The following is a 72,089-nucleotide window of genomic DNA, read 5'->3' as shown; positions in this document are numbered from 1 at the left end:
TGACTCTAAATGTAGGTATTGTGATATAAACCGAGTCTGTTCTACAGTTTCTCATTAGATTAAATGAATAACTGACTCTAAATGTAGGTATTGTGATATAAACCGAGTCTGTTTTACAGTTTCTCATTAGATTGAATGAATAACTGACTCTAAATGTAGGTATTGTGATATAAATCGAGTCTGTTTTACAGTTTCTCATTAGATTGAATGAATAACTGACTCTAAATGTAGATATTGTGATATAAACTGAGCCTGTTCTACAGTTTCTCATTAGGCTGAATGAATAACTGACTCTAAATGTAGGTATTGTGATATAAACCGAGTCTGTTTTACAGTTTCTCATTAGATTGAATGAATAACTGACTCTAAATGTAGATATTGTGATAAAAACTGAGCCTGTTCTACAGTTTCTCATTAGGCTGAATGAATAACTGACTCTAAATGTAGGTATTGTGATATAAACCGAGTCTGTTCTACAGTTTCTCATTATACTGAATGGGATTTTTCCCAATGTGTTGTAAAGCTTGTTCAACCATCCATCAGCTGTTAAACAGCCATGAAAGAATACATAACATGCCTCGTTTAACTGTATCATATTAAGGCTGTTTCTGCTCACCAGAATTAGTTTTTGCTCATTAACAGTATTTAATTGCCATTTTCACAGTGAGTGAACTGTGAAATGAAAAGTGAGTGAAAAGTAAAGGAAGCTGTTTCAGGATTCATCACTTATTGTCTTCTGCCAATAAGAACCACCTTCGAAGAACCACGTTTAAGTGTGTACACACTTAAAAAGATGGTTCTCCAAGGGTTCTTTGTGTACACAACAGTTCTATATAGTACCATGAACACTCAAAAGAACAGTCTGCATGCTTAAATAGTTATACAATGTGTTGTATATGGTTCTATACAGAACCTTTAAAAAAAAGTCTTCTAAATAGTGCCAAAAAGGGTTCTGCCATTGTTACAATGTCACGTTTGTAACAACTGAACTCATTTTGGTGCTATCCAGAGTAATTTTCTCTGAAAATATATACAGAACCATGTACAACACATTCACCATCAATCTGAAGAAACTGTTTCACTATGCTAAGAACCATTCAAGCATGAAATAGTTCTACACAGGACTTAAGAGTGCTTAAGTAACCACCTTTAAGTGTGTAGAGGAGCCTGTTAGCTATCTGTGAAGTTAAGCAGTCTAGCACCAGCTATTATTTGACCACTTTTCTACAGTGTTTATTAGACCGTCATATTCAGAGAACTGTTCTAGAATCAGTTTTCACCTGTTATATTAGTAATGAACACCACTGTGGGGTGTTCAAAAAAAATTAGCTATTTATCAGTTAAAGTAAGGTTGTTGTATCTGTCCTTCACATGTAGGTGTTTCTCCTGCTGTAACAATGAGCTTACAGTGCAGCACATATAGAAGCTTCATCTTTTGCTTTAGGCACTGTGTGTGGAGTGATTGCAGAAACGTAGCGGTAAAAGTTCAGAAAACGACGCGGTAAAAGTTCACTGGAAGCACTGGAACGGCCTCGGCTCAGGGGACGGAGCAGATATGTGGGTGAGAGATTAAAGCGCATTACTGTCGTTCCCTGCTGGTGATCTTTCTCAAACACTGGTGTGTCCTCACCCAAGACACGGTTGAGAAAGAGTCACATGAGGAAAGAGAAGGTGAAAGTAAGCAGACAGGAGAAGCTGTGAATCATCCGTTTACATAACCATTCCTCAACTGTGGCAAGGTATGACTGGCATGTAAACAATGCGTTACAATGATCTGCACAGGTGATTTAAAGGAAGGTTTGTTTCTGAGCATGGATTCCCACAATGGACCCAGGCAACCTCATTCAAATAACATGAGAACATTGGCATTTGACTTTAGCGTGTCCAGAAAAGGACACACAATTCAGAGAAAGTAGGGATGGGCAGGATTTAGGGTTGGGTGGTATTAAGAGTAATAAGATATTCTGCAATATTTAAATATGAGCACATTTATAAGCACTTGGGTAATCAGAGAATGGGGAAACTCCAGGTCTACATGAGTCAGGCAGGAATGCAACCGGCCAACGAACTCACAGAATAAGACGTGACAAACGCAACATAAAGCTCAAAGCTTTTGTTTTTCCACTTTACTAGAAAATATGAATACACATCATCTAAAACAGGGGTCACAACCCAAATGTTTACAAGAGCCATTTTGTCCTTTCAACCAAAATAAAATACTGTTGCTCTCAAGATGGTTTTATGTCCATTTTACCATCTTGGCTGTAAATATGTCTTAGTATGTGCTGATGTACTAGTATAGGCTAAAAATATAAACAAAAACACAGACTTACTTTCCTCTGCTTTAAGCTTTAGTTCAGCTATAGCTGCTTTTCTCACATCTCCGACAGGAAACTTTTCCACAAAATAGAGCAGTTTCTTGTAAAACATCTCTCAATGTTCAATTTTTATGATGCTGAATTCAGCTTCTCATTCACCAGCTTCTTGTTCTAGTTTTCCCATTCCACCTTAAATGGTGCCTGAGGCGCCACAATGTAAATGCTGCACCATTTAAGGTAGAATGGGAGAATTCAAACAAGAAGCTGGGTATCCTGTAAACTGATATCCTGACTTCACAACCTTTTAGTGTTTGACAGTTTCTCGTTGCAGATTAAACATATCAGGAAACCAGCTGAGTGATTATAAATGCAAATAAGTCCATTTGTCTCCAAATTATCGATGTTCGTCTTAAATCTTTCTCTTTGCTGTTTCGTTAGCTACTAGCTAGGTAAGATTTTGTCTGTGTTGCTATGGTGACCAGCAGTTCATGCGCTAACCTTCGGTGAATTAGCAGTTATAGGCTACATTAACTACAGCATTTAAGACCATTTTTTGTTAAAACAGTTAGAACGATCAGCAGAGCTTTATTTTACTGCAATGAAGGATTATTTATTTTTAGCTAATAATCTAATTCTGCTATGGAGCCGCAACAGGCAGTAGAAGAGGTGCATGCGGCTCCGAAGCCACATGGTGCCAACCCCTGATCTAGAAGATAAAGAATATTTAAATCTTCCATTTTGTTGAACATGTAGTCAGTTTCAGCGTCGCTCCCGAAGTGTTGTGTTGCGTCTCGTGGGTGCTGTGTTAAACGTTGCTTGCTGACAGTGCTCTGTTTTCACACATGCGCAGACTGAGAGAAACGAAAAATCAGAGTGATTGTTTGCAAGTACTGAGAAAGCCCATTACTGAGCTCAAATTCAGCCTCTTCATCAGATTTTTAGAAATCCAATAATGGCATTAATCCAATCTAAGAAATCAGAATGTGTCAGAAATCAGAGGTAACTGCCTGAAATCTGATAAAGATCGGATTATTGGTGTGCACATAAACACATTCCATGATGACATTTCAAAATTATCACGTGTCAAATTTCAATTCCGTGGCTAAATAAACACATTCCACTCATTTATGGGGACCACCGATTGGTGGTATGGGAGCTCACAGATTGGTGGCGCTGATAAAAAGAGGAGAAAAATCAGAGCAAGAAAATTTTGAAAAACAAAGCAGCTCAGCGACGGCTAAGAGATCCACTCACCACAGAACGCATTCTGGCTTTTTGTGTTTTTAGCTTTCACGCTAACACCAGTCACTTGACTCTGAACTCTCAGATATCCTGTAAACAGGTAATTGTAGCATCAGTTAGCTGAAATTTGGCCTGTGCTTGGCCTGCTAAGTAAGCTATAGTTAGCTTAGCCCAAACGCTACAGTCCCAAACACCACAAAACAGGTTCAATTTCGGCATTCTCTCACTCCAACACCAGCCACTTAGAATGTGCTCTCTCAAACATACGTTTGATCATCAACACTTGTTTCAGCAGCTGGTGCTGGAGTGACAGAAAGCCAAAATTGGACCTGTTCTGTCATGTTTGGGACTGTAGCATTTGGGTTAAGCTAACTATAGCTTACTTAACAGGCCAAGACCGACCAAATTTTAGCTAACTGATGCATACAATTACCCCTGTTTACAGAATATCTGAGAGTGCAGAGTCGAGTGACTGGTGTTAGACTGAAAGCTAAAAACACAAGTTTGATTCAGAATCACACTTTTGGGTCTGTAGCCTCCTCGCTAAGCTAAAATTAAGTTAGCCGGTCAGGCTACAGATCCAAACACCTGAAAACAGGTTTAATTTCTCCTTTCTGTCAATTCAGGACCAGCTAAATCAACTTTACTCCCTCAGATAGATATAATTTAAGCATTAGCTAGCCAGAATCAAACCACCTGTGTTTTCATTTTTATTCATAACAGTTTAAAATATTACCTCATTCAAATATTCAAATGATATACGTTTAACTGCTTAAATTCTCAGGCTGGCTGCCTCCTAAAGTCTATTACTCTAAAGAACAGCATGAATTCCATGCTGGTCTGGTGCTAGTTTAGCTCATCACCCAGCCCAGTCATGCTGGTTGACAAGAATACTAGCTTCAGAAACACAACATATCGCTGCTGTCGGAACAAACCTTGTATCTCCATTTTTGTCGTTTTTCAGTTTTTGATATAGAGTAAAAATGTCTGTTGCCCTTTGTGTGTAAATTTCATGATGATAGGACCAAAAGAAATTACCTAAAATTACTTGGAAAAATGTCTGGTTCCATTGTCTTACATTAAAAGTAAAGTATGTTTTTCCTTCTCCTGTAAAGTTATCATTTTGGAGATACGATGTGTTCCAACAGCAGCGATATGCTGTTTTTTCTAGCCAGGTATTCAGTAACTACATGCAAAATGATGCAAACTAAATTATTCTTCAGTTATAGAAGCGAGGAACGGAAGCCTGGACCCGGCACAGCTCCAGGACATTTAAGGGAAATAAAACTGAATAACAAACATGGTTAAGCGCCATAATAAACCAGTAGTGGTGGAAAACATACCCAACAATCACAGACACTGGCACAGGGATGCTGTGTTTGGGTTTGTTGGTGTTTGTTGGAGAATGTGGGGGATTTAGTGGAGGATGAGGTAGCCAGGCTGGAATGCCAGGGCTGTCTGCTAATGCAGGCCTCATTCCATTCGTTTATTCATTCAGCTCAGGGAAAACGCACTTCATCACCGAGCTGCATTTCATACCACATATCAGACAAACATCACACTCTACTGCAGAGCCTAGCTGATGCAGTGCGATTAGTTTGCACAAATTTGTACTGATGCTTAAACCCTTGCATTGACTGATTGATCTGTCATATACTGTTAGGACTTAATAACATTTAGCACAAATTTTAACACTGTAAAAAACTGTATTTATCATTTTATTGTGAAATCAACTCATCTGAAGATATTTTCTGCAATAACAGCAAATTACAAATTTAAAATACATACTTAAGATACTTTGGTGAATGAATATGTTCACTGATACAATTTAAATTGGTTCCTTTTACTTTAATTAAAAAACAACATCACTTCTCAGATTCTTTAAAAAGGACAATGGTTCTCTATAAACACTCAAAGAACGATTTTAGTGCTTAAAGGGTTCTTTGACAGATGGAGAATGTGTTGTATGTGGTTCTATATAGAATCTTTTTGAAAATGACTGAGTTGCACCAAAAGGATCCTTCTATTGTTACAATAACATATAACGCATATATAAATTTACTGTAAATTACTGGCTACTGATTGCATTACTTTTGCAGTTATAAAAATTATATACATTTACTTGTATAAATATATACAAACACAGGGGAAAAATACAAGACTAGCTACATCACAGTGATCCTATGTCACAGTATACAGCTGCATTTTGCTGCATCCATTGCTAAAGTTTAATGAGGTACCTACTTTACACCTATAGATGGCAGTAGCTACAGAATGTCAGTACCCCTTCCTCTATTGCTTCTATATCTTCAATAGCTGTGTCCCAATTCAGGGGCTGCATCATTCGGAGGCTACATTTGAAGGCCGACTGCATCACAGCGGCGCAACTAGGCTGTCACGTTTTGAAGGCTCTTTCATATGCGACCGAGAAATGTGTCCATGGCAATGAAGGATCTAACGGGTGAACACTTTGCCAGCCAAAATATACAGATTTTCACTGTGTGCCAGCGAGGATTTGAGAACATGGTGAGGTAAGCAAAGTAGCGAATGGCGGCTGAGGAGACACTTTTAAATCGGGTTTAAACTGAGTAGAATAGCTAACGATACAAATGCTAAAAAAGCCAATGTGGTCTGAAGCAAAACTTATGCTAACGTCTCGTTTTGTTTTAGGGAGCAAGGAGCAGACAGAGAGATTTATAAGACTGAGGGGGACTATAAAAAAAACCTATAATCAAAGTTTCTGGCGCCATCTTTCAAGAACTTGACAGGACGTTTCATGACGCAACAGTAAGGGCTGGAACAGCGGTGCTGTGACGCAAACAGAAAATCCGCTGTAGGGCAGACCTTTCCGGTTCAGCCTTCGCGGTTCTACGCAGCCATTAGAGGACATGCCTTCGAATGATGCAGTCCCTGCATTGGGACACAGCTTATATGCACAAAATATTAAAGGGACAGTTCTGTCAAAAATCAAATTTACACACTGTTCCACTTACCTCTGACATAGCTGAATCAGCCAAGACTTATTTGTTGTCTACATTTTGCTTCTGTACCTCAGTTCTGAAGCTACAACGCTAACATTGCTAACAAACAACAGAAGTTAATAATCACCCAAATCGTATCTGTAAATACATCCCCAAAATTTCTCTCTACCCACTCAAACCACATCCAGGTCTTTATTAAGGCGCACAGACTTGTGGTTTAGCACGTATATGTTTTACAGGCATATAGATGGCATAGTTTTTGTTTGCAAAATCTGTTGTTTTCAGCCTGCGCCACCTTAACAAAAACATAGATTTGCTCTGACAGAAGTTTTGAGGATGTCTTTACAGAAAAGATTTGGGTGACTACTGACTTCTACTGTGTGTTAGCAACATTAGCCTCACAACTCAGAATTTGAACACCAAATATGTCGTGGCTGATTAACCACATCTGAAGTAAGTTGAAAATTATACAAACTTTTGGCGAACCATTCCTTTATTTCATGATACTGTAATGTTTTGTGAAATATCAGAAAAATTAAATTCTTTAATGGTTCAGTTAAACAACAGAGGTCATATCGCCCTCTATTCTTCCTGTAGTGTATTACAGTCTGTCAGAATGACTGTGTGGATCATACAAGCTTTATAAAGAAATGCTCTGTTGAGTAACTGCAGTCTGTGTTCCATAATATACACTTTCAACAGTAGCTGACTTTGTCGGCTAATCCTTGCAGCCTTACTAAAACAAACGCTCCTCAAATCTCTCACTCTCTCTTTCACACTCACTTGTTCAGCATCATCACTGCCCTCAAAATGATAGAAGCATCTCTCCATCCCACTGCCCCACCCTCTCCGTCTCTCTCCTCTCTCCTGGCTGTTTGCCAGGCCTAACAGATTTGGAGGAGGCGCTGCTAGCTATTTTCTCCACCTGGGTAAATGAGACCGAAATATGAGTCCACTCTGGAGGCGGAAGGTCCGGACCTGTGACTGGAGCTCCGGTTCCTGAGGCTCTTTTGTGGCCACCAGGGATCTCGAAACATGAGTGACGGAACAGGCCTAACTGAACTAAAGCTCTGGTGGGATCCACTACTGTACACTTGATCAGACACAACCTGAAGGGCAGGTTACAACCTGGTAGCTTTAGAGGATAATGAATAGAAGACAGAGAACAAATGATTAGAAGGGAGCCCCAATAATTATCCAGCTAGAATTTGCTGTTTACACACTATATTGTCCATACGATCCACACAGTCATTCTGACAGACTGTAATACACTACAGGATATGTAGGGGGCGATACAGTTTAAATGATGGCAGAATTATAACAAAGCAGAGTGAGAGAAAAACAGAAGGCATAATGGTTGGAGTTGTCAAATGAACAGTAGTTAACATTATAGCTGAAATAATAGCTGTTACATGTAGTCCTGGGTCACGGGTCACAACCCAAATGTTAAGAAAAGCAATTTTGACCTCTCAAAAAAATCAAACCACCTTGAGAGCCACAACATTTTATGTCCATTTCACCATCTTGACTGTAAATATGTCTCAATATGTTCCTATATACTAGTATATTAAAATATAATAATAGACTTACTTTGCTCTGATTTAAGTTTTAGCACAACTATAGCAGCTTTTCTCGCATCTCCAGCAGGAAACAAAAGTAGAATAATTTCTTGTAAAATGTCTCTCAACGTTTGATTTTTTACAAGGCTGAAGTCAGCTTCTCATTCGCCAGCTTCTTGTTTCATTCTACACTATCCAACAATACTAGCACAGCCCTCTGCAGCATGTAGAATTAAAGAAAGACTATAAACACACTGCAATAAAGCTCTCCAAAGATCTCCAGCGCTAAGCAAACACAAGAAGTATTAACAGTCAGAAAGCTGCATTTAAAGCAATAGTTTGACCAAAAACCAAATGATCAGTTGACCCCTGTTCACTCAAATGGAGTTGATCAGATCAAACATGAGCTACAAGGCTAATGTAGCTAACATGTAATGGAAGCTTTTATCCCACCAATTAGCATGGTGCTAATCGTCGATGGTAATGATTTTTCAAAATTTTCATCATCATTCGCCAGCTTCTTGTTCAAATGTTTCTGTTCCACCTTAAATGGTGCAGCATGAGAATGAGAAACTGACTTCAGCTTCGTGACTTTTTAGTGTTTGACAGTTTCTCGTTGCAGGTTAAATTTATAAGGAAACCATTCATCTCCAAATTATCGACGTTCATCTAAAATCTTTCTCTTTGCCTTTTTATTAGAAAGACTATTTTCTGCATTTCAGGGTTAAAGGTTAATTTGGCAGATATAGGCTACATTGACTCCAGTGTTTAAGACCATGTATTTGAAACTGTGTTAGAAAAGGTCAGCAGAACTTTATTTTACTGCAAAGGAGGATTATTTTATTTTTACCTAAAAATACAACTGTGGAGCTGCAACAGGGCAGTAAAAGAGCCGCATGTGGCCAGGAGCCACGTTGCCTACCTCTGTCCTAGACACACTGTAAAACAAAATTGGCGTTTTAACTTAAAATAAGTTACTGGGATAACTTTCCATTTTGAGTTAACTGAACTATAGTGAGCTGACAGAGCGTACTACACAGATTCTTCTTCTGTTAACTTACTAGTGAACTCAAAATTGAAGGCAGCCCCGTAACTAACCACATTATTATTTTTTTTATTTATTTTTACACAGTTTAGGAGACTCCTTTGTAGGAGAGGCATTTAATAGCAGATTCTAATCCTGTAAAATATCCAAAAATTAGCTAGAGTAAAAGCTGCAGGCTACACTAAAATGTCATTTTTAGCTCAAATGGATTGTGGTTCTCTTTCACCCACTGAAGCGCAATGCTTAAAACAGGCTGCCAAATTCTGGGACAACTTTATGAAGGACATTTTCGCCACTCCTAAAATGGCTCATGTCTTCAGGTGGAGGTCTAACCCATTTTCAGCTTTGGCAAAACTGATGACTTCCTCCAAACGGTCGCTCGCTGCTCTTATTCCCCTCACATCCAACATGCCTTTCTTCAGTTTTTGTACAAGGGTAATATACAGAGAGGGCAGTAAACAGGCACATTCTGATGGATTTGTATTATATGTGTGTGTGTGTGCGCGTGTGCGTGTGTGTGTGTATATATATATATATATATATATATATATGAAATAAAATGTTTATATAATTTGCTTTAGAAGGGAGGCCCAATAAAAACAATCCTACACAAGAATATTTTTATATATCAACAAAGTAATCAACTTTCTCTTTCTATTTCAGTCAACATTTAGTTTCTTACTCTCTTCTTTGGTTTTTAATTTCATTCAGTTATGATGGTTCAGCTCCTGTTCTGGTTTAGTACTGATCATAAGAGAAGATCCTAAACTTCAGTCCCTCTGCTGATAGATACTTTCACTGGAACTGAGGTCATTATTTTATGACAGGGGCAATACTTCTACTGTATGATGGGTTTAGGTCACTCTTAATAGACTGAATCAGAAGCCTCAGCAGGGAACATCTCAGACTTGGCTTCTGAGTTTCATTCTACACTATCCAACAATACTAGCACAGCCCTCTGCAGCATGTAGAATTAAAGAAAGACTATAAACACACTGCAATAAAGCTCTCCAAAGATCTCCAGCGCTAAGCAAACACAAAAAGTATTAACAGTCAGAAAGCTGCATTTAAAGCAATAGTTTGACCAAAAATCAAATGCTCAGTTGACCCCTGTTCACTCAAATGGAGTTGATCAGATCAAACATGAGCTACAAGGCTAATGTAGCTAACATGTAATGGAAGCTTTTATCCCACCACTTAGCATGGTGCTAACCGTCGATGGTAATGATTTTTCAAAATTTTGTCTGGTGTGAAATGGATGATTGTAGAGACTCAGATTTCTTTACAGTGGTGGTGATAGGAACCAGGGGTCACCATGATCACAACACACAGCCATTTTATTTACTATCCAAAACCACCAGTGAATGTACCTGTGTCTTCTGAGCCGTATATGCAATGTTGATCGAAAAATAGTGGAAAATCTGATATAACAAGTTTTCTTTGGGGACTATTTTGCCCCACAGCACCCTGCATGTATGACTCCATTAGCCTATTTTAGGCCAAAACCTTCTCAAAACTCCCATAAAACAATGTCTCAGAAGTCAGACAGCGTATTCATAACTACTTCATGTAATAACTTCCTGTGAGGGAGCTTTTAGAGGTGGACGTCTGGTTCCTATCACCACCACTGTGAACAATTCTGACTCGGTAAGTTTCCCTAGAACGAATCATTTCACACTAAACCACTCTGAATGACTCTGTTTATGTCTTAACCATCTAATTATGCATAGGTTGTGCCAAATTGGTAGAATTGACACTGTATGACATATTGTAATCTATGAAACATGAACAAAATTACAGAAAATACATTCAGGCTTTTGGAATGAACTACCTCCTAAACAATTTAAGTAAGCAATACATAGAGCTCAGCTTGGGTGGGCCATCAATAAGCAGTCCCCCTCTTTTACTATGTGTCTTTCTCAGATTTTGTTCTTTTTTTTCCAGTGGTAGTGAAGGAGGTCACCCACACCTCTCAGCAGCACAGCATTAGGAGAGGTGACCTTGCTCTCTCTCACTCGTCCTGGATTCTGGGAGGATGCTACGCTACTGGGACTCAGAAAGAGCCAAAAAAGAAGTGTGCCATAACACACACACACCCAAAACACACAGTCGTTCTCAAAGCCAGGAGGACAACAATCTCCTCATTATGAAGAATGAAATGATTCAGAACAGAGAACAGAGCTGCACGATGGATTAAAAGCTCAATGCTTTCCGAACACTACACTCTTAAAAAAGATGGTTCTTTAGCAAAGTGAATGGTTTTTCATACTTCTTCAGATTTATAAAGAATGTGCTGTATATACAGTTCTATATAGAACCTTTTTGAAAATGGTTCCAAATAGGGGTTCTGCTATTGTGACAATGTCAAGCTTGTAACAACAGCAAAACCTTTTTGGTGCTAAATATGACCATGTACAACACATTCTCCATTAATCTGAAGAACTATTTCATCATGCAAAGAACCATTTAAGCATGAAATAGTTCTATATAGAACTCTAAACAGAACCACTGCCTTCACTAAAGAACCCTTAAAGAACCATCTTTTTAGATTGAATTAGATTGAATCTGAAGTTTGATGTGCTATGCAGTAAGACAGCTGAGCAAACCACATGAAAGCTATATTAGTGAGCTATTCAAGCTCAACAGGAGGTGGTCAACTGAATTCAGTGGGGGCAGGAATGGCTGACACAGGAGACAGCTGACAAAGTGTTAACTTCTGGGTCAGTAGGGAGAGCACTGGCATCAAAATGTTTACATAAAAATGACCGCATTTTAATTATTTAATTTGTTTATTTGCTGAATTTAATTTAATATACTGGGAAAAACAAAAAAATGATTGTAAAAAAATAATGGCACATTTTGTATTTACTACTTTTATTTTCCCCCCAATGTGTTAAACTCAGTAAATAAATAGAAATGCCAAGGTTAAATGTGTTCTCTGTACATTTGACCAAGGGGTGTTCACAAACCTATGCATATGATTGTAATATGATCCCCAAAATACCTGGTATATTGTTTTTACTGTCTATATTCCACAGGAATAAATACATAGATGGCACTGGGGTCATCTGGCCCAGGTGCAGGGCTACTGTCACAAACATACAGCCGTATATGGTGAAAACAACTACTCCTCACCAGCAATGGGTGTTACAGGTTAGCTGTAGTTTTTAGCTCATCTGAGGCTCCGTTATGTTACTCACTCAACACCTACAGATTTCTCTCGGGTGTTTTTGATCAATAAAACATGCTCTGAAATGTATTCCTCTGAGTGACGCTAAATCTTTGTTCAACACTAGTGGAGTCACCTAAAAAGGTAGGAACAGCTCTACATTCATACGTCTGCATATATCCAGCAGTTAACCAGAGATCCATTTATGAACTCAACACTGAAATTTCAAAATTAATAAGTTGGAATGCACATCTCCAGTTCAGACCTATTCTAGTATATTTTTTTTGGCCACAGTATCGAGCACTGTGATACCACACTCGGTACTGAAGTGGAAATGCCGGTTTGGTGAAAACCCTGCAGTTCTCAGGCTTCACTGTGAAAGATCTAAAAGTCTACAGGAGATCCAAAAACGCCTCCAACTTCACCAAATAAGCTGAACTGACTAAAGGAATTGAAATGTTGTCTTTAAGCCAGTGCTCTGAGGAACACACACACACACACACACACACACACACACACAAACACACACACACACACACACCTCTCCACCTCTGTAACGCATGCCTGAGTGTGTGTGTGGGAGGAACTGTCTTTATCAGGGCTTTCAGTAATGCTGAGAATGAGGATGTGGAGTTCAGACGAGCGATCAAAGCCAGACCCCTCTCTCCCTCTCTGTCTCTCTCTCTCCCTCACTCCCTCTCTCCTGAGAACGCACAAAGATACACAGATTTTAAAACAGCACCAGAAAACCACACAATCATATGTATAATAAATGTAACTATACACAAACACACACACACACACACACACACACACACACACACACTCATTACACAGTTGCTGATATACTGTACATATGTAAAATTTTAGCATCTATGTAGCTTGGCAAAAGTTATGGCACATCTTATATTCTATATATTTAAAGGTTGTTAAACTCCAATAAACAGAAATTGCACACAATAAAAATAAAATATAAAAAATATGTAAAATGTGCAGAGAAAAAGTCAAATTTAAGTGACTGTGGAGGATGAGTTGACTTATTTTCACTTAGAAAATCAACAAATCATGGAATCTGATCGGGGTGTTTGAACGTTTGTGGATGACTATGTATGTATGTATGTATGTTTGACGCACAAAAATGTGTATTTTCTCTGGTTTCCATACAAGATTAGAACATTTTGAAAATACACACATCTGTTGATTACTGCAAAATGCAAAAACATATATAAAGGCAAGTACTAGATCCACATGGCATCAACCAGCAATGAAAAATGACTGTGAATATAGACAAACTGTGTGTGTGATAAACACACATTTTATATTATGTATATATTATTCGCTGTCCAAAGAAAAACAAGTATCTTCAAAATGGTAAGTTTACAGAAAAGAGCAAAAACGTTCTTTACTTTTAATGTAAGTTAATGTAAAAGATTTTATTTCAAGCAATAGTGGAGTAATTCCATCAGTCCATTGTTCATGAAAGTTTCACACAATATAAAGGACAGCTGCTGTGTTCAAAACTATGTAGAAAATAAAAAAATGGAAAAAATGAAGATAAATGTTTTTCTTTGAACAGCGACCGAAAAAAAAATCCTTTATATTATATATATTTATATACACACACACACACAGAGACACACACACACACAATGGTGATGATGACGAATGGAACCAGAGTTTTTACCAAGTAATTTTAGGCCATTCTTCATGAAATTTACAAACAATGTAAAGAGAAACAGGCATTTCCAAATTTTGTCACAAACTGAAAAACGACAGGAGCAATATATCACCACTGTCCAAATAAAAACATGTATCTCCTTTTTTGTTGATTTTAAGTTTTCATGATGAATGGACCAATAGAAATGCTCCAAAATCACTTGCATTGACATTAAAAGTAAAGAAGATTTTTCCCTCTTCTGTGAAGTAACCATTTGAAGTTTGGAGATACTTGTTTTTCTTCATACAGTGACAATACACACACGCACACACACACACACTATACGTACATACATACATATTATACGTACATACATATACATTATATATATATATATTATATATATATATACACACACACACACACACACACAATAAATAAGTTATTGTTGCAAAACAGTTCCCTACAGATATGTACAGTACACCTTTATTACCACATCTCTTTGTTTCTTTTCTCCCTTTGTTACCTCCATATGATCCACCCTTCCCTTTCTCTCCCTCTTTCCACATCTCTGTCTCTCTCTGTCCAGTCAGAAAAGGTTTCATTATTCAGAACCTTGACCCAGACACGAGAGAGAGACAGAGAGAGAGAGACAGAGAGAGAGACAGAGACAGACAGAGAGAGAGAGAGAGAGAGAGAGAGAGAGAGAGAGAAAGAGAGAGGCGTCACTGCGTACAGTCTCTCGGACAAGCCCTGAATTTAAACGCGCAAGTCACAGCTCTGAGAACTGAGCCACAGCGCCCTCTACAGAGTCTGCAGGAGAACTGCAGTCTGCCAGGGAACAACACACACACACACCATGAAACATGGGGGTCTGAGATCAGTCCTGGATGGCTCAAACCAGTGCTGAGCGATATGCCATCTACACCAGTACTGGTGTTACACAGAAGTGCAGATTATTAGTATTAGTGATGTTGCTAGATTTCAAAATTGAATGGGACTCCTAACAACCACCTGGAAGGCCTGGTAGACACCAAAACTGCCCCATCAGATAAACAGCACTTAAAGCCTCCATCTTTTGAGAAAATCAACCTGCTTCAGATCTGAAAACATTCACAGGTGTTTCTTCCACTGTGAGAAGACAACTCAGTGTTTCGGGTCTAAAAGGATGTGTAGCTGTTCAAGAAGCCTAACTGAAAAAGGAAGACACACCAAACAAAGAAGCTGAACAATGGACTGACCAACCCACAGTCCAGACCCCAACATCACTGAATGTGTTTGATTACTTCAGAAAATGATCAACCAACTTCTAGGACTGAACTATTGTTTGCCAGTGAATCAATACAAAAGTACACTGGCAGAATTAAATTTTTTCAACAGTTTGCTGAAGAGGTGTTTATTTCTTTTCATGTCAAAAATCAACAAATGGTATCATTTGGACAGGGGTGCCCAAACTTTAGCGTACAACTGTAATCCACGAGTATTATGGGTATACATTTCTGATTCTCTATGATTCTTTAGGAAACAGTGGATAATTAAAATTCAAATTTCACCATCATTTACTTTGATTACATTCAGCACTGTGTTCTGAATGTAGGAGGAGAAAGGGACTGTTTACAGAGTGGAATACAGACAATAAAAACAATATACCAGGTATTTTTAGGGGAATTTTATAGTCATTAGCAAATGTTTGAACACCCCCTGGCTAAATTGTATGTTGTTGATCATCTACAGTCATTTAAATATGGTGTTTTTCTGCTAAAGTTACTGCACAATTTCAATGTATTCATGGAGTTTAACAGACTGGAAAAAATTTAAGTATAAAATATTAAATGCACCATAACTTTCACAATGAAAACTTACATTTTATTTTTTTTCGACAATGTGTTCAATTCAGTGAATAAACATTAACTGTTTTAAAAAGTGCAGAAGTGTGTTCTCTGTACAGGATGTGTAACTTATTTCAAGGCCAAATTTAAGCACACTACTATATGTATAAAAATAGATGTTTTTTTTTAATTTGGCAAAAATATTATGATTCTTCGGGAAATGACTCAGTGAATCAATAAACCTCAAATTTCACCATCATTTAATTTGAATACATTCAGAATTATGCTGAAAAATACACTTAGCATGGAATTGTACCTGGAAAATAAGAACATATCAGGTATTTTAGAGGGTTTTTACAGTTGTATGCAAAAGTTTGAACACCTCTGACTAAATTGTAGAGGATTAACATCATACAGTCACTTAAATATGGCTTTTTTCTGCTAATTTTACTGCACCATTTAATTATTTATGGAGTTTAACTGAAAGAAATAAAAGTATAAAATATAAAATGTGCCATAACTTTTGCAACATCTTATGTTTCATTTTTTCCCAATATGTTAAATTCAGCAAATAAGTAGTAACTGAGAATTAAAATGTGAAGAAGCGTGTTACTTATTTCATGGCCAAATTTTGGCACGTTACTGATTATTTCTAACTGACTGATATTCCAAAATCACTGCAATGAAACGATGCAGTTTTAAACCACTACTGAGGACGGCTCATCTCAGCAGCCTGGTCTCTGATTCAGAGCGTGATTGCAGAAGCCGCCGTGCTCCTCTGTGGACGCTCAGTCATCTGACGCGCTGGCCCATCATCATAAGACACTGTGAAACACTGTGGCCTAGTTGGATGTGCTCTCATTAGGCACGAGCACTGTGCGTTACACCACCACTCCAGCTGCCGGATCAGTTAAGCAACGTCAGATGACCTGCTGCTGTCCACCTCTGGCTCTGCCAGGTATTTCTAAACCTTAGATTGAACAACTCTGCTTTCCTCCACTTCCCTTTCACCACAATACCCAGTTAGAGTCGACCCATCGCGCCTTGTGACACGGATTTCTTTTAAATTCCGATTTTTGGAGAAGTCTTGTGAGCTGCTGCCAAAGCGAAGCCCAGTGAAAGCGAGCACAGAACAAACCTAATTACCGTGCCAATCATCTGCCTTCAGTCACCAGCACTGACGTCCAAAACAGACCAGCGGCACTCACTGCAGAAAAGCATGAACATTCAGCCTTAAACACAGCTGCTACTGTTTCTAGCTACTGTTTACAGATACAGTGTGTTACACAGTGCTTGAACCCACATAATCAAGTCTATTAATAATTACTGAACAAGTCCATTGGTGGGATACAACTTCCATTCCAGTTAGTGGAATTAGACGAAGACAGTGCTGTGGTTGGAGTCCCTCAGGGTCCAGTTTTAGGGCCTTTACTTTATTCTTTGTACATGCTACCTCTAGGTGATGCCATTAGGAAACAACATACATTTTTATAGTTATGCTGATGACACCCAGTTATACATCTTCATTCCTTCTGATGATCAAGACTCTACAGACAGGCTAACCAGCTGCATGTCAGATATTTCTCAGTGTACATGGCAAAATTTTCTACAATTAAATCACAAAAAATGTAAATACTGATCGTTGGTACAAAAACTCAGAGAAATTTGCTTTGAAACTTGGTCCTTTAGCTTCATATACCAAACCTGGCTGTGATCTTAGACTCTGAGCTCCATTTTACCCTGCATGTAAACACAGTCACTAATGTAGCTTTTAATCATTGGAGAAATATCACTAAAGTTTGGCCTTTTCCCTCTCAGAGCGACAAAGAGAAACTTGTTTATGCATTTGTTACAAGCAGAGTTGATCACTGTAATGATCTTCCTAAGAAAACAATACATCCACTACAACTCATCCAAAATACGCCAGCATCCTAACAAAAACAAAACGGAGAGATCACATCACTCCCATTTTAAAAGAGCTGCACTGGCTACCTAGATGTTCAGGATAGATTTTCAGGATAGAAGTTTTGCAACTAGTTTTTAAGGTTCTAAATGAGCTTAAAGCAAAGTGTCTGTTTACGTTCCAGCATGTAATCTTAGATCTGCAGATACTGACCTTCTACAAACACCTTCTGAAAAATAAAGAAAACATGTACTCGTTCAGGTATTGTCTCTAAACTGTGGAGCTCATTTCACCTTTTATTAAACAGCCAAGCTCAGAGCTCATTTTTAAGAAACACTTGAAAAAGCAGCTCTTTAACTCAGTGCTTCATTAAAACTCTATCTTATATTTGATGTCATTTTCTTATATTCTAAATGAATACTTACAATTTCTTGTATTACTGTTAAGCTTTATCTACTGTCTGTAAGGCACTTTGAGCTGCCACTGACATGAAAAGTGCTATATAAATAAATTATTAGTGTTGAGCTGAGATGATCTGTTTTCCCCCTACTTTCATACCGCATATGATTTTTTTTGGATTTTGCTGATGTTGAAGGCTCTAATGAACTGAAATATTAAATTAAAGTGAACACAGACATCAGGAAATGGGAGATGAAGACTGATCCTAGATCAGCACTGCTAGTTTACAGATGAATTTGAGAAGAAAAAAAAAAACAGATTAGCATTGACAAGTATAGTCCAATGAAAAAGTCTGAGGACCCCTGGTCAAATGACTTAGATTTTGGTGATAAAAGGGAATAAACTTAAATATGGCAATTTACTGCAATATATACTGCACAATTTCTACATATTGGAAAAAATACAATTTAAAGTATTACAACTTCTACACAGGTAGTTTAACCCCCCCACACCCCCCAAACATGCTAAATTCAACAAATTAACATAATAATAATAAGTGTGCATTAAAATGTGCAGCAGTGTGTTCTCTGTAGAGGATGTGTTCACTTATCTACACTCAGAACACCAACAAAACATCAAATGTGTTTACATAATTAGTTGCAAAGCAAATTCTGACCAGGGGCACAAGCTTTTGCATACAACTGTAAGTGCAGACAGTTTCTTTACTAAGCAGTCTGTGTTCGTGTAGGAATAGGCAAATTCCTCGGTTTTATTCCTGTGAGGCCATCAAGGCAAGTATGAGCCCCTTGGACTTCATTTGTGAAACATTTGTACAAATTTGATCTTAAAACATCATAGCTAAAAAATCATGCCAACATGATTATTAATACATGAATTTGATATGAAAATGTGAGGAGATAAACACAAGTTTCCAAACTGATGTACAGCAGTGCCAGGGTGCTGTAAGCATTACAGTGTGCAAATTTAACAGTGGAGTTTTTATAAATCAGTTGTAAGCTAATGCTGAGAATGTATCATTAAGATCAGGGACAAATGTAGAATTAAATTCAAGTATATTTTATAAATAAGACCTCTGGTTTCGTGGGCAAACAGTTTTAGTTACAATTACTTCCTCACCCCCTGCAGATGCAGATGTCTGACAGAGAAATATACACCGATCAGGCATAACATTATGACCACCTCCTTGTTTCTATGCTCTTTGTCCATTTTATCAGCTGCACCTACTATATAGGTGCACTTTGTAGTTCTACAATTACAGACTGTAGTCCATCTGTTTCTCTGCATACTTTGTTAGCCCCCTTTTACCCTGTTCTTCAGTGGTCAGGACCCCCATGGACCCTCACAGAGCAGGTACTATTTGGGTGGTGGATCATTCTCAGCACTGCAGTAACACTGATGTGGTGGTGGTGTGTTTATGCGTGTTGTGCTGGTGAAAATATCAGCAGGTTAAAATCACAAAGGCTCAGAGTGAGAGTGTCACTGGGAGCTTGTAATACAAGCAAAGGACTGTGTTCATAAGCCTGAATAACCTTAAAGTGACCACTGATCTTTAAGCAACTCCCCATGAAAAGGCGGCGGTCAGTATGAGAGTAAAGAGCCATGGCTCGTGACTCACTCAGTACAAAAGTTGAATGTTTCATCAGGGAGTGGACTGAAGTTTTAGCAGTAAACACATTTGTAGGTAAGTGTATCTGTTTCCATGGAGTTTTTGAGAAGAATGAAGTCACTGTATAAAAATGCAGCTTGTGGGTCAACTCATAAATCACGTCTCTCACCTAATCACAGTTAAACAACATGGTCAGTGCTGCCATCTAGAGGCTTCATGTGGCCAGTACAGCAAGGCAGTTCACAAAGAGATCCTCAGACACAGATTAAGTCAATGATGGACTAAATTATTTATGGATGAAAATCTATTGGAACTGCAATTTAGTCATAGACTAACACAATTAAATAAGATGGTTCTTTAAAAGTTTCTTGAGTAAAGGCAAATGTTTAACATATAACCATGAGTTCTATATAGACCTGTCCAGGGTGTTTCCTGCCTTCCACCCAATGACTGCTGGGATAGGCTCCAGCTCCCCCTGTGACCCAGAAGGATAAGTGGCTTAGAAGGTGTGTGTGTTCTATACAGAACCACTTCATGCTTACAGTTCTTGGTTCTTCAGATTGATGTTTCTGAAAGTGTATCTATACAGCATGAAAAAAGGGTTCTATTGTTTGATGTGAAGCTTGTACAAATAGGAAAACCCCTTTGGTGCTAAGTAGAACCATTTTCAAAAAAGCTCTACATAGAACCATATACAACATATTCTATCAATCTGAAGAACCATTTCACCATGCAAATAACTATTCAATCATGAAAATGGTTCTATTTAGAACCATTCCTTTCAGTAAAGTACCATTTTTAAGTGCGTCATTTTTGCCATGTCCAAATGACCAGCATCATGACATATAAAGTGACTCAACCTTTCCTAAAACGTCAAAGAAAAGACAAAATTTCGGTTACTTTTCTTTATTTTCTGTGCGTTCAAGGTGAAAAGAACGCGATTGTTGAAGCAGAGCCAACTCTGACCAAACAGGTCCATTAAATGTTTTGAACAGCAGTCAACAGAAAAGGTTGACAGTAGAAGAAAGTTCCAGGTTTCAACACCACTGTATTATAAACAAACCCACTTAAATTAATGTCCATCAGGGAGGCCAATAATTACTTAAAATAACTTAAAAGAACAATAAAATATACTTGAGCGCTTGGCAGAACTTGCCTTTACATAAACTAATGATGGCTCAATACATCTCCAGCCTAAAATGTTCAGAACATAATCTCTTCCAATTTAGTAAAACTAACAGAGCCGAACTAAAATGATTCGTGCTTGTGTGTCCGTGACCTTCATTCCTCTGCGTCAGCAAACTGGTCCACCTCGCGGGAGCAGACACAGCGAACCCACTTCACAGGAGGGACGTGGTGAGTGGAGGGGCTGTAGTGGTCCTGGTTTGGGCTGGGGGCTCTGGGGACGTTGTACAGGGTCATTTCATCCACCACAGAGTTCAACTCCTCTTCAGAATCTACAGGAAAACAAGGAGGACTCTGGGTAATTGACTTCATACAGATAATAACTGAGTTCTTCTAAAGTTCGCTCATTAATTTGATAAATATAGCAAATAAATATCTTTGTGATTATCGAGGTCTTATTATATGGAGTCCAGTGGGCTAACTCTAACCTTCACCCTCCCATTCAAACAATACTTAGAGAAAAATGAGAATGTTGGTTAGTTACTCACTATTGTTACGTGTCAAGCAAGATGCTTGCATCAGATAGTCAAATCTAATCATTGGCTGATACTGATAAGATTTTAATTAGGGATGCACGATTATATCAGCAGATTATGATCAGATTATGTCCAAAATCATACTATTTCAAGAATATTGCACTCAGAAAGTGGGATAGGACTATATAAAGGATGGAAAGCAGCAATCCACGCTCAAGTCTGTGTGATGTTTATGTGTAGATATGGCCGTGTGGTTGGTGATGCACAAAGAACCTGTTGATGCAATTTTTTTTAGACTATCAAATAAGTTTTATATTAAACTTATTTGATAGTCTATTCAGGGGATCTTAACTTCATATAGTAGGTATTTATTTACCATGATGGTTAATGCTTTGTAGATAAGTTATAGCATTCCTTAATCTGTGTAGATAATCATAATAGATTAACGTTAGCACCCCCTTACACGAAGCTGAAGTTAGCTTCTTATTCGCCAGCTTCTTGTTTGAACTTTCCTGTTCCACCTTAAATGGTGCAGCTTCAGGCACCAGAAAGCGACTGCTGCACCATTTAAGGTGGAATGGGAAAACTCGAACAAGAAGCTGGCGAATAGGAAGCCAACTTCATCTTCGTCCTTCTTACTGCGTTTTGGGGGATTTATTTTATTTTTATGTGCATTAAGATTAAAAGTGATTCACACATTGATGGATTTGTTGATGTGTGAGATCATGTTTCTCGCGCTAAACTCTGCTTTTAATGTCAGGTGCAGACTGAATACTCTCCTGCTGGCCCGGACGGCTAATTAGCACGATCTGTTATTAAAGAAATAAGAGCTACCAGGATGCAGTCCATGCAACCTAGATTAATCCATGTCTGAGGATAACAGAACGCATTTGGTGAAAATCAGTTGAGTAACAAGGAAACTGTGGCTGATTTAATCCTGAGACTCATCACCTCTCAACACAAGTGAATTTGTTCACAAGCGGATCTTGACTGCTCCAACATGGTGGACGTGCAGACGTAGAGAACAACGCAGCATCTAGGTACGTATATCTATGGTGAAATACCCCCTGGCATTCATGTCGGCTGGCTAGTCCAGTGTTTTCTGGCTGACAACTCACTTGCCATAGCAGTGCTGATGCTTTAGTGGCCAGAAAATTTGGTTTACCAATTCTTCTTCTGGAAAAACACTCTTCCTCACATTAACTGAGATCTAATCTCATCTCCACTTCTGTCTCCAGTTTGAGAAATGAGAAACAGTCACTCTTTACACCAAACTCTTGGGAATTTGGGCAGTTATACAGATCTATGGCTATTCTAGGGTTTTTCAGAGGTATCCCAGGCACAGTTACAGTTCTTAGGCTATGAAGGATCAACTGATTTAACTAATGTACTACAGCGCCAACCTGAGGCAGAGCAGTGCTGCAGCTCTAGTTATTTAAGAAAAACAAGACAGAACCTAATTGTGGGTAAAGCAGCTAAATAATGAGTTTTCATTCAATTTGTAGGCTATTTGAGCATCTGTATTTCCCTCACGGACAGCGTAACTTCATAAGTTTATTTTCAATGGTCACCCATAACTCTGATTGAGACATTCAGGGGGTCCAAAAGGTTAATTAGGGGCTCCTGCTCCCCGAGTACCCTCTAAATTTCACCTTGCATTTGACCAATACTTCCAACTGTTTTTTGATGCGTTTATTAAACCCCTGAACAGCAGCACGTTTAGGTGATGCTGGGTTCTTGCGCTACAATATCTGCATTTTATTCATTTCACTGGGTTTATAGTAATAAATGCCACAATTCCCTGTAACACTATTTCAAGTGGATTTAGTCATTTTATAAATGCTTATGTAAAAGCATCAGCGGGTATGTACATGAAAAATATCAGATATCGGCATCGGCCCACAATTCCCTAATTCAAATACCACTGTGCCTCCCTAAATGTATGACACTTCAAAACCATCGGTATCCGATTCATGCTGAATTACCAAACTGCATCATGAACATGAGCTGTTTTTAGTGGATCAGTAAGAATTACTATCAGTTATCGAGTCTGATTCTAAAATCCTTTTGTGGCTTAAGATTAGTTAGCTTTTTTTTCTCCAAGTGTTACATGAAATATACAATGATACACAAATCTGTTTTTTTGTTAGTGTGTGTTTCCTTTATATTACCATACAGCATCTGATTCGTCATCTCCTTCTCCAACCTGCGTGAGAACTCTTCAATCTCCTTCTCCCAGTCTTCGTCCTCTCTGGGCAGCTGATGCGGGGCTTTGCCGGTTACAGGCGGGAAGTTCTCTTTATGTGCCTTCTTTCGACTCTTGAACCTGTTCCACTTCCTCAGGATATGCCTTTTCTTCTGCACTTTGTCAGCCGGCACTGAGACAGACTGACTTAAAGACTGCTCAAACTTAGACAGGGCTTGAGGCATTTTACTTTCTGCTCCTCAGTCAACCTTGGAGAAACATACAGCATACAGGAGCTTTAAAAATCGGTTTCTAAATTGAGCACTAAATTGTGAAGTCTCTGATGAGAATAAATGTTGTTTAAAAAAGGCTGTGGTCTTCAGACTATTGTCTTTTGCTGATAATCAACAAATCAGAGAAAGAACTGGCTTGTCTTCTTGATTTTACCCAATTATCATGACATGACTTCAGTTCTCACAGATACAACATGCCTGAATTTCAAGTGTCTGTCAATTATTTTAGAACTGACAGCCACAAACCTGCTGACGAAAGTCACAGAAACCATTACAAGTTTGTGGTTATTCTAGTGCTGGGCAATAAAAATGTAATATGGGTGACAAAAATGTAATATATTTTAAGGAATTTTTATGATGCACGTTAAGTCAATTTTTTCTTACATCTGCCAAGCTGGAACAGAAAAAGCAGTGCCACATCTTAAAAATACCATCAAAAACTACAAATACAACTTACTCATATAGGAATATAGGAAACTAAGCTAGTGGTCTCTAACGTTAATCATGAAGCCAATTCCCATTAGAAAGCAAAACCAAGACACATAACATCCATTTTACCTGAGGGATCCTCTAGACCTGGTCAGTTCTCACCAGAGCTGCTCTTGGCTGAATATTTGGCTTGAATATTTGAGGTTCCCTCAAGACAGGAGTGAAAGAGTGAACCCAATTCAAGCTGACCAACTACAGAAGACTAAACATGCAGCTAATCCTCAAAACAGTGGGATCTACAAGAAGAGCACCAATATTTAAAAAAATTTAGGATTTAAAAAGTCCTCACTCAGAGCTCATAAAACAGACGAACTGGACGACTAAAAACCCTTCAAGTAATCAGATTTAGCTGCAGATCCAGCAGAACTCGGTTTACACAGGAAGCTTACAATAGAGAACTAGTTAGCTAGACAAGTTAGCTAGCACGTTTGTCGATGTCAGTTAAGAGTTAATGGTGTTTAATTCAGCTCCTGATTAAAAAAAGAGAGTAATGATCCACGTATTGCTGCCCGGTACACAAACGAAACCACCACAAGCAAAAATATAACGTTAACTAACTGATGTGAGATTAAAATAACTGCTCTGCTGCGAAATAGCCCGTGGAGCTAACGTGACGTCACGCATTTTTATATCTTACGTTTTAAATCTTAAAATCTTGAAATCTTGACATTTTCCCCACTCAGCGACTTTTTTAAATGTAAATATATGCATGAATGTCAAACAACCCCATGGTTTTAGTGTCCAAAAAAAAGTGAAATAAATGTTTAAATAAATGCACCATAAATCGCTCAAAGACCACTAAATATTATTGTACACCGTTCTACTCAGCTATAAGACTTGGAACTTATCTGCCCTCTTTTTTTAAATATTAACATAGCAAAGTTATTTTTAAAATCCATATTTATATCCATACAACACAGCTTCTTAAAAATAAATAAAAGAAATACATTAATTCTTTGGCAAATTCTGTCAAACGTTTTAAGGTTGAAACACTTTGTGAAATGTCTTACTATGAACTGCATGCATTTATGCCACCATTAAGTACCATGAGCCTACCTGATATCTCCCAGTTTAAAGCTGGTTGCTCCTCCTTAATCTACACTTCTCATCTGATCCCAAACCCACAGCGAGTCCTTCATGCAATACATGTTTCTTCTGGTGGAGAAAAGTTCATGGTGTAAACGAAGGAGGAATGAAATGACCTGCTGACTCTCTTACAGGCCTCAGACTGGAAAGGACGTGATGCTACTCAATTATCGTTCCTAACTAGCTGCTCCATCTGATTGGCAGAGCGCCTCCATGTGACCTTTTACAAAGCACATAATCCAGTGCATTGAATTGCTGCAAATTGCTGCATAGTTCATTTTTAGGTAAGGTAATTTTTAAATATATGCCCAAATAATTAAAACGTATAATTAAAACTTCAGGGTTTCGGTGAAGCTCCTCCACAAATGTGCCACTTGATCATCCAGCTAGGTTGTGTCAAATACCATATGTGAATTTTTTATTCCATTTTGGTGGATAACTTTGCAAAGATTTTATAATTGTTATATTTAAAGCATTACACATTACTTTATAACAGTATAATAGTAATATTATGGGAGGTGGAAAAATAAAATAATCATAATTTACTACAGGACACTATACAAACAGAGACTACTGTAAAACAGTATGACAGGAATATTATAGGAAGTGGAAATATTATAGATTATTACACAAGTATTATATAGCACCTGTAAAACTATAGGGCCAGTTTCCTAAACTCAGATAAAGGCCCAAACCAAAACTAAAAACTTTTAATGATTATTCACCATAGGTGCTGCAGTTTAGTTCAAGACTAGGTTTAATCCAAGTCCAGTAAACAGACCTGTAGGGTCTCTTCTAAATACTTATGCAATGTTTCAGGTGGTGGCGACACTAAGTGATTTTCAGTTTTTTCAAAACCAAAAGGCACATGAGAAATTCTTCAGAATTTATTTCAAAAGTTCCAGACAAGTCTGTCCAGTTACAGGCTGCGCATCTATAACATGCTAAAGTCGATTTCTTTGTGTCCTAGGACTGTGCAGTATATCCCAACTGTTTAACAAACTGAAAAAGAGTACCAAAGAGAAATCATGTAACAATACTCCAAGTTACATTAATAAATTAAGAAGGCTCTTCTTGGAGCGAAGTCGTAAGTCTACTGCATTTAAAATGATGCGGCATATGAAACGCTATTACATCCATACAAACGTACAAACGTCTGAGAAACATATCCCTTCTAAAAGCTGAAATGCCAAAAAAAAAAAGGAGAAAGAAATAAATCAAAGTCAAAAGACTTCTGATTAATTAAGTAGTGCTGAGGCTGAACTAGACTGGTGACATCATTAGCCACAAGAGCCTGGCTACCAGGGCATTAGCATTAGCCACAGTTTGTTAGCATTAGTCTTCTCTATCTGGAACTGCTGCCATACAGCTGTGGATTCGATGTTTACTGTTTCAAACTCAGCTGAACTTATAGTTATTGCTTTTTCAACAGTATTTCAGATCCTCAGATTCGTTTAGTATCAGCTTCGGTGATGTTAGCAAGCTAACACACTTTGTTGTTATTAGCTCATTGAACTGATGCATGAAAATATCTCTGGTGACAGCAGATAAAACAGGCGAATGGAAAAAAAATGATGTGCTAGAATGCTAACCGGACAGCTAAATCATAGTTTTGGGTTTTAATGCAGCAGTTCCAGCCTGCTAACTTGCTAGCATCCAGGCTATAGCCTTGTAGCTTCTGCCACTACATTAGTGAAGTAATGCCTTTGACTCCATCTACTGAACATGTTCACAATGCCTAAACCAAAAATCTACACCATACAAACACACAGATAACCCCATTACTGGAAAAAGTGTACAAAAAGCCTAGATAATTAATGTAAAAGTGATGAGTGGCACATAGTATAGAAAAAAAGTGACTAATCCTGTACAGTATTTACATCATTTTGTCAGAGATTGCACTGAAATGTACGTGATTAAGAGAAAGCTAAACAGCTAGCCAGTGTGCAACTAAACAATCAGTAGGTCTACCGGTACTATCGGTAAATGAAAAGGCACAAGGGAAATGTTATTAAAACCCTAAAAATAAAGTTGTGCTCATGGTGCAAAGCTGGGGGAACAATACAAGCTTGGTGGATGTGAATGTGTCATGACTGTTTTCATTTGTATTGGAACTCAAACTGGTGAAAATCTGAGGAAAGGCTAATAAATTTACCTGCATCTTGCAAATCCATAATTCCATAAACAAACAAAAGTGATCCAAAAGCTAGGCCTAATTTTATAGCACCCAAAATTAAATATTTGGGAACGCTGAGGATAAAAAATATGCAAAACCCTCATTACGGTGAGGCATTTTGGAACAGCAGCTTGTGATTCTATTACTTTTTTCCCCAGACCCTGTTAAAGCTCCTACAAAACAGCATTTGTAAAACAATACAGCTTAAAGGAATATTCTAGCATTTTTCAAGCTATTCCAAGCTAAACTCTACCTCTAGCTTACAGGTGATTACCAAGAACAGCACTTTTAAATGAATTATTACAAACACAGTCCTTTGTACTTGCTGAAACAACTGCCCATTAACTTCTGTTATAAGTGTGTTTTATGTTAACAGGTTTTCAGTTGTTCCTAAAGTACCGGGAAACACATTAAAAATAATTGTCTGTGGTAATCGACTGTATGCTACAGCAACAACAGATAGACATAAGGTTGGAAAATGCTGCAGTATTCCTTAAAATAAGTGGCTATTCTTTGAAATTACAGTATATGAAGACAGGAAGGCTAGTGAAATATCCCCAAACACAAACGTATGCACATTCAGAAAGGTAAGTGAACATTCAGATGCTGCCGTTTCTCTTAAACTCTGATTATAAACTCTCTCACTAACTAAAGTGGCTTTAATCTGCCTTTTCTGTTATGAAATAAACTCAGTACATAGCAAAACACACATTTGTCTGCCTCAAACTTCCCTTATCCCCCTTCTCTCGCTTTCTTTCTCTCTCTTAAGACTTATTTCTTAGCCACCCACATAGAGCCTCATCACACACCATCAAAGAACTCAAAGCTCACATATTCCCTCTGATCGACTTACTTTTCACTAAAATTGATCACCAAGCAAATGTGATCGACATGATCAGCAGGTTTGAGCACTAATGGGACTATACAGGGAAGAAAAAAATGGGTATCTTGTACTGTTTACCATAAAACAACCAACCAGTTTCAATCAATAACCCAAATTTCCCCCTCATGGTCCACTGCACGTGTACAGAACAGACCACATCCAGTGTACGTTACACAATCCCATAATGCCCTTCCAGTGATGATTCCCACAGTCGTACAGAGCAGCAGTGATGAACTATGTCTTGGAAAAGTGCAGGAAGTATTCCAGTGTCTCCTGACGTCTCACAACATGAACGAGTGAAGGAGGAATGAAGTTTATTTCACAGCATGAAGTTCACATCCATTTGGAAGAACATAGTTGAATTCAACTCGCAACCTCCACCTCCAGGCCAGCAGGGGAAGCTGTGCGCTCAGAGGTACTTCAGCTTCAGCTTAGGCATTTTTGATTTCCAGGATGGACGGGTTGTGGTCCAGGATAGATAATATAATCTTATCCATGTACTGCCTGAGACGCAGATTTATCTCCTCTTGTTCCTTCAGGGCCTCCATTAACTGTGGAAAAAAAAATAAACAAAGATGAGGGCTGCTCACTGGGCGACATTCTGTCAACGATAAATATTTCTTTCAGAGAAAATGCACATATCCTTTTGCAGTGACAGCAGCCACGTTTACATGCAGCCTGATTATCTGTTAATAATCCGACTAATAGCTCAACTGGAATAGAATACGTCCATTTATACATCTCAACTGGAATAGACTAGTCTGATTGAGGCCATTCGGAATACAATTTCTATCCGATTGGATGAGGTGGGTAATCCTGTAAATAATCTGTTAAATAGAAGAATATAACCGTGTAAATGCCTGTATCTGATTACGTTCCCAAATCGGAAAGTTTAAGTACGTTCTGCGCATGTGCATCGAGTTATAGTGAAAGTTGATAATGTTCAACATGGCAGGAGCAGAAACTGGTCTGCAGAGGAGATGAAGTTTATGCTTTGAACTATAAAAGACGGCGATGGGACGGGCGTCCAGCTTATGTGTCTCAGAACACGACGTCTTCCTCTCGGCCTTCTTTAATACGGACATGTGAAGGACGTTTTCCTGAGTCTGACATCATTTTAAAGCAATTAAAAACAAGCACTGCTCACTGCTGCTCGTCTCACTCTGACTGGACTCACGTGATGCTGGTTGTCATGGTAACATCTACACTAAGTGGTTCTCTATGCATGCGTGTAATCTTGGATCTGATTACTTGTAGTGCACATGTGAACAGAGATTTCCATCAGATTGTTCAGGACAGTGAGCATATAAACACCTCAGTGTTAATCTTTAATTGGAATGTATTCAATCGGATTGGCAAAAATCTATGGATGTAAACAAAGCCCATCATATCTCTGATGCCAACTTTCAAAGAAAACTTGCTGAAAATCCCATTCAACCCAATGACAGATCAGTTTTTATTACGATTTGTATTGGAGCACTAAAATGTTTGCCAAGTGTTGCCACATAACAGTTTCCAGTTTTCAGTGCTACACTACTGAGCTGGAATGTGAGAAAATGTAAGAACACATTTGTGGGTGGTGGGTGAGCATTTCTCAGTTAACCAGACAAATTACACCAAAAGTGAAGCCTCTCCAGTTTATTTCTACTTAATAATTCACACTTTGGGCTTAAGAGTAATCCAGCTTTACGAAATCAAACAGGACAGAAATTTGGAAACTTAAACCGTACCTGGTCTCGGGATGCGTTGTCGATCTCTGTGGCGAGTGACTGTGCTTTAGTCTGTGTGGCAAACAGGTTCTTAGCTTCGTGCAGACTCAGACTGAGAATCTGACCGTTTAGCTCTTCATTCTGCTCCCGCAGCTTCTGATTCTCCTGCATGGGTAAAAAAAAAATAACAAAAAACTGTCAGAAATGGCTGATCTCAGATCAGCTTCACTGTTTTTCTGACAGTCATTTCGAACTCAGGGCAGGATTTCTCAGTAAAGCCAGATAACAAGTCTAAAATGAGGACTGACCAACAGGACTGGCTTGTCTGGCTAACTGAGAAATCCAGTTTTATGAAACACCTGTAACAATCTGTTCAGTTCAAACAAAGTCAAGGATGTCGCTGCATATTTCTCTGTTGTTAAATTACCTGCAGTTTTGACATGAGGCTGCAGGTAAAATGAAGAAATGGAAGTGAGTCTACAGATGAGTTAAATGTCAAGGCTGATGTAATCAGTGGCGAGAAGGACCAGAGATGAATAATCAGTGGAGTGAGTGGTCAGTGTGGGTACAGTATGTGGGCTGTGAGCTAAATTAGCCTAGCTGGTACTGAAGGACGCTGTATTGCAGCTCCTGACACTTTCACCTAAACACTACTGAACAAAAGCGTTAATGGGCCCATACTCTATATTTGTCTTCTCTTTTATTTTTATACCTGAAGTGTGCATATAATGTTTGTGTGGTTTTATGTACCAAAAGCAGTCAAAATTCATTTTAACATGATCATTGACTCACCTCTCTAACCTTCTATTCTTTAGAATTAACAGCCTTTTTTATTTGCCTCTTTAAGACTGATATACAGTCGTATGCAAAAGTCTGGACACCCCCCCAGTCAAGTTACATGTTTAGCTGATTTTCTAACTGAAAATAAGTATACTCTTTTATAGAGAACACACTTAAAATGGCATCTTTTCTGCAAATTTCAGTGAACAATTTGTATTTAATTGCTTAACACTTAATAAACGAGTAAAAAAATATATAATAAAATATACAGTGTAAAATATGCAATAACTGTTACCCCAATACCCCCAATAAATTAAACAACGCTTCTAACAACTGACTACATTACTGTAGGCTGAATAGCTGGTGTGTGACATCACAACCAAGATGAATTCAAAACTTGATGTTTCTTTTTACTCAAAGTGAGGCCAATTCAGTTTTTTATAATATGGGCCCTTCAAAAACGCAAAGCTCTGCCAGGTTCCAGTGAGGTTCTGCGCCCCCTGGAGGCAATCAGCGGAGTTGTTATTAGTCATTAATGATCAGTTATTTAGAGGGCGCAGGAATGAGGCTTTACCGCCAGACTGCGGCACAGTCGTGTGCTAACGCACACTCGCTGGTGGAGTTCAGGATGAACGTCCTGCAAAAGACAACGCTGCACACACACACACACACACACACACACAAGGGGACGAAATCCTACATGTCTGGAGATTTGTTTTTAACCCTGAGTGTTTACTTTCTTTTGCAAACAGGCTTCCTGAAGCTGGATCCAGTCTAAGAGCAGGACAAACAAAAACAAAACTTCAGCAAACAGTAATGAGTGCAAACACTGCTCTTTACACTCACACTAAAAGTCAGCAAGGTTTAAAGTTCTTTCACTTAACTATATTTATGCCCAAACATCTCACCTGTCTGACCTGTCCATGTTTCTCACCTGTCTGACCTGTCCAGGGGTTCCACCTGTCCGACCTGTCCAGGCGTCTCACTTGTCCGACCTGTCCAGGTGTCTCACCTGTCCGATCTGTCGAGGTGTGCCGCCTGTCCGACCTGTCCAGGTGTCTCACCTGTCTGACCTGTCCAGGTGTCTCACCTGTGTGAAATGTCCAGGTGTCTCACCTGTCCGACCTGTCCAGATGTGCCACCTGTCCGATCTGTCCAGGTGTCTCACCTGTCTGACCTGTCCTGGTGTCTCACCTGTCCGACCTATCCCATTGTCTCTGTCTTACCCATATATGTGTTTCCCTCGTCTGACTTGTCCATGTGTCTTACCTGTCTGACCTGTCCAGGAGTCCTGCCTGTCATACCCACCCGTGTGTGTCATTTGCTTGACCTGTCTAGGTGTCTCACCTGTCTTACCCTTCATAAGTCTAACGTCTATGCCAGTGTCTCTGACTTGTGTGTCTCACCTGTTTGAGTCTCTTCACCTCCTGCTCGAGTTCGCTCTCTCGTGTGCGTGTGCTGAATTCTGATAGGCTGGTGGATGAGCTCCGGCCCCGCCCAACACGCTCCGCGTCCAGTTTAAACACCTGCAGGTGCTCCAGCTCCCGCCGCAGGTCCTCTATCAGCTACACACACACACAGCAGGAGAGATCAGGATACACATTCTGAGTGCAGCCCTCATAATCCTTCAGTCTGTCCACACTTGTCCTCACACATTTACCCAGTTTCCCCTCTTACCCCAAATGTAGTTTACCAACCAAAAGATTTATGTTTGCTCTAGTTTAGCTCTGGAGCTACAGTGTGCTATAACAGTGAAACCACATAAGCATGTCTTTTAGAGATTACTGTACTGATTACAGATTACTGTAACTCCACACGGTTTGAGGCGAGTGTGTGGTGATTTAGATGTGCAGTTAGCACCATGCTAACTGGTGTACATACGCTTCCATCACTTGTTAGCTATATCCTGTGTTAGCCTCTCTTCATTAATTTTCCCAAAAATGTAATCTGCCTAGTAATGTAATAATAATTTTGCACTTAACTTGGTAAAAAATGTAATAAACGCAATAATGCCCAGTAACATAATACAAAGTGTAAAACCATAAGGTGATACTTTATTATATTATTGGGAATTATTAGGTAGTATCATATGTGATGCTTTATTATATTATCAGTAAGTTGTTACATTTTCAGACTGATCACATGTAATATATTATTAGGAATTTGTCATATTTACAAGCTGATGGATGATATACTACACTGTCTGACCGTGTAACACCATGTTCATTTTCAGTACATATTCTGCATTTTGCAGAAAGCATTAAAGCTTTGTTGAAGACCGTCAGCAACTGCTCTTAAAAGTATTCCACCATCCACAACATAATATGATCAGCCTGAAAATGTAATAAATTCCCAATAATGTATTAAGATATTGGGATCTTATTTTAATTTCAGTTAAGACACTGTATTACATTATGGGTTTTATTACAACCTTGACGTTGTGAAGTGCTAATTTTTATTACATCTCTAGGCATTGAGAAATCATTACAACATTGAGTTTTACAGACTTCCATTAAATTTTAGGATTGATTTTAAAATCACAGCGATCGCACTGTATGATGATGCTAAATGTGTTCCTATATACATTTCTGAGCTGTGTAACGATATATAGACGCTCAGATCATGTAGTCAGAGCCTTCCAGCTGTTCCAAAAACAAAATAGACAGCACTAAAAGGAGACCGGGCCTTTGCTCTGTGTGCTACCAAACTCAAACGCTGTTCCTCTGGACATTAGACTGTCAGACTTTGTGAACATCTTTTAAGAAGCATCTAGTGACTTATTTTATTACCACTGCTTTCTGTTGATTTTTAATATTTGAGGGTAGTTTATGGCTTTTGTCTGAAAACTTGCAATACAAATAAAAACTGCTTGCTTGCTTTTACTCATTTACAATTTATACCCTATTTTAAACCCTCCCAGGACCCATTCTGTGACAGAATGGCTTCAATTCTGCAATTCTGTGTTTGACCCATGCATGCTCTTGCAATGGCAATAGTGAAGTTTTGACTGTGGTTTAGCAAACACTCATATCAGACAAAGCCAAGGACATGAGCTTTCGACTGAGGGAATTAAAACTAGTCAGAGTGGATCTGAAGTAGCGTTAATGTTGTGGAGGGTTTGGATGCTTAAGACAATCTAGAATAGTGTGATCTTTGACACGGCTCATCAAATGTCTGCGGACTCTTTTCAAAATGTTTTATGGATGGTTTCCTGTAACTGACCATATAAAAGCCTAAAAAAGGTTTAGCACTCAAACCTTTCATGTGTTATAGCCACCTTTGGACCAAAAGAGCTTGTAACAATAGTTTGAAAAAGTTTTGTTGTTATTGTAAGTGTGAAAAAATTAACACATCCTCTACGGAGAACACACTACTGCACATTTTAATGCATAATTACTGTTTAGTTGATGAATTTAGGGAAAAACGAAACACAAAATGTGCGATATGTTTTGCACAGGCCACATTTTATGTTGATTTTTTCTCCAATATGTTAAATTTAGCAAATAAACAGTAAGTGTGCATTAAAATGTGCAGACGTTTGTCTCTGTAGAGGATGTGTTCACTTATTTTCAAATTGAAAATCAACAAATATATGCAATTTGACCAGGGGTGCCCAAACTTTGGCTTATGTATTTATACCTTGGTTGAACAACTAACAGAGCATGTTTAAATATATTTTGTGCTATTTTATACTTTCATTTACAAACTACTTTGTATTTTCTATTATTTGATTTAAAAATCAGTACTTAACCAAATGTCTTGATTAATATGATAACTAAACTAAGGCAAGTTCAGAGAGCATATGGGCCAGAGGAAATAAAAACAAACGACAGATGGACATTAATGGGTCAATTGAGAAGTAACAGTGAAAAACTTGAAAAATTAAAAAATTTAGGCAAAATTTCTAGAGTTCTAGCACTAGTCTGCATCTAGTGGAGTGAGTCTAATTGCTTTCGTGATCAACATGGGAGAGACGAAACCTTAAACTCCACTCAGTGTCTATATCAGCCCTCTGTGATGTGCTGCAGTGTAAACAGACACTAGGTGGCGCTCTCTGACCTCCTGCATGGCCTCCTTCTCTCTCTGGTAGTCATTCCGGTTCTGCCTCAGCTTGTCCATCATCTTCCTGTACAGATCCATCTCGTCCTTCAGACGCAGGCTGGTGTCCTCCAGTTTGTCCGTCATTCGCTGCTTTTCCTACACAAAACACAACAAATCAGATACAAATTTACAGCAAAAGTCAGAGACCCTTCAAAACAGACATTTCTGAGGAGATCTAATCCAATCGCATAAGTAAAGGAGAAAACCAACCTGAAAAATAAGGATTAAAAGCTACAGAGAAAATGAGACTTTTAACAACGACCTGGAAGACATGATAGTCACCAAAACTGTCCCAATCAGATAAACAGTACTTAAAGCTTTCATCTTTGAGAGAGAGGAGAAAATCAAACTGCTTCAGATCTGAAAACATCCACAGGTGTTTCTGTCCATCCTTCCACTGTGAGAAGACAACTCAGTGCTATGGGTCTGAAAGGATGTGTAGCTGTCAAGAAGAACCTCACTGAGAAAAGGAGACGGACACATCAAACAAAGAAGGTGAACAATGGACTGACCACCTCAGAGTCCAGACCTCAGCATCACTGAATGTGTTTGATTACTTCAGAAAATGATCAACCAACTTCTAAGACTGAACTTTGGAGGTGTGTCTGCAGATTTCTTTGAGAAACTGAAACTGAGTCTCCTGAAAAGAATGGAAGCTGTAATAAAGGTAAAGAGTGACACTCTGAACACTGAAAAACAGACTTTCTGTTAAATATATGTTTTCAGCTCTGGTGCTGAAAAATGAATAACTTGTACTTAATGGCAGTTTTGAATGGAACTTTCTGAAGGTAATTAAAAAATATATTTTTTTTTCTCCATAAACAATATTTCTCCATAAATAATACATTTCAAACTTTTTCTGTATTTTGGCCAAAAGCTAGACATTCAACATATCTGTTTTATTTATTCTTTTCAACATTTTTCACATATTTTCTGTCATTATGTTCATGAATATGAACAAAACATCTCTTGTGTTTTGGGTCAAATTGACCCTTTCAATTCAAATCAAACTGAATGAGCCATGAGTCCAGCAAAAAGGTTTCATGATCAAAAAATGATTGAAAATATGTTTCCTGTAATTTGAAACTATAAAATGGGTCAATTTGACACAGAACATAACAGAAGGGTTAAATAAATGAAGGCGGAGTCTCTGAATTTTGCACAGTACTGTACAAGCGATGCTCCTAAACACACTGGAAATGTTATCTTTCCAGAATTTCTCCAGTTTGATTAAAAAAAAAGCTGCAGCTCAAAGAATTTAAAAAAAGAAATTTGTGCAACACTGCATGCACGATGCAAAATGCATGCGTATACTGCACAAACACTTAGTATTCAGGGCAGAGCTTATAATACCTCACTGATGATTAGTATGCAAGATGATGTTGATAATAGGCACGCAGTGTAAAACACTGTCTGCAGTTCTTCGGCATGTGCAGAAAATAGAAACGTTGATGAACATGCACACGCACACATTTTAATCAAGTCAAGAGCTGAACATATGTGTTTGTGCGTATGTATGTACATGTGTGTGTGTGTGTGTGTGTGTGTGTGTGTGTGTGTATATGTGTGTGTGTGTGTGTGTGTGTGTGTGTGTGAAGATGGCTAGCAATCATTAGCATCCCAAACCATTAAAGAAGTAATAATATATAGCCTTTTCTTTAGAGATATTTGTGTATGGTTTCATTATGGCTGTAGTAGTAAAACTAAATTGTTTTTGTTTTTAACTAATTTTCTCCTCAATAGGGTAAATTCAATGCTAGCTAGGCTCCCCCTTCACACAGCGCTACCAGCTAGCATCTCCACCAAACTGCCGCTAACGCAACATAGTTGAACAGCTCAACACGCCTGGAGGAGAACACTAACTGCTAATTCTGTTATGTCAGCTAAAGCCAGGGGTTACGCTACACAACCTTTACCCTAATTTTAGCCCTGATTCTCAGTCTGTGCTGGTGGGCTCTAGTCTGCAGATCTTTGGGTCAGTCGGAGTCAACAGTTGGAGCGAGAATCGAGTAGGCTTCGAGTTTTTGGCTTCTCGATTGTGTTCAGACCAGTCAGAGTTTATCAAACATGTTTGCAATCTAGTGTAAACAAATCATCGAGTGTAAACGGACTCATGCAACAGCCAATGAAAACAGAGTGCGAAAGAAGAAAATACAGCAATGAACAAAGACAAATGGCGAAAAGTCTCTCAACTGTGGAGCGAAGCTTTTTAATGAGCCAAGTTTAAGGCATGAGCACAATCGAGTTTATGTACATTTAAAACTCTAAAAACACCAAACTGACCACATTTTTACATCCATGAGCCTCACAAACATGTTTACCTGCTGCCTATTTACTGTATCGGCACAAATGGCAGAGAAAACAGCAGCAGCAGTTTCACGTTTGTTTATTTGAGTCCCCTAGCAACAGGAGAACGCGAGAGTTTGCAAGAGTTCAGTGAGCCCCCATAAAGAGTTCAAGCTCCCATAAAAAGTTTCAGACTCTAGTTTGGATCCGAAGTGCTCTTTTACAACTATCTTGAATCCAGGGATGGCCTGCCCATTGAACAGGAATGTCTCCCATCCAGAACCTGCCTTGATCGTGCAGGATTTTGCTTGCCATGATGGGAAAGGAGTACTTTCGGTGACATGATTGGGCAATAGGCATAACAGCAACACCTCCACAAAGATGAAAGTATGCCTCAAAAGAATAATCTAGCAGCTCTCATAGAATAATCATGCAACGTCCTTTTTCCAAAACCATTTATACCATAAGAGCCTGGCCCACATTTTAGTTCAAGAAGTTGGAATGGACAAAATACACCAATACAGCCACATTTTAAAAAGGCTATCAAAAATATGAGTACAATTATTTTATTTTTTTATTCAATATGTTCCTCTTGGGAGTTTTAGACCTTTTGTATCTTCTGGAATTACTCATGATATCCAAGATAGACTGGATGTGCACTGCAACATTATTTACAATAATAATAATAATAATAATAATAATATCATACTGTCATATTGCCCACCGCTAACTTTCAGTTTGCAGTTTGTGGTTGTAAAAATGCACACACCTCATCCAGCTTCTCCGTCTGAGATTTCAGCCTGTTCACATTCAGCAGCAGGTCTGCATTCTCCAGCTCCAGCTGCTGGACGCTGCAGACAAAAAAAAACAAACAACGTAAAAAAAAAAAACACACACACAAACAAACAAACACACACACACATCAGGCCACCAACTCCACAAAACATAGTTTCTGAGTCATTCTATGGAAACATCCATTTTTGTGTCCCTAGTGTTTACAGACATATTACACTTGAAAAACATGTTAAGGTTACAATTTATTTACATTTTAAAATAAAACAGTTTTTAACAATTACACCTTCTTGAGTCATCAATTTAGCAATATTGGTTTTTTAATCAAATATATAGAATTCCAGGCACCACAGAAGTGCTCGTCCTCACAGTCATGTGTAATGGTTGTCATATTTTAAGGTTAAAAAAAACGTTTTCCTGCAATTTTAACTGCAATAATCTATACATGAATATGAAATATATGACTTAATTGAGATAAGGAAAACAAATGCCAAACAAATATTTTAAAATATATAATGAAAGTCGTGGTCCCTTGTAGTCGTGTCACTGGTGTCACTCTTATTTTTAAAATAAAAATCACACTGATGACATCACTTGACTTCCTTTTCCCTATTTTCTGAAGATCTATGAAGAAAAGCACATGGAAAAGCACTGTGTCCTTTCAGTTATCAGACATTTTCTCACTTAGCTCATGATTTCATATGAAGCTTTTAGATGAAGTCACTGGTGTGACCGACTTTATTTTTAGGTAATTGTGAAAAAACAGAATACAAATGGATTGAATTATATATTTTAGTGGATATTCCATGAATGACAACATGTGGTTTGATGCTCTGTAGCAGCCATTTTGTAAAATGCATTTTTCTTTAAAAATGTCACTGGTGTTACCGTCTCTGGTGTTACTTTTCTTATGTATAACACCAATGACGATCAGTAACACCAGTGACTCCCATGGACAAATAAAAAAAAAGTGGACGTTTCTGTAGAATGACCCTTCTATGGATTTTTTTCAGCAGGGCAGTCACGGAGGCTTATGTACCAAGTAGCATTTGTAATTAGCATCTATGAAGATGAACAACAGTCAGGTTTCTATTGCAGTTCTTGGCTGTGGGCTGTTCTTTTGTCCATGTTTATAGATAACAGGGAGTCATAACAATAACATAAAAAAGGGGACAGTGTCAGAAACCACAAACAAATCTATCATTGATCATTTACGAACCCAACATAGAGGCCAGTGTGTGTGAGCTTCCTAATTCTGCTTTGTTCTACTGAACTTTTTGGTTTGTTAAGTTTGTTTAGTGTTATGGATGCTGCGCAGTAGCCTGAGCTGAAAGTCTGACAGACGTAGCAACACTAACTAAGACAGATGGGACTTTCAGATGTTTGCAAATTGTCCATGATCCTTCTGCAGATGGAGGTTTGTCTGTGTGTGAGTGTGTGTGTGTGTGTGTGTGTGTGTGTGTACCGGTTGGTGAGCAGCTCTATCTGAGTGTTTTTGTCTCTCTCCAGTTTGCTGAACGCATCCCGGTGTCTCCGGCGCTCAACCTCCATCATCAGCTCGGCTCGAGCCTCCTGCTCCTTCAGCAGCTCCTCCAGCTCATGAACCCTAAACACACCCAGACACATTTGGCTGAGCTCCAGCAAACATCTGTCCTCAGAACAGTGTGTTAAATCAAAGTCACACCTAGAGAGTTTTTTTAACACTTAATGATCACAAGGTACCCAACACGGCGAGAATTTCCAGTTGAGAAGAAATATCAGTGGCGCTTCAGGGAATATGCTGATGATTAACTATCCAGCCACTTCACTCATTAAACAAAAGCATAACAGATAAATGCAGTGCTCAAAAATAATGTTGGGACACTGTATACAAATTTCTATCTTGTTTATTTAGCAATTTCGAGAAGAAATGCATCATTTATTCATTCATATCCATCAGAAAAGTTACAACAAGCAGCATTAATGACCAGGTTTACATGACCAGTATTACTACAACAGGAATACTTATTCAAAAGTAATTCTAAATAAAAATAAATTCTTTTAGTTTTTTTTTTTTAAACTGCTTGTTTGTTTGACCTAAATACCAGGCATCTCTTTTTGTGTAACCGCTGGCCCATGGATTGTTGTTGGAGGAAGGGGGTCAGAACGCACACTATGTTGCAGTGCATGCTGGGGACTGTAGTGCATCTCTAGAAAATGAAAATCATTTCACGGGCCAAACAGGACTGTGTCACGGGCCTAAGTTCAGCCTTTGCATGTAAGGTTATGTGAGTGTTAACCTGTGATAACCTGTTACAATTATCTTTCTCTCCTTTTCTCTATTATTTTAATTATGTTTAATTTTTCTTGTTCCTGCTCCTGTTTTCTTATTCAATTTTATAATCTATTTTACTTTTGAAATTCTATGTGTGGTCTTCTGTTTTCAGTTTTTGGGGTATAGTGCATCACAGAAATTATGAATGGGTGTTTCCTTCCTTCCTTCAGTGTTTCCGTCCTTCCTTCCTTCCTTTCGTGTTTTCTTGCTTCCTTCCTTCCTTCCCCCTCGGTGTTCTTTCATTCATTCACTCATTAATTCATTTATTCTTCCACCCATTCATTCATGTTCTAAGCAACCCCAGCGGCCCAGGTGTTGTTCATACATTTCAAATTTTTTCTTTCAATCATGACGTTATAAATTACATAATAACAAACTTCCTCTATCTTTCAGAATGTTAATGAAGTTTAGAGTCAAGCAATGTACTGTGTTGGACGGCACATCCGGAGATCTCCAGTTTGAACATGAGCATTTGGATCAGTGTCCCAACATTTGTCTCGAAGTAAAACTGATCTGATTTTCTGCAGTTATCGGATTATTAAGTGCATGTAAAGGCACCCAATGTCGCTGTCAGAACAACATGATGTGTCTTCATACCGTATCAACACTTCATGCAGATCCACAGGAACGGTCCAAAACGACTTTGAATAAAATCTTGCTACTTCAACTTACACTGAAAGTTAAGAACATTTTTTCCCTTTCCTGAAAAGTTACTTTTTGCTCTGACGGTGATGACATTCTAAATAAAATAATCTATAAATAAATGTATAGCTCGACTGAATGATTGAATAATTTCACAGTGTGTGTGTGTGTGTGTGTGGTGCATATTTACCTGTGCACTAGTTGTGTGTTCTCCTGCTTCAGTTTGGATTTCACATCACCATTCGTTAAACACTCGTTCTCCAGCTCAGACAGCTTCTTCTCCAGCTGACTCACCTGAGCAGGTAGCAGGAATAATATCAAGACATCATCTTTTCATTAAAACAGCAAAGTAAACACATAACTGCATGGATGGATGGATGGAAGCATGTGTTTTTTATAGATTGCTGGGAGAATCTGGCATTTAATTTAATTTATCTCTCTATTTATCTCATAAATCCTAGAAATCCAGAAGTGCAACATCAAGATCATTAATCGCATCCCATATCAGCATCTTGAGCACTAGTGCAGATTTAAGATCTTGGTTTTCCCTTGTAGTCCCTCAGCTTGCCACACCAACGGAACACTTCTGAAAAGGGCTCTGAAGAACTTAAGATAATTCACAAAGTTCCTTGAGGAACTGTTTTCTCCATCATGGTCTGAAACCTCTTCTTGGTTTTGTATCTTAAGAAATTCCAGTAATCAATATGTACATGGTCATAAAATGTAATTGCGAGCATGCAAATCCTAGTTCAGTCATTCTTTTCATGGATGTAGGTGCTCACCAAACTTTTTAGCCACTAAAGGGACCTGGTACAACACAAGAAGACTTTAAGGAACCCCAGAAATGTTAAATTAGTGTGAAAATTGGTGTGAAAGTTCTCTTAGGAACCCTCAAAGGTGCTTGATCGCTCAGTCAAAAGAAAGCTCTTCTAGGATGCTAGAGCTGAATCATCATACTTGATGGACTCGAGTGAGGTAGTCAGAAATTCCTGCAAGAGCTTGTATACTATCAATCGCATTATATAGGAAGGTTTTTTGAGGCACCTTAATATGTATTTTTGTAGCTCTCTGTGTACCCTATTGGATATTCAAGGCACCTTTAGTTTTAACAATGTAGAATAGCATTAGGCTCATAACTGGGCTCATTCAACTTAAACACTGCCCAACAGGACAAATCTCGCTGCCTTGCATGAGGAGCCTTCAACATGTTTCATTTTCATTCTCCTTCTAAATAGACCTACAGAAATGCTGTAGATTGCAATGGTGCTGTTTTGAGCCTGAGAGTGAAGAAACTGTGCCAAAAGCTCCATTTCAGCGCTTAGCTTCGTCTCCTGGTATCCAAAAAACAAATGTACCCTTATTTATTAGCAGAATTTTTTATTATACTACCATGAAGTTGGTTTAAACAGGACCAGCAGTAATGAAGAAGCAGAGTTGAGCTGAATACTTTGAAAAAGTCGTGATTTCAGCCTTTAGCAGAGCTCAGAAACACTGAGATCAATAACTGATCATCACATTGATTTATCAGTCTACTCAGGCTTCAGCAGATCCTAGTAACACTGAGATTAATAACCGATCATCACATTGATTTATCAGTCTACTCAGGCTTTAGTAGGTATATCAGTATTTGTAAAGCAGCTGTCATTTGAGGTCGTCTTTAGAATTCGTCTAACGGGTATGTTTGCTACATGCTGTGCACTGATTTTAAAATAGTTAATAAACAAGCACTTATGGTATTTATTTTGAAGATTGTGTTTTTATTTAGTGGGTACGTGTTTTAAAGGTATTCTCCTAAAAATGCAAAAAGTAACTGTACTCTGAATACTGTCTTTATAACATGTAACTTGGACTAAATACAGATGATTTCTGTATTCTGAATATGTATTTCAATACTTGTATTTTGACACATCCCAAACCTGTGAAGGAGCAGGAAATTATAAGGTGATTCATACTGGAATTACTTAGCAGACTTGGTAGATTCATACTGGACTAAAATCACAAAATCACAAAAAATGACGGCAGACAAAACTAATCCAGCTCCAATAGGGCTCAACCCCAGATTAACCCTTCTGAGTCAAACTAGTTGTACAGAGAGAGTTAATACAGATTAAATATTCATAATCTTTATCTGCGCTCTGAAAGAAATAGCCATTTCAGTTTTTGAATCATAGTTTCTGTTTATCATATTAAAGCTGAAATGACCTTCGCTCCTGATAAATGGTCTCAATTAAACACTAGCAGTAAATGACGTGAACTTAATGACACAAGGTCTTAAATTAGGTTTGACTGGCTATTCCGGACGGAGTGCAGACGGGTTAACTTTATCAGGCAGATTAGATTAAGGAGGTCAGTTATAGTGTGTGTGTGTGTGTGTGTGTGTGTGTGTGTGTGTGTGTGTGTATGCATTACCTTCTCAGAGATGTCTGCATCCGAGGAGTCGATGCTGTCTCTGAACAGATCCTCCGTACTGCCGTTACTGCTGCTGAGGTTACTGTGGTGGAGCAGCTGCCTGTAAAACAAACCCACACAGCAGTGAGAACACACTCACATATACACACACACACTCACTGCAATGTATACAGAGACAGAATGAGGGAAAAGGAGTGAGAGAAGAAAGACTGAAAAGGGGGGATGATAAAGAGAGAGAAAGAAATAATAAGGGTAGACAGAAAATGAAAGAGTGAGGGAAAGAAAGAGAGAGGGAGGGAAAGAAAGAAAAAAGAAAGATAGGAAGAGAGAGAGTAGAGGAGAAAAAGTGAGAAAATGAGAAAGAAACAGAAAATGAAAGAAATGAGGAAGAAGATGGGGAAAAGAAGAGATACTAGGGGAAGAAAGATGGAGAGTGAGAGGAAAAAGAAAGAAAGAAAACAGAAAGAGTGAGAAAGAGGGAATGAAAAGATAGCGTAAGGGAAAGAGAAAGAGAAGTAACAGTGGAAAGAGAGAGAGAAAGAGAGAAAGAGAGGGATAGAAGAAAGGGAAAGCAAAAGAACAAGAGAGAAAGAATGAAACAGAGCAAAAGAAAGAGAGAGAGAGAAACAGAAAGAGAGATAGAGAGAGCGAGAGCGATACATACTGCATCAAATCCTGAAACGGACCGCGAATACACATAGATCACATCCCAGAAATAATGTATCAACAGAACTATGTGTTACTACATTAAAACTACATTACCCACGATGCACCACTTCTGCATTAACACTAACTGAGCTCTATTCTACAACTGAGTGTTTGGAGTCAGACTGCATTGCAGGAGAGATGTGACTGTGCGGAGTCGAGCTTAAAGCTACACAGACACACTCTGCTCCCCTGTCCTACTTGCCTCAGCCCCTCCCACACACACACACACACAAACACACACAAACACACACACACACACACACACTCACGGCCAGTTAAAGTGACGGGAATCCATTATCAATATTACAACTATCGGGTGTGAAAAGATCTGCAGCGACACACCCCCTCACACACTGAATAAATCTCATCACGTCCCAGAGAATCTCTACACACACACACACACACACACACACACACACACACAATGCAGTGTTAAACAGTGCTAATCTGTCTCCTTCTCTCAGGTCTACTAATTCTACTGTGAATAATACAGGTGACTGAGAAAAACACCTGAATTCTCACTGTTAAAGGCACCTGACACTCACAGAGGTCACAGAGACAATGTACACTCTGCTACACACAAACACAACTGCAGTCTGAGACCCCACCCCCAATCTGTGTTCTGCATAATGCTGCTTTAAAATGTTGCTGTTGGAAAATGCCGCGCCTCATAACAGCCAACAGTGGCAAGAAGCCATGTACGTTACCATGGTGACGGTGTTATCCACTATTACTATTACTAATACTGTATTTTCCATGAAGTTCAGTAGTTGCTGTACATGAACTAGTTCACCTGGACTTTAACTACAGTGCGAGCATCCATCACTTGCAGTTGGGAATACTGGTCTTAAGAGAGAAAATCTTCGTAAACATGTATTTTTTCTTAACCTTATTCTTAAGAACAAAGTTATGAGAAATTGTTATTTGTCAAATAACGTCTTAAGAATTTCCTTTTCTTAAGAATAGTTCTAAGAAGAAGGGATATTCTTGAAAACATTATGTTCTTGAATGTTTTCTTAACCTTACGATAGCCTCATACTTGTCTTAGGCTGTGAGAGTCGATGAGGTGAGCATCTACATTTACTTCTGCTGCTGCTCCTCATTCTCATCCGTCACCCCACAACTATCATATTTTCCAATGAGGATTTGTTCCTGTTGGCTGTTTGTTCCACCATCACCTCTAATTCTTGTTTGCTAATTTTTTAAACACTTGGTTTAATGTTTTTCCTCCATTTTGCTCCTTTGAGTGGATTAAACTAAATAACGGAAATAACCGTTAATATACATTCACAATGTATCTTGAGCCATTTATGGCATATATAAGAAAACAATGATATTCTTAAGAAAATAATTAAGATAGTCTTAAGAGAATATCTGAGAACTTAAGTTTTGCATTTAATTACATTCTTATGAACTTCGTAGTGTTTGTCTTAAGAATCTTTGCAAGTTTTTTCTTAAGAAAGCTTTCGTGACTCCAGCCCCTGAAGTGGTGCAGAACATTATGCTTACTGCTGCAGCCAAGGGAACGCTGCCGCTCACGGTGACAAAATTTGTCGGTCGCTGCTCCAATTTAAACAAAGCAATTTTTTGTTTTTTTGGTTTGCTGTCGTCTGTCTACCATTAAATATGTAAACGTGGCATTAAAAGTGAGAAACTTGTATGTAAAGCCATTTATCTGAGCAGTAAACATTTATTTACTAAAAGAAAACACTATTTATTAGAATAAATACACATACATAAAAAACAATACACTATCCTAACCATTTCCAAATCTCTCCAGAAGGAATTCCACAGTATTTATAGTTACTATGCAATAGTTTATACACCTAATCAATACTTCATCAAATTAAATCAGGTGCTGCTAATGGAACTGAATAAATCTGTGAGACGGCTGGAGAACAGTGAGAAGTCAGGAACCAAACCTATGTTCTATTAACCAACATACTCATACCTTTACTGAAACAAAAATATTTTTACATTGAGTGTGTTTACATGCACTTCATAATCCGCTAACTGCAGAAAATCAGATTTTGTCAATCTGATCAACGTGGTTACATGCACTTGAATAATAAGATAATGTGAAAACTCCTTGTCTACATGAGTCAGGCAGTAACCAGATTTCCGCTTTGCAATCGGCCAATAAACTCTCAGAAGAAGACGTGACATAAACGTAATGTAAACCTTAAACTTCATGCTGCAGCTTTTTTTCAAAACATCGAGCCACTTTACCTAAAAATATGAGCATGCACCATCTAGAAGACAAAGAATATTTAAATCCTTCATTTACTCAAGCATGTAGTCGGTTTCAGCGTGTTTTACTGCGTCTCGTGGCAATGCAGCTGTGCTTATTTCCAGTACTGCAGTCTGTTTTAAGGTGGCAAAATTTGGGGAAAATTTAACTCTAGATGAAAGAGTTTCTATGACTGCTGCGGGAAGCTAGGGTCAGGAGAATTTTCTGTCACTGCTTCATTAAAAATAATGAAATATCTGGCTTGCTGACGTCTGTCCACCCTCACAGTATAAACACAGCAATAATGTTTTACTGACGAGATACACAGATTTCAACAATTTTCACTGCTGCCTAAGAGTTTTGCACAGTACTGTAAATTAAATTACACTCTTAAAAAAAAGGTAATGGGTCTATTTAGAGCGACGACTGCAATATAGAATCATTTGCATGTAAAAATACTTTTTTGCATGGTGAAATTGTTCTTCAGATTGATGAAGAATGTGTTGTATATGGTTCTACATATATTACCGTTTTCAAAATGGTTCCACACTCTTAAAAAGATGGCTCTTCAAAGGTTATTTAGTAAAAAAATGGATCTATACAGAACCACGAACTCTCAAATAACCCTTTATGAGATTAAAGGGCTCTTTGCATGGTGAAACGGTTCTTCACATTGATGTGTTGTATGTGGTTCTATATAGAACATTTCTGAACAGGGTTCTATAGAGCACCAAAAAGTGGTCTGCTATTGTTACGACGTCAAGCTTGTCACAGTAGAAGAACCCTTTTTGGTGCTATTCAAAATGTTTCTATATAGGACCATTTACAGCACATTCTCCATCAATCTGAAGAACACTTTCATGATGCAAAGAACCCTTTAATCATGGAAAGGGTTCTTTGAGTGTTCATGGTTCTACAAAACCATTTTCTTTACTAAAGAACCCTTGAAGAACCATCTTTTTTCTAGTGTGTATTACGACCACAAAACTATACTTTCAATACGTTAAAATGAATAACACAACACATATTAAAACCCCTGCTTTGTGTACATTTATCGCTCTAAAGCATAAACACTCCAGTTCTAAGATCTGATTTGCTGAGCCATGTTCAAAGCAGTTTGGAAATACTTGACATACGCACAACTATGACCACAGCGATATGAATACAGTGATATGTAATCACAGTGCTGACCTTGGGGCAGTGTAAATGCGTAGCTAATGATTAACACACAGGCCTACCTGCCAAACGCCGTGCTGGAGATTTTTCTGTTTGGGCTGAAAAAGATCAGAAACATAAACAAAACAAACAGTCAGACAAAACAGCTTATTCTTAGGCTAATTTTGCCCACCGAGAACATTTAACACCTTAAACCTAAAGAACTTTGCTTCCATAGTTTTTGCACTAGCTATTTGAAGCTAAGCTAACAAGTAATGCAAGCTTATTAGCACTGCCACTTAGCATGGTGCTAACTGCATGTCTACATTCTGCATAATTAAGTGGTTAAGATGTAAACAGAGTCGTTCAGAGTGGTTTGGTGTGAAATGCTCCGTTCTAGAGAAACTAACCGAGTCAGAATTGATCACGGTGGTGGTGATAGGAACCAGATGTCCACCTCTAAAAGCTCCCTCACAGAAAGTTATTACACAAAATGGTTAAAAATACACTGCCTGATGTCTGAGACATTAGATTTTGGAAAGTTTTAAGAATATTTTGACCTTAAACTTCATTCATGGTGGAGGGACACATGCTGGACATTGTGAGGTAAAACAGTCCCCAAAGAAAACTCATCATTTTAAGATGTTCCACTATTTACCATCATCAACATTCCATATAAAACTTGCGTAGGTTCACTGGTGGTTTTGAATAGTAAATAAAATGCCTATATTTGTTTTGTAGTCATGGTGACCGCTGGTTCTTTTCACCACCACTGTAAATCACAGATTTTATTAGAAGTGAGTTTTATATACATATTTTTCTGTTCTTTTCCTGGTGCAGGTTAACATGTTGAAATGATCCATTGTGATGGACCGCACGCTACAGACACAGCAGAGTCGGTTAAACAACACTGAGCTATTCCTTTAAGAGAAAGATTTTAAGATTTTCTCCCTTCTCTCTATTCACAGGGGAATAGGAGAAAGGAGGAGAGAGGGAGCAGACTGAGGGAAGAGTGCCGAGTCAGCAAACAGAACAAGAACAGACGCTATCTGCAGCTTCACCCTTAAAGGAACAAGCTGAGCTGACTGGAGGGAGAGAGAGCGAGAGCGAGAGCGAGAGAGCGAGAGCGAGAGAGAGAGAGAGAGAGAGAGAGAGAGAGAGAGAGAGAGAGAGAGAGAGAGAGACACTCCTGTTCCTGTTATAAGGGGGACTGAGAAATAATGGGGGAATGGAGCGAATACTGCAGTGTTTAATGATGGGGAAGGGTATTATGGGTAGAGCTGGGGGTGATGGGGAAAGAAATTTTGGGTAGAGCTGGGGTGATGGGGAAGGGTATTAGGGGTAAAGCAGGGGGTGAAGGGGAAGGGTATTAAGATTAATCTTAAGTGACCCTTGTTAGTCCCACAACGGGGAAATTTCACCTCCGCACTCTTACCCATCTGTGCAGTGAAACACCACATACACACTAGTGAACACACACTAGGGGTAGTGAGCACACTTGCCCAATGTGGTGGGCAGCCCTATCCACAGTGGTCACAAAGCTGGTTCCCTAACCTCCAGCCCACAACTGCCCCGTATTATGGGTAGAGCAGGGGTGATGGAAAAGGGTATTATGGGCAGGGCTGGGGTGATGGGGAAGGGTGTTATGGGTAAAGCGGGGGTGATAGGAAAGGGTATTATGGGTAAAGTAGTGGGTGATGGAGAAGGGCATTATGGGTAAAGTAGTGGGTGATGGGGAAGGGTGTTATGGGTAAAGCAGGGGTGATAGGGAAGGGTATTATGGGTAAAGTAGTGGGAGATGGAGAAGGGTATTATGGGTAGAGTTGGGGTGATGGGGAAAGGTATTATAGGTACTTTCATGAACACAAAATCCAGGAGCAGAAACTGTTTTCAAGATTTAAAGATCTCTGTTACAGGATAATTGGAAGTATCCTATGTGATTTTATAGAGATGTTTGTGTGTGTGTGTGTGTGTGTGTTTGTGAGTGCGTTACCTGTGTGTTTTGATGTTTCTAAGTCGGTTCTCAAGATCATTGAGCTGAGTGAATTTCTTGCAGCAGTGAGAGCAGTAAAGCTCCGGGTGATCCTCGTTCACCTGCCGCACCTTCCGCGGAGTCTGACCCGCACTGCAGAGACACACACACACACACACACACACACAAACAATAAGACACACACACACACACACACAATAAGACACATACACACACGCAAAGTAACCTTTAAATTGAAATAAGTGAAAACAAGTCCAGTCTAAAACTCCCTGAAGATTTGCATGTGCTGAGAAACGCTTCAGCAGCTGCCAAGACATGAAAAGGGGTGTGTGTTTGTGTGTGCATGTGTGTGTTTGTGTGTGTGTGTGTGTGTGTGTGTGTATGAACACACTGCAAATTGATCTGGCCATCCTCCAGCATCCATCTACAATCTTCCACTCAAGCCAGGTTTATATGATCAGCTAAGATATGCTTGGTGTCCAAAATTTGCTTCTTTAGCACTGTAGCTACAACTCTATCGTGAAGGGGAGGCGAAAATCAGCACGACACCTCCTGTCTGAAGTGTCTGACGGCAGCGTTCAGCTACACAGTGAAGTTTTGTTCCATTTTCTAGCTCGCAGGCAAGTCTGTGCCACCTTAAAGTAAACCTGAATGCAGCCGGTTGAGAGACGTTTTCGGGTTACATTTACAGAAAAGATTCAGGCGACTATTGACTTTTAGTGTTTGTCGGCCAAGTAGCTAAAGAAGGAAAATCTGGACACCAAACACGTCTTATACTAACCATACACTAGAAGACATTGAAAAGACTTTTGAAAGACTAAAGTCTGACACCTTCTCACATCTAAAGACAGTGTCGCATTTTTTAGTCAGAGACTATGATTTTGCAAAGACTAGGAATCTTGCAGTGTCACTATTTACAAGATTGCAACTAGATTTTTGAGATTATTCCCCATCATGCACCAGGGGAAAATTTACAAGCAGATAAACACTTTTCCTTCCACTCTATAGTGGTACAGATGGGAAGATACGTTGGCTGGGCCTGAAAAATGTTACTTTTTTAAATTTGATATAAAGATTTACACATCAACACAGCATGCAGCGATTCAGCATCGTCGACTGGGTGTCATGAACTAAACCATAAGAAACAAACAAACAAAATAAGAAACAGTGTAACAGAAAACAGAAAAAAATAGAAAAACATTGATGACTCTTCAATGATGGCGTTCTTAAAGTCCTCTGCACATTTCCTTACGTGTTACAGGCTCAGTGGACCTGAAATATTAAAACAGTCAGTTTACATTGTAAGTTATTATGACTATTGTATTGAATTGCCGTTTTTTTTAACAGAGATTTCAGGCAGTCACGCCTGCATCTCTCTCTCTTTCTCTCTCTCTCTCTCAGCACGTCACTATTTGCATGAGCCAAGACGTAAAACTTGCGATAATATTAAACACGGTTGATTTTGTCGCAGCGTCAAGACGAGAGAAAGACTGACTTAAGACCGCCATCTTCACCACCTTATACCAAACGATCGAGATGACGCGAGCGCGACGCGACTCTAACAAGACTCTCGTGATTTTATTCCGACATGGATATTTGCCTGCATCAGTGAAATCGCTTGAAAAGTCGTTTGGCGTAAGGCCGGCATTAGCTGATCAACTCCATCTGGGATAAGTGGAAACTGTTTAAAATTTAACTTTTTTTTAAGAGAGCCAACTAAAGAGGATTTAAAGGACTCATATTCTAAGTGTTTTCTTTTCTTTTATTTTATGACATTTGTGTGGGTTTATATACAAAAAACAGTCCTTATTCATTTTCACATGACCGTTTTTCAACCTCTTACAATTATCTCACAATTACCAGCCTGTTTTTGTTACTGCCCTGTTAACACTGATATATGCAAATTAACTTTGATCTGATTGGCTGCCCTGTATAGTGCCTTGTTCATAAAGTATTCCAGACTGAAATACTTCTCATAACTCAGTGTAAGTGCAAGGGGCTAAACTATTGTAGGCTGATATGTGTTGGTTTTTGTGACATCACAAAAAAGCTCCGTTTCCATACATGGACTTACAGATGGGCATGAGAACAGTACGTTTTGAAGCTTTAAGTATTTTTTACATACATCATCAAACTCTTTTAATTAAATATACTTGGTTTTCGGTGCTATGGGCCCTTTAAAAAAATCAACAGAAAACAACAAAAAGGACCCTATTTCTGCTTTTAGCACGGGAGAGCACTAGTGCAAACAATGCAATCTTTATTCTCATTCATTTCTTTTATTTTAGTTACTTTAACATGAAGCTTATGGTTCATCTCCACTGTGAAACATGCTAGAGGGCCAGAAACACACATTACAGTACACAGTGTTTTATTATTAGAGCTGTGAGATGGACCTCTAATGCACAACAGAGAGGCAGCATCAGTTGCACTGCTGTATCTACAGGATATCCTCTTTCTAAACCTTCTATTATTAAATACCACACAGTGAATCACTCCAACATTACTCAACACTGCAGATACACGCTGAACTCCACATTTGTTCTGTATATTCCTGCAAATTCAGCTATTGTACAACACACACAACTGGTGACGGCAAACTGCGCTCATTTACAAGACGTCAACTCTCTTCCTTTGTGATTCACAGCTTTAAAGCAATAGTATGGCCAAGAATCAAACTTACACATTATTATTTTTTACTCTTTACACTGTTAGAAATAAAGGTTCTGTGCAGGTACATTTTTCATCCATCAAGGTACAAACAATGTAAATTGTTCCCTCAAAAGGTACAACAGTGGTTTTAAGGTCCAACTGTGTCCTTTAAATAGGTTTGTCCCAGGCGAAGGGCGCATATTTGTATATTTTCATAACCCAATGTTTCAAAACAGAACAATCAAATAAAAAGCCTGGAGACGAGAAAGGGGGTGTGTGGAGCCAATCCAACTCAGAAAATATATCATTTCAATGGATTATGGTACAGTTATGTTCCTTGACTAAAGGTACTGCGATGTACCCTTGTGGGTACCATCCCAGTGACAGTTTAATACCTTTATTTCTGAGAGCGTAGCTTTACACTGCAGCTACAAGGCTAATGCAGCTAACACGCAATGGAAGCTTATAGCCCACCAATTAGCGTACTGCTAACTGCATGCTCAAAATTTCTGCATAACTCAGTGTTTGAGATGTAAACAGAGTGATTCAGAGTGGTTTGGTGTGAAATGGTTCAGATTTCTTTACAGTGGTGATGATAGGAACCAGGGGTCGCCATGACTACAACACAACTATAGCCTTTTTATTTACTATTCAAAACCACCAGTGAACCTACACGTGTCTTCTGAGTTTTTAAAATGGCAAAATGGTGGAAAATCTGAAAAAATAAGTTTTCTTCGGGGACTATTTTTCCTTGCATGTACCCCTACGCCATAATAATGCACTTTATGCTACAAGCTTATTCCAAAAACTATCATAAAACAGTGTCTCAGACATCACACAGCGTATTTATAACCATTTCATGTAATAACTTTCTGTGAGGGAGCTTTTAGAGGTGGACGTCTGGTTCCTATCACTAAAGAAGCAAACATCAGATGCCAAACATGTCTTGACTGATCCACTACACTGAGGTAAGGGAGGAAACTGTGTAAATATGATTGTTGGCTAAACTACCACTTTCAGGTTCCTCTGAGCGTTTACTCATTTCAGGCTTATTCACACAGACCACAGTGGGACTGTGAGAAGTAGCTCTGTTTGCAGAACTGTATTGCCTCATGTGAAACTATGCAAATGACTGTGCCTTTTAGGAGTGTCCTGCTAGTTTCTGGTGAAGTACTGCAGGCTGTGTGATGTCATGGGTCTTAATTCTACAGCCCTCGCTTCCTTTAAAAAGAATGACTCTACATGCTAACTGTACTTCTTCATCTAATCACCACTCCTAAACACCAGTTTCTACTGACCAGTTGATTATCTGCTGGCTTGTGTGGGTTTATGTACCAAAAACAGCCATATTTCTTCCTACATGACAATTTTCTAACCTCTCTTTATCCCTTAGAATTAAAACAGGCTGTTTTTGTCACTGTGCCTTTAAGACTGATATATGTAAATGAGCTCTGTTCTGAGTGGCTGCCCTGTATTGGGCATCTCATTCAAAAAACAGTGCAGGCTGAAATAGGCATTATAATGTCAGTGTGAATGGGTGGTATAGGCAGATATATATATGCAATAAATGAACTGTATGGAGTGAGGAGTGAACAATATGTTTTAAAACTTCCACAGTATTTACGCCTAATTCTTTTATTGAAAAACTGGTTTTCTATGATATGGGCCTTTAAAGAAAGTTAATATTTTTCATATGCAGCATATTGGGCATATGTGCACACAGGATTAGGGTGGGATACTGGTTCAAGTATACCAACTGAAAGTCTTCCGCAGAACTTCACAATAACTGTTTTCCAAATTCCAGCAATGTCTGAGAGGCAAGAGGCAAGTATATGGGATATGTGAGAAATTCAATGAAGCTTAAGTTGGCTTTTTATTTGAATTTCCTGTTCCACCTTAAATACTCCAGCACTTACATTCATGCGACTGTACAGGTGCCAGAATACAAGTGCATACAATCTGTTTAAAGGGGAATTCCACTAATTTTTTAAAAACTTCTTAATAATTAATCTGGTTCAGATTTCTTTACAGTGGTAGTGATAGGAACCAGGGGTCGCCACAACTACAACACAGATAAAGACTTTTTATTTACTATCCAAAACCACCAGAGAACCTACACGTGTCTTATGAGTTTTGGAATGATGATGACGTTTGATGATGGTAAAATAGTGGAAAATCTGAAATAATAAGTTTTCTTTGAGGACTATTTTGCCTCACAGCATCCTGCATGTATCCCTCCACCAGCTTTTAGAGGGGGACGTCTGGTTCCTATCACCACCGCTGTGAACAATTCTGACTTCTGAACGGAGCATGTCACACAAACCAGTCTGAATGACTCTGTTTACATCTTAACCATTTAATCATACAGAAATTTTGATAAAGTGGTGGAGGTCCCCTTTAAGTAAGAATGAAAGATTTTAATAAAAAAAGAAGCCAAAAGGTTTAGCTATAGATCATTCAGCTGTTTTTACTACTTTGCTCAATAAAATAGTTCAGATTTACTTTGGTTGTTAAAAATGGTTCTTTTTAAAACGTGAATGGACATCCCAGATTAATAAAATAGACCACTTTTTTAATCCCAGAGGGAAATTCTCCAAAGAGATAATCCACTGTTAATCTACCAAAATAGGTTTAGTTAAGCATCTAAATTGGTTTCATTTGGAAAAAATCTGTATACTCTGATATATATACCAAAACTGTCAGAAACTTCAATTATACCATGATAGATGTTTTGCCTATACTGCCCACTACTACACAGTATAGCATAATACACAGTCAAACACAGAAAAACACACAGAGCCGCCCACCTGGAGGGTCCGGAGGAGCCCAGGTCAGAGAAACCGTTTGTGCGTGTTTCGTCCTCTGGGCTGATGGAGTTGTACTCCACATCATCTCCCTCGCCATAATCCTCAAACTGCTCCTCATTCAGAGAGGTGGACGAGCGGGCAGAGAGGTCAGAGACCACCAAGGGGTTCACACTCCCATCTATAGACCTGAAACAAAAGTTATGGACAGTTTCATCTAAAATGAAGGACATTACTGAGGAGTTTGTCCTTCTTTGCTGCAGTAACAGCGTGTACTCTTCCAGTAGAGCTTTACCCTAGATGTTGGAAAATTGCTGTGAGGATCTGACTGAGCATTCGTGAGGTCAGGTACTGATGTTGGATGGTCAGTTCTGGATCACTCCAACTCATTCCCAAGGCGTTGGACGGAGCTCCATCACTGCAGAGAACTCCATCACCAGCATTGGGCTCTGGAGCTTTATACCCCTCTAGCACCTGCTTGGTATTGGGCATGGTAACCTTAGGCTCATGCATCCCATTCTATTGGTCAGCGCTTTTCTATGGAGATTATACAAGCTGTGTGCGCTGTACCAGCAATGGGTGCACTTTAAAGTGACCGAATTCACTAATTAAAGACTGTCTGGATACCTTTGGACACAAAGTAAATATACAGTCAAATGCAAAAGTTTGAACACCCCCGAGTGTCCATGCCCTTTCAATTTTTCAGATAAATTTTCGTACTTACTGGGAAGAAAATCCCTTGAAATAGGTGAACATATCCTCTACAGAGAAAACACTTCTGCACAATTTAATGCACAATTACTTCATTCGTTTATTTGCTGAAATTAATTCATTAAAAAAAGTCATATTTTAATCTTAAGGCCAATTTTGTGGCATTTCTGACCCTTTTGGCCAGATGCCTTATAAGGCTACATTGAGACACACTTCGTTGTGCTACACTTGAATGTATTCGATGGACCTTAAAAGGTTCCACTCTAAGATTTAATGAAACATGGCAACCCTTTTTCTCCTGTGAAAAACTTTCTAACTTTACTGTCCCCGAATTAAATTTAATAATTGTACCACAACGTTGACCACGTCCACTGACATCTAACTTAAGGGCTATCTGATTTCTGCTCAACGCGTGTCATTTCTTTTTTAGGAATATTTTCATTCATACTAGAATCATGACTTAGATTCTAATAAATCTTTTTAAAAATAAATCTTTTTCTAATTTTTTTCCCACTTCATTGCTTTGTACTTGTTTGTACGTTGCACTTGGTTACATATTTGTTAAAAACAATAAAAAGATTTGCAAAAAAATGTCATATTTAAGTTCCCTGTAGAGAATGTGTAACTTATTTTCACTTAAAAAATCAACAAAACATGGAATTTGACTGGGAGGTGTTAAACTTCATGTGCAGTCTGTGTGCTGTAACACAGCTTTGTTTGTTCACAGTGATGTGGACTGACTTCTCTCCAGGTAGGTAGAGTCGCAGTGGTTCCTCCTTCTCTCCTCCTCTCCCTCCGTCCGACAGCTCTGACCCCGCAGCACTGCCCACTGCGCTGTCCCGGTCAGACTCATCCTCAAACATACCACCTTCACACTGATCGCGCCCAGACATCACCACCTACAGAGTGAGAGATATTTAATTAGAGGTGCACAATCAGAAGCAGCAGATTTCTGCTCTAAACACACAGTTGGCAATCAGAGAGTTCATTATTAAGATACTGGCTGTGTTGCAATTTAATGAGGTGAGTGAGGCAGGCATCTGAGTCAGGTAAGTGCACTTTCACTGCGTTTGGACGCTGCAGCTACACCTGTACCAAAAGTCTTCATAATCATGCTTGACTCAGTGTGCTAAACAGCCAGTCTGAGGATGGGCAGTATAACGTTAAAATATATAATTATGGTATTCCATTTCTTTCGATGACTATTTGTATTCCACGTTTGAACAGCCAAGTAAACACACTTCATTACTGATTGGTGGTTTGGAAGCTCACTGATAGGAGGAGCTGATAGAAAGAGCGCAGAACATGTTCAGTTTTGGCTGTCACCAATGTTGGAGTGGTTAATCGGGAGAGTCCGAAATAAGTCCCATTCTGGCCCTTGCTTTCACTCTAACACCGTTCACCTGGCTCACCGTTCACCTCACAACACCAGTCACTTGACTTTGCGCACTTAGATATTCTCTAAACGGGCCTCAATTTATCAGCTGTAAAGAAACTGGAATCTGAATCGGCCATAAAAATTCATGATCTCTACGGAAAATATACCACAAAGTGTACCACAATATGTAGAAATATAATCACAACGCTGATATTTTGTCCACATTATGTAGGCCTGGTATGTGTGTGTGTGTGTGTGTGTGTGTGCCAGTGTGTGCTCTCCTCCCTTCACACACACAGTACTGCCACCAGTTCTGTGGTTTAATAAACCGGTTTCACAGCTAACCGTCACTACAACACCACACTGAGACAGAGAGAGAGAGAGAGAGAGAGAGAGAAAGAACAGAGAGAGAGAATAAGAGAGATGGGGAGAGAGAGATAACAGAGCAAGCGGGAGAGAGAGAGAGAAGAGAGAGAAGAGAAAGGGAGAGAACAGAGAGAGAGAAAGAGAGCGAGAGAGAAGGGGAGAACTGAGAGAGAATGAGAGAGAGAGAACAGAGAATGAGTACAGACAGAACAGAGGAAGAGAGAGACAACAGAAAGAGAGGGAGAGAGAGAAAGAGAATAGAGACAGAGAGAGAGAAGGAGGGCAGAGAGAGAGCAAGAGAACAGAGAAAGGCAGGGAGAACAATGAGAAGGAACAGAGGCAGCAGAGTAGAGGAGATAGAGAGAACAGAGAAAGAGGGAACAGAGAGAGAGAGAAAAGAGAGAACAGAGAGAGAGAGAGAAAAGAGAGAACAGAGAGAGAGAAATGAAAGAAAAGAGAGAGGGAGAGAGAGAATAGAGTGAGAGAGAACAGAGAAAGAGAGGGAGAACAGAGAGAATTTGAATTGAATTGAACACAGAGATTGTGAGAAGAGAGAAAAAGGGAGCAGAGAGAGAGAGAGCAGGAGAGAGAGAGAGAGGTAGAGAGAGAGAATGAGAGAGAGAGAGAACAGGAGAGAGAGAGAGAGAGAGAGAGAGAGAACAGGAGAGACAGCTGTCAGATGTAAGCAGGCAGCTCTACAGAAGCTCTGTAGAAGTGACTGAGTGGAGACCCTCTGAGTTTTAGAAGACACAGAGGGTCAAACAGTGCAGATAATTATACACTCTTTTGTATTTGTGAACAGATTAGCCCCCCCCACCCCCACATCCCCCCTCCTACTCGCACATCTGACTGTGTGTGTGAGATCCTGAAGCTCATCCTTTCGCCTACGCGCTGCAGAGGTGCCATCCAAACCCTGCAGGTAGTCTGTACAGCGCCTGACTCAGTGCACCGCCATATGCACTGGAACATTCCCTGCGCTAGCACGCTAGCTACGCCTCCAGTTTTGACTTGCCCTGAACGCTAACACACCATTTCAGCCAGATCAGTTTGAATTAGGGCTGTGCCACATGGACAAAATACCTCACTATGATCATAATATTTCATACTGGAATCAGTGTTTCAGTGTTAAATCTACAGCCATCTAATTATTTACATATTAAACTGTGATTAACCACATTACTGTGTGTCAGTAATTATGATTAATCACATTTGTCTTATTTGCTCAAAATGTAGCCCCTAAAAAAGATTTTTAAATAGCTGTGTGTTATGATATTGCTATATGAGTGGCCAAAATAAGCCTCATCATAAAGTACTTATTACTGTCAATAATTCAGTATATTTAGTTTGAATGCAGAACCTGAACATGAAAACCACATGATCTCCAGAGTGAACGCAGATACCAACTTCCTTAACGATGTCCAGTGAGTGTCCACACGTTCCAACCAATGAGTGTATGTATCATACATATTGTATGGCCAATGAGTGAATATATCATACAAATAATAAAATGTGTGTATGTATATCATATATACTGCCCATGAGTGTATATATGATGTTATATACAAAAACAATGAATGTATATAGCACACATATTTACAGTGTATGAGAGCATTTATCACATATATATATATATATATATATGCATATACATATATATATATATGCATATACATATATATATATATGCATATACATATATATATATGCATATACATATATATATACACATATATACATATATATATATATATATATATATATATATATATATAGACAATAAGTGTATATATAAGTGTACATATCATATATACAATCAATGAGTGCATATATCATATATACACAGTCAATGAGTGTAAATGTCATATAATTAATGTCATATACACAGTCAATAAGTGTATATATTACATATCATATATGCAGTGATTTCTTATTACAGTGGAGGCTCTCAAAGGGAACTGGAGCTCCACCAGTTTTTGTTAGTTTACTACTGGCTGATTTCTCCATAGTTCTCACGCGAGCGTCTGTCCGGCGTAGTCTGCTGAGGGTTTTACTTTAAAAGCCATTTAAAAACTGTATTTACCTGAGAAGCCTAAAATCGTGAGTCTATTAAAACAGTGGCATTTTATTAAGATATTAATGCACTAACTTTGACAGGCCTAAATGAAACACTAGCAAACCAACAATGTGACAACGTGAAACATTTTAAACAAAATCATGTACCTTTGTTGGAAAACATAAATGCCTTCATTCAACAAAACACCCACAGATACACTAATCAAGCTACAAACACGACTGGTTAGAGGACTCATTTGCATATTATAGCCTTCTGTGATATCAGTATTACAAAGACTAGTAGATATCAGGTTTATTTAGAGAAAAACATCATCGCATATGTAAATATTTGTGCCAATATTAGTGGCATTGTAACCGTGGAGCTCAGACAGACACTCGCCTTGTTGTGATGTCAGCTGCTTTATACTAAGTAAATCTTTGCTGCAATTCTTTTCTCAACTTAATTACTAAGGAAATTGTAAACAAACTCAAAACAAGGTAAGATGTCCCCAAACATCAGCAGTGCATTTAGTCAGGTTTCAGTTGTCCTACCAAAATCTGCTGGACTGTGCTGAGTAGCCTGAGTGACATAAGATTCCGTAAGCATGCCTCTTTGTTGCCATAATAAAAGGTGAAAGCCGAAACCAAACATGCTCTTTTGTGAAAGAGAGCGAGCGAGTTAGTGAGATGGCATGCGAGAGGAAGAAGTGTGTTCTTGTTTGACAAAAGGCCCAAATAATAAAAATCAACAGTCATAATCTCAGATTATTGTCCATTCGAGTGGAAAAACACAACATTCAACAACAACAGCGGGCCAAAGGCGGATCCCTGAGGCACACCTCAAATACAACAAGTAGTAGGCATTGAGTATGTAAGCCCTCTTAATTGTACTGGTGCTATATTTTGTACTGTCTCACAACACAGCCTTTTCCACTGCTTTACTGACTTATTATGTACACTTGAAGGCCAAAACAGGAACAGAGCATCACATGAGAGGAAGTAGAGCAGCAGAAACACCACCAGCAACACTCTTTGTCCATATCCACTGAAATAAGCAGACAATATTCATACTTACCATGCTGGTATTAGCGAATGCAGAGTGAAGTCCTGGTTAAATAAATAAGATGGGCAAGTGGTGTCACTAATCCATACTGATCTGGTACCAGATGGAATGACTAGTGAGATATTTTCAGTAATACAATGCCAGCCTGGTCGTGTTGTTAAGTGATCTTAGAGCTGCGTGTTCCTGCCAGGAGAGCATCAGGTGTGTTCAGGCAGGTGTGTGAGGAGAGTTAAAGGTAACGCAACACCTACTTCTTACACAACTGCTCTCAGTTGCTCGGGTTATGGCTCTCAGCAGCGTCCAAACAAACACTGATTCAACCAGCAAAGGGCTGTGCATGTACACAGGTTTAATGACACGGATCATGCACAGACCTGAACAATGACAAAATCTCTCCTGACGCTTGCCTTGAGCAGCAGCGGACAGAAATCACAAGCAAAAAAAAGGTGAATCACAAATGAGTGAAAAAATTAGAACTGAATAAAATTAAAATTAAAAATGTATGAAATCATTTCCTGAAAGATGTAAAATTGAGTTGGAACCCTAAAACATATGGCATTGTATTGAAGTTTATGACAGTGCATCATATTGAATCCTATCAGCACATCAGATCAGCACACTATAAAACACAACTTTTAAAACATAAAAACATTTATGAAATAAATGTTGAATGCTCTAAATAAAAAGTGAAAATTCAAACATTAATATATACTGATGAAGATATAATTACAATAGTAGATAATTCACTCATATCTTCAGAAGATGCATCCTTCACCAAGTTTAGACTGAGTTCTCTTTGAATTAACTTTTCAACGTTGTTAAGTGAATGCTGAGTGCAATTTCCACCAGAGAGGTCCAAATCCCCAACACTTACATAGTGTAGCTTTAACATAAGGCACGATTTTCAGCCACTCCTTATATTGCTGTACCAAATTGAGACACCACTGTAGCACATCTAATCGTATACATTACTCATCTTACTCATTACAATCAGCGAAAAGAACAGCTTTAAACAAAATGTAAAACACAAATAAGTTGTATTTGAAATTTGATGTAAGTTATATTAAACAAGCTGCTCTGATTAATGACATAAAACAAGCTTTTAAAAAGCGTAAAACAGCTGAATAAAGGCTCTGGGGAACCAAGGAACCCTTCTGTTCACCATGGAAGCGCAAGAAACTAGATTTTTCATATCCTCTCGAGATTAAACTCAGGCAATTAACGAACTAATTAATCACTAGTCTAGTTAATACACCTCTTTTCATTCTGGCCAAGTTTCCCTTTTTAGAATCTGCTTGAACCTGAACCGGAGATGCCCTTCAGCACTGTCCCAATTTCCGCATTAACCCATTCATTTTCACTAGAGCTTAAACACTGGCAGGAAGAAAAGACTGTCAAATCAAAATGCGGTGAAGCAGCCTTTCATACGCAGCCCTTGACTGAAGTACTGTGACTCCTGTGCGATTAAGAGCTGAATTTATTCCACTTGTGTCCAAAGCAGCAATGCTTCACTGCCTCACTTCAACAAACACCACAGTACACAACCCACTCACGGCCTCAGGCTTATTAAGACCAGCCAGGGCTTCTGCATGCAGATTAAGTGCGGGCGAACTGCACCTTCACTGACAAATGCTCAGCAGTGAATTATGACTTACAGCAGTTTATGAGCTCCACGTACACTGTATCTACACTCACTGGCCATTTTATCAGAAACTCCAGCCATATAGGTTCACTTTTAGGTGTGCAGTTACAGACTGTAGCCTGTTTTGGCACTGGTCAGTTCCTGACCACAGGGCCGCTGATGAATGTATGAGACACAGCCATGTTGCTGAGGTTTTTACACAAATTGAGAGCCAGCGCAACACACATAACATGCCACCACCATGTTAGTGTTACCGCAGTGCTGAGAATGACCCACCACCCAAATAATTCCTGCTCGCTGGTCACCCTGTGGGGGTCGTGACCATTGAAGAACAGGATGAAAGGTTAATAGGTCAAAGTGTTTAAACTGAGGGGTCGGCAACTTATTTTCTTAACTAGAACTAGGCTGGTCAGCTAGCTTACAGGCTAAAGGAGAGCTAACCTGCTAAACAACTCCAACATTAATATCACAGGCTTGAATTAAAGCACTTATGATGTGACTCACTGTAAAACAGCAGTATAAAAGTATAAAAATGTCACTTGAATGATTACATGCTTCAGATGTCTGTGTTTCGGTCAGAAGTAGCATCAAACTCAGGCTGAATCCCAAACGGCTCCGTACTCCCTAAGTAATGCGCTAGCTATGAAAGTTTAGAAATTCTAGCCTCTACAGCCAAATAGTGCATCATTTATCGAGTATGGATATAGTCCCAAATGACTATTTTTAGGTATATTATGCACTGTTGGGCTGTAGGATCCACTATTTAAATTCCTACATAGTGCTCTATGTAGTGAGCAGGGAGCCATTTGAGATTCAGCCACATTCTCCTCATTCAGCAGTCTATGGTTGCCTGGCAACGATACCATATGCTAAAGTAACTACATTTCTTTGGCGGAATACTTATGTTGATTATTATGAATAATAACTGTTTTATAAAAGAAATAAGCCACTTGAGGCTGGGCGTCACTGTAACATGGGGAAGGGGTTTTAACTCTTCTTTGCGCTTTAAGAACACCCTTTATCGTGATATAATCGCTGTACTGCACATACTCTCTGGGCTTATTGCTTTATTATGTTGCAGATATTAACATAAAGGTGGGTCGCAACTGTTTATGTGCAGTTTAAATGATGCAATAGTGCTTATTGAAATGCCCTGTATTGCATTTATGCTGAGGTTGATTCTTTATCTTCCTTTCTTGTTATCAGTGCTGGCGTTTGTTTCTGGTAGTGTCTGAGCTCGGGGAAGTTTGGACTCTTATCTATGTGTACTAGCGGGTATACACTCTCTGAGTGGACAACAAAGCACTTTTGTAAGCCACTCTGTATAAGAGTGTCTGATAAATGCTGTAAATGCAAATATAAGCGCAATATGAAAGTTTTCATGCAGCCTCCTCCCATCTGGTTGGTTTTGCCACGACTCAAATCTGGCAACCCAAATGCTGACCGTCTCCATGGAAATGAATGAGAGGTGAGGCAAAAATTGCTTCGCTGTAATATGAAAAGAAAGCCTCCAGCACTCAAGCACTGAAACCGTCCCATCATCTGCTGAAACTACCAGCTCTGGAGAGCGAGCGCAGGATCAGACGCAGCTCACATGCACACGCACTCTGAGGCTAAATCTGAGCTCTGTGAGGAAGGGTGAGTGATAGCTTTAGCTGTTTTGTTTGCTGCAGTAGGCTAATCCTGAGCTAATGCTTATGTAACACAGGGTAACCTCAAAGCAGGTGGAGCAGCAGCAGTTCACATAACAAGAACACAGAGCTAAAGTTCAGTCATGATTCAGACACCTGCAGCTCGACTAACAACAACAAAAACAACTCCGAGACCTTGTAGTCCGCTCCTCCAGCTCTCAGGGCCTGTGCGTGGGTCCACACTGCAATTCTCTTAAGGTTCCCTAAAAGGTTTACAACAATATAAAACCAGTTAAGTTGCAGATAAAGGTATAAAACTATCCTAATCTCATCATCCTGTGCAGCTTTGCAAGCTTCAGTAGGACACCAGGATGCTGGAAATAAGTTAGATGCATCCAGAATGATGGACAGAGCTGATTCTAAAATGAATGAGAAAGCTGAACAACATCGTGAGCTAATCTGTAATAAAATTAACATCCAGCATTCAACATCTTTCAGAAATGGAGATCAAGTCTCAAGGCAGATAATTTAGCAAAAAATGTATTTAAATAGATAATTAAAGTACATTGTTTATTATTTTATTCACCTCTTCTTCACAGAATTTTTGAAATGTTAAATAAAACATCTAAAAGGCTTTTGGTGAAGAGTTTGTAATATTTAGATCCACACTGTACAGTTAAAATTGTCTACAGAATAACAAACTAAATAAGCGAGTGATTCCAAACTTTTCAAGACTAACGTACTGAAAAATAATTTCTGAAATGCAGGCAATACATTTAATACTTGACTTTCATCTGCCAAGACATACATTTGCAGAATAATAAGCTAAGACTTTAAGGGGTTAAACATCCCTGAGCACATGGATTCCACTGAACAGTGAGCAAAATGATCAAAGCCTTTGCAATTAATAAAGTGCATATATTACAGTTCATGCTTTACACCATATAACACAACATTATAACATAATGCTACATAATGTCATATAGCACAATGCAATATAATACTACTATATAACAATGCTATAAAACAGGGCTACGACGACGCTGTATAACACAAGGTTATATAATGCTCTATAATACAATGCTCTATGACATAACACTATATAACAAGATGCTATATCACAATAACTGTTGCAACAACAAGGCTATAACGCTATATAACAACTCCATAACCCTAGTGGTATAACACAATGCTACAGAACACAATGCTATAACAATATTTTATAACCTAACACTATATAACAAGGCTATATAACAACATTACGTAACAATGCTATATAACACAAAAATATAACAATGCTTTAGAACATAACACTATTAACAAGATGCTATAACACAACAATATAACAGTGCTATACAAGACTACAACACTATATAACAATCCTTTAACCCCGCTATATAACAGTGCTATAACACAATGCTATAAACACAATGCTATAGAACACACAATGCTACAACACAACATATAACATTGCTTTATAACATAACACTATGTAACAAGACGCTTTAACACAATATAACACAGCACTATACAACAAGGCTATAACGCTATGTAACAACCCTATAACCCCGCTATATAACACAGTGCTATAACACAATGCTATAGAGCACAATGCTATATAACAATGTTTTATAACATAACACTATATAACAAGATGCTATAACACAACAATACAACACAGTGCTATACAACAAGGCTACAATGCTATATAGCATCTTGTTATATAGTGTTATGTTCTAAAGCATTATATATAACAAGATGCTATATAGCATTGTAGCCTTGTTGTATAGCACTGTGTTGTATTGTGTTATAGCATCTTGTAATATAGTGTTATGTTCTAAAGCATTATAACACAACAATACAACACAGTGCTATACAACAAGGCTACAACACTATACAGCAACGCTTTCACCCCGCTAAATAACACAGCGCTATAACACAATGCTATTAGTACAATGTTATAAACACAATGGTGCAGAAAACAATGCTATAACACAACACTATATAACAATGCTTTATAACATAACACTATTTAACAAGACGCTATAACAACAATATAACAATGCTACACAACACGGCTACAACGCTATATAACAATCCTATAACCCCGCTTTGTAACACTATATGCTATAAAATGTTATAAACACAATGCTATAACACAACACTACATAATGTCTTATAATATAACACTATATAACAAGGCTAAATATTAAATCAGTCAGATTAAGTGATTCTGGTTAGCCATTATCTACTCTGAAAGTGAAACTACATCATGCATGAGCAGAGAAGAGAGAAGAGCTGCTGAAGTGTTGAATATTTGGTTATATTGCTGTTTGCGGTGTCTCACTGTGAGCTGCATGTCTGATCTAACCATGTGTTTATGTTTATTCATGGAAATTCATGCAAAGATCAGAGTTTATTCAGAGTTCACCAACCAGGAACACAAGTCAGAGGATAAAAAAGGGGGGGTTTGGGAAAGAGGGGTGAGAAAGCTATCACTCCATGTGTTCTCTCCATCCCCCACTTTCTGTGTGCCACCAGAGTAGAGCATGTGTGAGCCGTCCTCTAATAAACCCCCTCTGTCTTTTCTCTATCCTTAACTCACTTGTTCTCTCGTTCCCTTTCTCTTTAACTCTTGCTTTCCCCCACTCGCTCCATCTGTCTCTGTCTCTCACTCTCTGTTGTTGCCAAATTTAAATTAAATTGGCTTTATTAATATGAACTCTAACATCTGTTGCTAAAACAACTAAAGGAATGCAAGACACTAAAACTGATGACACTGAATAAAAAACTATAATATATCAGTGTATATGTATTCTACAGTCAAACTCACACGTCTCCATCTGATCTCTCATAATGAGGCAGTTTATACAGTGTGAAATCCTGCAGTGAACCATAATAAGTGATCTGAGTGTCACTGTGAGGCTAAAAGAGGTTTTCAGGCTATTTTATCACCTCCATTCCACTCAAACACATTCGACTGATTCACCACCTTCTGCTGAAGAGACACTTTCACACTCCTACACACACACACACACACACATACACACAGAGGTGATATGCAGGAAGCAGTGAGTCAGAACAAAGCAAAACCTCGGATCTCCAAAATGGTGCATTTAGAGGAGAAGGAAAAAACAATAACTTTGAAACTACGCTAACGGACCATTTCCATTTCTATTGGCCAATACGTCATGACAAATTAGAGAAACAAGGTTTAGTTCAGACAGAGACGAAAGGCACAGTGACCAAAACAATTATAAGAGATAAAGAGAGGCTCTGAACAGTCATGTGAAAATGAATTAAAGGCTGTTTTGGTACATAAACCCACATAAATATCATAAGTGAACCTTAAAAGTAGGGCTGGGCAATATGACTATATATCATTATCTGGATAAATTATGTCACAAAACACAATATTTTTCTGAACATACTGTGTATATCGTCGGTGCTTATAGACACTGACCACCTGCATGCCGTGACAGTGTGTGTTGCGAAAATTTCTTGAACTTTCACGATATTTTATTTTTGTTTTTCGTCCAACTGTACTTAAAAATGAAGAAAAATGTACGATATGGGCCCTTTAAACTACAGTAAGGCACTATATTCGTGTATGTAATTAGACTCCACACAGTTGTAAAGAAGCTGTCACAGCCATATGCTTCACACACACACACACACACACACACACACACACACACACAGTGTATTGAAATAACAGAGTGTGACAGTGAGAGTGTGTGAGAGAGAAATGGACAACTGAGCAGCAGGTGATCTAACAAATGCAATGAAGAAGCAAAAACAGCTGCTTATATACATATGTATTTTATACATATATACACATTTCATACTCTTTGATATTTATATTTTTGCTCCATACCTTCAATTAAATTAAATTTCAATTCAAATGTATTTGTTTAGCGCTTTTACAACATTGACACAAAGCAGTGATCCAGATATCCGGGTCTAAGATTTTGATAAGGCATCTGTATTTTCACTTAAGTACAGTTTCTGATTCTTGTTTATCAGAAGTTTGAGCTCCTTAAATTCAGTATCAGTGGTACTTTACAGAGTCTGTGACAGACACAGACAGATACTCAGACAGATCTGGATTTCCTCAAGCTTGTGGATCCTGAGCTTGAAGATAAAAGACCCCAGGAGTGGGGGGCGGACATTGCTACAAAAAAAAAACAAAAAAAAACACAAGCTATTAATTTCACTCAGTGGCGAGCTGTGCAAAGGTAAAAGAAAGAGTATTTAATATGAACATTTAAAGTGAAAGTCCATCAAAATTAAACCTTTTACCCCAAATGTATTTGATCAGCAGTGTTTGGTGTCTGAAGTTTGCTTCTTTAGCTTTAGCACTGGACTACTAATGTACTAGGCTAATGTAGCTAACAAGTAATGGAAGCCTACACCCCACCAATTAGCATGGTGCTAAATGCATAGTGCTAAACTGTGTGGAGTTGTTCAGTAATCTCTAATGAACTTGATAATGTGGTCTTTTATGCACTTTTATAGATATCAGTACGTAATACAGTGTAGATTTAATTATTTGCAGAACTATTACTTTAAGGTGTCATATTCAGGCAGGTAATAACATCTGTAGAACTACAGCTCTTCTCCTACTGACTAATGTACGTTCACTCAGCTCTCCTGTAGATTGAATTGAAGTGTTCAGCATAATTCCCTTTACGAACTGGTATCAGCACTGCACGCACATTTACACCAATCCCACCAACAGCCACAATAACACCAATCTTGCCTGAAGACGCATTTACACAAATGCTGCCTACAGTCTCATTTACACCAATCTCGCCTACAGTCTTTTACACCAAGCTCGCCTAGTCTCATTTACACCAATCTCACATACAGCCACATTTACACAAATCCCACATACAGCCGCATTTACACCAATCCCACATACAGTCGCACGTACACCAGTCCTGCCTTGAATCGCATTTACACCAATCCCACATAGTCGCATGTACACCAGCCCTGTCTACAGTCACACATTCACACCAATCATGCCTGCAGTCGCATGTACACCAGCCCTGTCTACAGTCACACATTCATACCAATCCTGCCTAAAGTCGCATGTACACCAGTACTGCCTACAGTCACACATTCATACCAATCCTGCCTAAAGTCGCATGTACACCAGTACTGCCTACAGTCACACATTCATACCAATCCTGCCTAAAGTCACATGTACACCAATCCCTCCTAGTCACATTTACACCAATCCCACCTATAGTCACAAATTCCTCCCAATCCTGCCTACATTCGCATTTACACCAATCCCACCTACAGTCACACATTTACACCAATCCTGCCCACAGTCTCAAGTACATTAGGTCCCACCTAGTCACGTTTACACCAATCCTGCCTACAGTCACGCATTCACACCAATCCTGTCTACATTTGCATTTACACCAATCCCACCTAGTCACACCTATACACCAATCCTGCCTCCAGTCGCACATTAGGTCCCACCTAGTGACATTTACACCAATTCTGCCTAGAGTCACATTTAGACCAATCCCGCCTAGCTGTATTTACACCAATCCTGCCTACCGTCGTATTTTCACTAAGCCCACTGTCAGTCACATTTACACCGATTCCACCCACATTTACACCAACCCTGCCTACAGTCACATTTAACCAATCCCGCCTACAGTCGCGTTTAACCCAATCCCGCCTACAGTCACATTTACACCAATCCCGCCTACAGTTCCATTTACAGCAATCCCGCCTACAATCACATTTACAGCAATCCAGCCTACAGTCACACATTTAGTCGGTCACATATACAGTCAGTTACACCAGTCAGTCACAGTTATACCAGTCACATATACAGTCAGTTACACCAGTCAGTCACAGTTATACCAGTCACATATACAGTCAGTTACACCAGTCAGTCACAGTTATACCAGTCACATATACAGTCAGTTACACCAGTCAGTCACAGTTATACCAGTCACATACGCAGTCACATTTACACCAGTCACATACGCAGTCACATTTACACCAGTCACATATACAGTCAGTTACACCAGTCAGTCACATTTACACCAGTCAGTCACATATACAGTTACAGTTAAACCAGTCAGTCACATATACAGTCACATTTAAACCAGTCAGTCACATATACAGTCACATTTAAACCAGTCAGTCACATATACAGTCAGTTACACCAGTCAGTCACATATACAGTCACAGTTAAACCAGTCAGTCACATATACAGTCAGTTACACCAGTCAGTCACATATACAGTTACAGTCAGTCACATATACAGTCACAGTTAAACCAGTCAGTCACATATACAGTCAGTTACACCAGACAGTCACATATACAGTCACAGTTAAACCAGTCAGTCACATATACAGTCACAGTTAAACCAGTCAGTCACATATACAGTCACACTTACACCAATCCTACCTACAGTCATTACAGCAGAGCAGTATATGTACACTTTAATAACCCCAAATCATCTCTCTATAAACAAGCTGTCCTTAATACTTAATCTCATTATCAGAGAGAGAGAGAGAGAGAGAGAGAGAGAGAGCGAGAGAGAGAGAGAGAAAGAGAGGGAGAGAGAGAGGTAAATACAAAGGAAAAGTAAAGAGAAAAGATAAAGTGAGAAGAGAGGGAGAGAGCAAGAAAGAGAGCGAGAGAGACAGAGACACGTGCAAAACGACGGCAGACTCTCTTTTTTCTCCCACAGGCAGTATAAGACTGTGTTTCTTACCGTGTGTTACAGTTCTGTAGTCCTCATGGTCAGTGTGTGTCCACTCCACACAGTTCGGTCCAGCACCACACACTCTCTACACACTGCACACTCCACACACACAGAGGTCCAGCAGGTGCAGGTTAAGTCCAAAAGTAGCTGTCCGTCCACAGAGAGAGAAAAAAGAGAGAAAAAGTTAAAAATCCGTCCTGTGTTAATCCCTCAGCGCTTTTTCGGTTTATAAATCCTTCACAATCGGCGGCGGAAGCAGCAGCAGCAGCACACAGTCACTCTCTCCCTCTCTCTCACACGCACACTCTCTAGTCAACCCACAGGAGCTCCTGCTGCACAAGAGTTACTGAACTAAAGCTCCTCCCTCTCTCTCTCTCTTTCTCTTTCTCTCTCTCTCTCTCGCGCTCTCCCCTTTCCCTCTATGGCTGCTGCTAGGCAACCAAGCAACCCTGTGGGCGGAGCTATGGTCTTTCACCTCAGTGGATTTGCATATTCATGAAAATGAGAGCAGACTGTGGGGACCAAAGTCCAGGAACTCTCCTCTGAGCGCTGAAGGAGAGAGAGAGAGACATTAGAAAAGAACAGTAACTAAAGAGAGGCAGATTAGAATCTAACCACTGAATAAACTCCTCTGTTTCTTTCAGTTTCTCCCTTCATTCACTCTGTTTTCTACAGATGCAGTTTTCCAAACACCACACACACACATATATATACATATATATATATATATATATATATATGTGTGTGATAATTAGATACGATATATTTTGTCATGGCTCTTAGTTTATGATCCAGTATAAATCAGTGAGTTTTCTTTTTATTGACTTAGATTACTGATGTATTTATTTGTGATTTATTCATTACTACAACTTTTTAATCAGCAAAAGTTCTAAATAGTACAATATGTTGCAAAATAACTTCTATTTTATCTATAACTTTTATCTATAACTCTATTTAAAAAAAAATCTATTTTTATTGTAACATATTTATTTATTTTTTATTCAATTTGTTTATTTATGCAAACCCCCACTAAAGTTACATCATCTAAATGAACTGATCCTCTGCAGAGGAACATACTTAACTATAGCTTTTTTTATTTTAGTGCACAATTTCTACTTATTGGGGAAAAAATTAAACATAAAATGTGCCATAACTTTTGCATGGGCCATAATTGACATTGTATGTTAAATTTAGTAAACGAACAGTAATTGTGCATTAAAATGTGCAGAAGTGTGTTCTCTGTAGAGGATGTGTTAACTTATTCACACTTAGAAAATCAACAAAACATTGTACTTGACCAGGGGTGCATGGTAATAGCATACATTAATACAGTCCTATCAAGTCAGTCATATCATAATTTCTGTTTAGTCAGAATTGTTCACAGTGGTAGTGATAGGAACCAGACGCCCACCTCTAAAAGCTCCCTCACA

General features: G+C 38.7%; 1 protein-coding gene across 2 annotated transcripts; it reads right to left on the bottom strand.

Annotated features, from left to right (window-relative positions):
* Positions 1–26,317: 26,317 nt before the first annotated feature.
* On the bottom strand, positions 26,318–71,001 carry rab11fip4b (RAB11 family interacting protein 4 (class II) b). Of its 2 annotated transcripts, XM_036571409.1 has the most exons (14): positions 70,669–71,001; positions 56,530–56,687; positions 55,081–55,266; positions 49,622–49,753; positions 47,712–47,747; positions 43,536–43,635; positions 41,317–41,420; positions 39,636–39,776; positions 38,148–38,229; positions 35,051–35,188; positions 32,398–32,556; positions 31,566–31,643; positions 30,233–30,376; positions 26,318–29,053 (listed from the first exon to the last, which is right to left on the bottom strand). In XM_036571409.1, exons 2-14 carry the CDS (start codon positions 56,679–56,681, stop codon positions 28,934–28,936), a joined length of 1,572 nt encoding a protein of 523 aa, XP_036427302.1. In that variant the 5' UTR covers positions 56,682–56,687; positions 70,669–71,001; the 3' UTR covers positions 26,318–28,933. The 2 variants fall into 2 exon arrangements, with proteins under 2 accessions (XP_036427302.1, XP_036427303.1); XM_036571410.1 differs by lacking the exon at positions 31,566–31,643 and having other exon boundaries at positions 70,669–71,000.
* Positions 71,002–72,089: the final 1,088 nt, after the last annotated feature.

The sequence above is a fragment of the Colossoma macropomum genome, unplaced genomic scaffold (genome assembly GCF_904425465.1).
Source record: "Colossoma macropomum unplaced genomic scaffold, Colossoma_macropomum, whole genome shotgun sequence".
NCBI classification, from domain to species: Eukaryota; Metazoa; Chordata; class Actinopteri; order Characiformes; family Serrasalmidae; genus Colossoma; species Colossoma macropomum.
This window is presented reverse-complemented; position numbering and strand designations above follow the sequence as displayed.

Excerpts from the sequence above, each read along its gene's own strand:
- rab11fip4b (XM_036571409.1), bottom strand. The coding sequence starts at position 56,681 with ATGTCTGGGCGCGATCAGTGTGAAGGTGGTATGTTTGAGGATGAGTCT. Across the intron at positions 43,636-47,711 it reads TCCAGCACGGCGTTTGGCAG|GCAGCTGCTCCACCACAGTA; the intron begins GTAGGCCTGTGT and ends TTTGTTTTACAG. Across the intron at positions 31,644-32,397 it reads AGGTGAAGAGACTCAAACAG|CGTTGTCTTTTGCAGGACGT; the intron begins GTGAGACACACA and ends GTGTGTGTGCAG.